This window comes from Brienomyrus brachyistius, chromosome 18, assembly GCF_023856365.1.
Source record: "Brienomyrus brachyistius isolate T26 chromosome 18, BBRACH_0.4, whole genome shotgun sequence".
NCBI lineage: Eukaryota > Metazoa > Chordata > Actinopteri > Osteoglossiformes > Mormyridae > Brienomyrus > Brienomyrus brachyistius.
In genome coordinates, this window is record NC_064550.1 from 16,789,839 (window position 1) to 16,859,557 (window position 69,719).

The window sequence follows — 69,719 nt, forward strand, 5'->3', positions numbered from 1 at the left end:
CCTGTGATGCAGAAAAGTAAGGAAGCATTTTGGACATCATTAGCATGATTTGGTTGTCCTTTTATGTTACATATTCCACCTGGATTTTATTAATTTTTATGCAGATCACATCAACAAGCAAAGATTCTTGGATTGCATGCGTATTATTTAATCAAAGCAGATCAACTATTGTGATCTGGGAATGATCGTCTGGGCTCCGTAGGCGCTGCCAGCATTTACGTGGAAGAGTGACTCTATCACATGTATCCTCAGAACCCTCAAGCTGGGATGTGTTGCTCACTGACATCACAACATGGGGGAATCAAAGACAGACTGTGTGTGTGCTGGCTAAGGGGCGTGGCCTAGCGCTGGGCGATACAGCATTATATTTTATCGTGATCATTTTTTTCGTATCAAACACTTTCAATACTTAGCAAGACGCAGTTTGTTATCGACTTATGACCTTATGCGACTGATTGACTTTACTACTGTTCTGAGACCGCAGGTATGTGGCCATGACTATGTCTGGCAGCAGGAGCATCCCCGCGAGCAAACGGTGATGAAAGGGTTAAAAAAAAAACACCAACCAACACAGTATACTCTACATATTAGACTTTTTGCATACAAGATAAAAAGCTGACTTATGACCAAATCGACAGTCAGAAATGATCGTGGTCGTAAGTCGATTCAGTCATTATTTGATTACTCCAATGGTCCATTTTTGCTTAAAATTCCCTTAAGAATTCCTGAGAGCATGGACAAAAAGTCAACAAATTGAATTGACTACAAAATGAAAGTCTAATTTTAATAAATAAATCATACAAAAATATGTTTTTTTGTCATAGGGCATAACACTAGAAAACACTGACAGCAAATTTGGTTGCTAGATTTTTCTCTCTTCCTACCTTGCTGTTACTTTCAGGGAATGGGTTTCACTGGGACTCAGTAAAAATGATATTACTATATTTTCATGGATTTTCACAATATTGGTATCACAATATTCTAAAACTAATATGTAGAAAGTGGTAAAAGATGACAGGTGCTTTTTTCATTATAAGGACCAAATTCTTTTCCTAATAGTTATGGAGCATATGACAGGTATAATGATTATTTACACCAACAACAAACTCGTACCTTGATGGAATTTCTGTACAAATAGGTAATTAAAACGGTGACGATATGAATGTTCATTATCACGATACTATATTTCATCTATATATCGTCCATCCCTAGGGTCACCAATGACCTATATGTGCAAGGGCCTTGCTGAGGGCAGAACCTATTACATGAATAAAGCGCATTATATCCAGGGTAATTTGCATAAAACTGTCTGCTAAGAAACCTGATCCACTCTTTTCTCAGTGTGTCACCCATTCTCTGCATAAAATCACCACCTTCAGATAATTAAAGCCTTTCATCAATGTTGTTTTTCATAATAAGCTTTTATTCCCAAGTCTTTATCTTTAAATTGAAATCTCTGAAGGCTTTAACAGCACAGCGACACACAGATGCAATGCAGAGACGCATTCAAACCCACGCAGAGGAGATTCAGTAGAGGCACTCTCCACCTGTCAGGGCGTAACTGGGCACAGCTGATTTTTCTGCCAGTGCTGTTGGACTCTTTGTTAATTTGATTATTATCTGCGTAATTCTGCAAGGCTGACGTGTAACGTGAGGTGATCCTTATGTGAGGAGATCGCCACTCACATCTAGATTCAATCAGCACATCACAGCAGGACCATCGCAGCATCTTAGCTCACAGATCACTTTAAGTAAGTGTCTGAGCATAGAAGATGCATAAAAGACAAATACTAAAAATAGTGAAGCTACGTTTTCCTATGTGGTAATATATGTCTTTCCACAGTTACACAGTTGACATCCAACTCTACTCGACTTCTTCTCCAGAGGTCACCAAAGGCTCGGTTTCCTGTGTGGCTTGCTGACATCACAGCCTGGATGAGTCATAACTACCCCCAACTGAAAACTGCGTTTTATGCCTTCACACTAACAGGTTAGCATGACATCACGGTCCATGACGGTTTGCTAGCAACCTTGGGGTAAAGACAGATGAACGGCCATCCTTTGCAACATCTTTCTTTTAAACAAAGACAACACCTCAGATTTTAATGCTCTAAAGACGATGACCAAGGTAAAAAAAAAAAAATCCTAAAAAGAAATCTTTAAATCTTAAAAGCGGTAACTAAATTAGCATTTTATGATGAAATAGCTAAATTCATGTCAAAGTAATTCATGTCAGCTTTCCGCTCATCCCCAAAAGACCATTAGACAGCTGCAACCTGAATGTTACGGACAGAACTTTTTAATTATGAAAAAAGCACATTACTCCTGTTTCAAATTCACTGCACTGGCTCCCAGTCAGGGACGGATTATGGGTTGTGTGGGTCCCTGGGCAAAACATTCGTGAGGGCCCCCCCCACCAGCACCAGCACCAGCACCACAACCACCACAATTCAAGGGTCCTTGGCAGCCAAACACCCTCCCTATAGGGTCAGGGGCCCTTGTAGGCAGAGGATCAAAGAATGTAGGCCCTCTAAAATAGACAAACGAAAATACATTGTTGATAAGCGTTGCAAATTGTTTTTGCCTAGGGGCCCCACGGGCCCCCTGCACCCCAAGGGCCCCTGGGCAGCGGCCCCGCTGGCCCGGTCCGTAATCCGTCCCTGCTCCCAGTCACTTTTAAGATTAAGATTAAGATGCACTTGGTCCCAGGAGGAAACTATGGAATATGATACTGTACATGGTAGCTGTGTTTTCTCATTGAGCTGCATGCTTGTGATACATTATCTGATACATTATCTGACTGGCATGGAAGGTTATAATTTATAGACGGCCTATGTTTTGTCTGAGAAAGCCATGCAGCATCATTTAGTTTAACGACTCTCCTCTTTTTCTCAAAGCCACGATAGCTTCATCAGGAGGGTGACGAGCGTTAGTTCGCGTCCTGCCTGCCACAGTCCGCCTCATTAGGCTTCATTAAATGAAACAGCGGCTCGCTGGCGCCCGTGGTAGGTAGAGAACCAGGGGTATGAAGCAATAAATATCTGAACTTTCGGGCACTGGAAAACATACTTTACGACTTTAGTTGATCAAAAAACGTTAATTCGCTTTAAAAATCATGTATTAAGTAGCGTGCATATAAGTTATCAAATTCACATTTTTGTTTGGAAAAGCTAATCTACACACTTTAGCATTGCATATGTACATCGCAGACATGAACCCCAGCTATTAAACGGCCGCTTTGATAAACGAGTCATGTCCTTCAGAGGCGGTAGTCTTCGCTATTCACAGCATTATTGGAGCGATTAATTGGATGGTTTGCGATATCGCGTTAATGCTCACGCCCACTGGTATATCTCAGTGATGGGTTTGGGCACCTCCGGGCTCAGCGTAAGAGGTTTATATGAGGACTGTTTATATCAGATGATTACTGCGCGTTAACAAATGAACGCTGTTTATTCGTGATATAAAGGCAAAATTAAAAATGATTTCAGTCCAAACCGATGCGAGTTTCTCTAATAACCAAGGAAATGGCTGTGGCGGGCGCTCCAATGCCCGGAGCTTAAGAGTCACGTTTCCTCTGTACGTACCAGTAACCGAAAATGAAACAATAACTACTTTCTTTAAAAAAAAAAAAAGAATTAAGTTTCTGTAATATATTAAAGAGCCTTGAAAGACTGCCTGTGGAAATCTGCCCGTCGGGGAAAACGTTGCACTTTCTTTAGAAAACACTTAAGCACAAAATCACCCATACAGCTAATTTTCCCGCTGCATTCATGAATTATGAATAAGTGGAGGAAACGATTTTGCAGTTCAGGAGATTTTGCGTTCTCTTACGTATACATTATTAATCTCGGGGAACAAGAATCGACACATTTGATCTCTTCCCAGTCCCCGAATGTCACAGGCAGCACATTTGAGATGTAAACAGCACCAGTCCATCACAGGGCAGAAACACAGCATCACGACGAAGAAGGAAATCAAACTGAACCTCGGAGCTGCAGCCTGGCTATTACATGGTGCAGTTCTTTGAAAATCGCCTGCCTGTAAAGTTTATCTGAAATCATTTTGTATTACTTAATAAACTTGTGTATTTGTGTGTGTGTGTGTGTGCGTGCGTGCGTGCGTGTGTGTGTGTGTGTTTTATCTATCTACCTGCCAGAAGATAAAGGGATCAGGGACTCAAGTGTGAATCTCACCCACTGGCATAATTCTGCAGCAGGGGTCAGTTGATCCACAGCTCACACAAAAGGCATATTATCACTCTGTGATAAGAGTAGAAAGCACAGTACAGCCAGTTGCAAAACGAACAGCCATACTTTCGGTCTTCTAGGAGGAAAAAGAAATCAACACATTTAAAGATCCAGAAAGCAACTTACGCCACACAGAGAACCGCAGTGCAATGTTTTACCCAACAAAATTCCTTTAGACAAAAGAGCAATTTGCAATTCTTAAGGCACTGAAATTTATGCACTGGCCTGGCCCACTGCCAGCGTGCTTTTCCTAAAGCTGCATAAAAGAGGCATAGCAGATTTATTTTTTCTAAAGAAATGTGTGTGTTTGGGGGAGGGGGGGGGCTTTGAATTTGGAACTTTTGGAAAGGGGTTTACACCAAGCCTGTTATTTTCTCTTTTTTGGGAAACAATGCTGGGGAGGGCACTTAAAACATTACTGAATATTAAGGAATAAAATAATTCCACTTCAGTCTGATACAGAGTTTGTCCACCCTTAGAATAAATCTGGCATGGAAGGTGTCACCTTGACGTTCACATGTCTGCCCTCAGTCACGTAGAACATGTCCCCCAGCGTCTCGCACGAGGAGCCCCACTTGTGCCTGAGCCGCTCGCCAGTGCGACGGAGCTTTGCCGATTCATGCAGTCCTGGATTAACGACAATAACCGGCGCAGGGGATGTGGTCTTATCAGCGTCCCTCAGAGTGCCCCGATCCGCCATTCCTGTGGAGACAGATGTAATTAGTCAGGCCCCGGGGACCAGTGTTGCCAACGTATTAAGGGACTAACGCAGGGGCCCCCAGGACAGCTCACCCCCTTCTACTCTGCCTACGCACACAAATGGGAAGCTGATGCTGATTGGTCAATGGGATCGATGTGGTTCAAACATAATTTTGTTTCACTATGGATTGGATGAGGAAGGGATTGCAGTAAGTGTCAGGTCTGCCTGCTGTGTTTCCCTGTCTTCTGTGGATCACTGCACTACCCTGTTTGCCTTCATGTGCTGCACCAGTGTTTTCCCCTTTATAGGCACTGGCTCACCAGTTGAGCATTTTGTCATTGTTGGTGTCGCCATCGCTGGCAAAATCGTCATCCGTGCCTGTATCGTTATCCCCTTGTATCTGTTACTTGTTCATTATATTCGCACCTGCACCCCTCTTTCCCGTCAGCCATGCCTGGCAGTTTGTGACCGTAAGGCAGGGGTGTCAAACCCCAGTCCTGGGGGGCCGGACCTCTGTGTAGTTTAGTTCTTTCTCTTTTCCACCACAAATGATTCAGTTCAAGAGCTGTGTGGTAATTAGCACAAGGAGATGCAAGGAGTTGAATCTGGTGTGTTAAATGAGGAGAAACCCAAAAATGCGTAGGGCTCCGGCCCCCCCAGGACTGGAGTTTGACACCCCTGGCGTAAGGGCAGGGCTTGTACACTGCATACTGTTGCAGGCTGTGGCACTGGGGAAGGGGGTGGGGGGCTCAACACCCAGTATCTCTTTGGAAGCCCAACCTCTAGGCATGAATAAGCACCAAATAAATAAGTGAGGGTGAGCGGGAGGTAAAGGACACATGGGGAAATAAATATGACCATACAAGGCTACAAGAGCTTATATTTATATTATAAAACAGCTTCATTGACTTTATTTACAGTGTTGCTGCACGTGACGCACAGTAAACAGGCAGGCGGATTTCTCCTCCCTGAAACACACTCAGGTGAGGTTTGCATGCCTTGTCTCCCAGGCACCTGTAGATGCACGCTGGAGAAGGACATCCAAGATCTTTTAAAAACGGGTGTGGAGGGGGAAGGGAGGGGCTGGGTGAGGTGGGGGGGGGGTGTAGGGGTGGGAGGGTGTAAATCCCTGCATGCTTCCTGCAAGCACATTGCTCGCTTCTAACGCAAGACGGAGTCATCTGGCAGTGTCATCCGGAGAGGCATGGTTACAGGAGGAGAGAGAGGGAATTACTGCAGAGGAAAACGGAACCCTAAACAGCCGGGCAGCCAGCTCCCGCTCAGAGGTGCGAGTCGGTGCGCCAGCGATTGCCGTTAATCGGTTACTGGGTCCTCGCTGGTCTTCCGCTCTCCTGCTCTGTAATTCAAACTAAGTTAACGTCCTCGCTCGGAACGATGCTGTCCCTCGCTGAGGCACATGCAGCGCTGACTGTACTCCTGGGAAAGAGGACGCGTTTCTGAGAGATGTCGGAGTAAACGACCCTCCCCCGTTGAAGGTGAGTGACTCTTAGATCCATTATTTCTCTGTGTGTAACAGAAGAGCACGCAGCTAAGCAACTAAGAGAATTTAATATAACTGCATTAGAATCCAGTTAAACACTCTTTAAACGCGTACTTTCTGGTTAATGCTGGCAGTTTCGCTCTGCATCTCCATTATGTGTCATTTCCTGAGCATAAAATGAGAAGTAGACGTTAATGATTTTAAATCTCTTTTCTTCCTGCTAACGATGCAGTGGTGCATTTGTATTTAGTCTGTAGGCTCACCAGAAGCTTTCCTCCAATGAGATTTGCAAGGCAGTCTAGATAATAAGCCAACCTACAAAGAGAATGAGCAGGAACCAGCCAGGGCCACAGAGCTGCCCTCTGATATTCCATCTAGTGCTGCATACTTTTTGTTTTTTTTGTTTATGGGGAAAGGGCTCATTAAGGGGATCTATGGGCTGCTTGGTTCACAGCGTGAGGCGGCTCTGAGTTACACCGTGATGCTTTCACTTACGACAGCATCAGCTGAGGCACAGTTGGGGGAGGCGTCAGGCGAGCCAAACTGACCGAAGAGCCTCCCTCTCTCTCCATCAGGTCACCACTGTGTACCCTTCTCGTCTCTCTCTCTCCAAACGCCATCCCCTAAACGTGAAAGGAATGCAATGGAGGACACAAACAGCCCCAACAAGGCTATAAATCCTCCTATGTGAACCTTTGTCTAAAGAAAACCACATGCGTGAAAGTCGTCTGAACTACAGCTGACCAAAACAGACGAAAGGATGCATTTTTCTAACATAAATTCACACTTGGAAGGATCAGACAATCTGAAGTGTATGTATGTTTGTCTGCAGTGAAGCTGGCTGTATCGGTTTGTTCAGTATGATGGACCTTATTAGCAATCTGCCATGTGAACTTACTTAAACATACAGTTCCAAACTCAAATACACTATGCAAAAGTTTTAGGCAATGATGTTTAAATGTTTTTCCTGTTGGTGCAAAACTAAGACATTATGTCTGTGAAAGTGTATCAGCTCAGTCATTTCAACACCTCCCCTAAAATTTTAATTAAACTTTGCGGCTACCATCCAACACTCCCATGAATATTTTGACTCAACAACTAGCACACTTCATATGGCTAATTAATACCTAAATGATACATGAATAAAGTTAATTATTTATGTGAGCTGGTGGTGAAATTGAACAATTACATGGAATAGCTGAGGGGGCCCTGAAGAGAGGTTTGGGGGGGGGGGGTCCGGAGCTTATCCCGGAAACAATGGGGACGAGGCAGGGAACAACCCAGGATGGGGGGCCAGCCCATCACAGTGCGAGAAAAAGATAATTTCCTGTTATTCTTGTGTTACTCTTAATTAGTGTACACCCTAGTGTTAAAATATTTTTTTTGTTACGAACACATATACACTTACTACCAAAATAGATAACTTTAAACATCACCTTTGACTGCCTAAGACAGCACAGTACTGTAAGAACGCAGCCCTGCTTTAAGCCAAAGCAATTGCATTTAACTGCCGATTAACGTTGTCCTTTATGAGCAAGTGTTGTTTATCCAATGATTTGTAATGCAAACTTTCCTGGGTCTCTATCAGGTTCATCACCTTGACCAATGTCAGATCTTTCCCGCCAGCCATATGTCAAACCATCCACCTCGTTCAATCACTTTGGTTCAGTTGAGTCACTTGAGGTCATGTTGAGTCACTCAACTCCTCGGCCACTTGTCCGGTGGCGGATGGGGTATCAGGTCACCTTTCCACTGCTCCTCTCATTTTTCCTCATACACCAGGAGCAGTAATTACATCAGCCATGTGGGGAAGACACATAAGCAACCTTGACTTTTTGTGTTTAAACCCCCCCGAGTTGGTATGACACCCACCCACACTCTGTGACACAAGCAGACCGGTGGTCATGTGCTGCACTGGGCTTGGAAGGCCAGAATGTCATGACATTTCACTACAGAGATGCCTCACTATTAATTATTCATGAGCGACGGGCACGAGAGAAGTGTAAACAAAGGTTGACCTTTCTTTGCCAAGCTGAGCATCCAGGCTCCCTGAACTCTCCTAATGGACAGCCTTCTTTTTTTTAATAAAAAATGGCAAATAATGACTGAATAAGCGTGGGAATTAGCATGTTGCCTAGATACCAAAAACATAATTAGGTATGATTATAGCTCTCTTCACACCGAATTGGATGCATGCATTAAGTGTTTGTAACACAGCCGCTACTTGTTTGTGCGCTTCTGTGAAACAAACACCGCCATTGACAATTTATTTATACAGAAATTAATCTGGCCTTTTGGAACATTTAATTTCACAGTACGATTCTGGGCACGAAAGTGACACAGCAATCATGCTACTGATGTATATTTATGACGCATTTATAAACAATGCACAGGTGAATTGTGGGTGACTGGGATTGCATTCAACTTCTATAATGAAATGATTAAAATAACCTCCACCCTCCCTAACTACAATTGATGTATTCCATCCACGTCAATCTATGAGCTCTACCCAGATGTCCCCTTGTGTCTCTTGCTGAACGTGTGCTCAGAGGCCGCAGATCAGAGGGGAATCCTCCAAGGCTTCAGATGTCCCGCCAAGAATAACCTTGCCCTGAATCTCCTAGGCCCATCAGCCTTGAGGCCACGTCCACCTGGTGTGGCAGCCTGAGCGGGAGATCGCGCTCACAGCATCGTGGAAGTGCTTCATGGGTGGCGGACTGCGAGCCAGGTTCACCCTCTCCGTGCGATAGACTCAGATCCATTCACAAAGCACCGCAAAGAAAACTCAGCAAGTCTTCATTCAAACTCCAAGCCCCCAACCTACAAACTTCCATCACCACTTATCTTTGTACCTTAGCGAATTCATACTGGGCCTCTTTAGTGGTGGTGGGGTTGGGTGGGAGATCTAGGAGTGAAATTTAATAAAGAAGCTTTACTTGCAATTTGCACAAGTCTGAGTTCAGATACACTGGAACGCGTCTTCTTGCACATCCCACCCTGCTCTCCCGGGAGACACATATACAACTGAGAGTGAAGTTTAGGGTCTGAGTGCAGTGCGATGCCACTTATCTGGCAACCCTGGAGCATTTCAGAAGGTTAAGGGTCTTGCTCAAGGGCCTGACAGAGACATGACTATCCTGTGGCGTACAAGGGCTTGAGGCCCAACCCCCTGAGCCACACAAGGTCCCCTCCATGCTTTTAACGGAGTGCTGTGAGTGGGGATGATTTCACATCTAATACTAAAAGAAGCAGCAGAGTGAGATGTATTGCAGGTTGCCTGACGCTGAGCTAAATGCAGCCTACCGTTGATGTCACACCTGTGATCTCCATCTATACCCATCGTGGTGTAATGCAAGCAAGCAGCCTCATGGCTCAAAGGCTCACAGCTTTGGGTCTTAGCTTGCCAAAGACTAGAAACTACTAGAGAGTTTCTCCACTGCCACCATACCTCTTATTTTTATTGGATGGGGGGGCATCCAACAACTGTTTTGGGTGACAGTTATTATTTGTCAACAATTAATTAAAACTATATTTTGTAACTAAATAAATACATATTTCTTTCTTCCGCAGCAAATTTTGGAAACTGAAGTCTGTCACCCTCAGTACCTTGATTCCTCAGTTTTTTGGGCATCGTCATAAAAAGAAAGAACCGACCCAGAATTACACAGAGTGATTCTGGCCACAGGAGAATGTCAAAGATGGATCTCCAAGTGTGGAACTTCAATGGATCAACACCGGAGAATGGTACGTTCCTCAACATAGCTCCCACGTCAGTGTCCACGGCAGTGGACCCTTGGTCTGCCCGGCCCCAGAACCTCTATATCTATGTCTCCGTCTTCCTTGGTTTGCTGATCTTCCTGCTCACTCTATTGGTCGTCGCCCTCCACAGACTCAAAAACATCATCAGTGCCAGTCCCTCTTACCCAGATTGCACGAGTGAAGGTGGGAGCTCTTTTACCAACATGGAGATCTGCAGCATCTCCTCCCAGAGGTCCACGGTGTCCTCTTTGTCCTGTTAAAGACGGCCGTCTCTTCAGAGCAGCAATGCTGCGGAACACAAAAAAAAAACAACCAGACACCAAGCTACGCCCAACTACACACAGATGCTTATAGAAGCACAAGCATTCCGAAGTTTATGTAACAAATGTTTTTCTTAAAGCTCAAAAATACTCTGTGATGTGGTCGACATGGAAAAATCCCTCGCGTGGCTTACGGAGAATAATCTGAAATGGGTCAGATAATTCCTGAGAGGGGTTATGAAATGCTAATGATGAAATGCTCTCCTCTTATTGGTCAAGTCTTGGACCAACTGGAAGATTCGGCTCTGGAGTTACCGTGGCCCTGGGCTAGATGGTCACGCAAATAACCCACTGGCACACGTGCACGGCGGCTTCTAATTGGCAGTTCTCTGTCTGAACCTGAGGACGCCAACACACTTCGCGAGCCACGCGGCACTAAATCCACCAGAAAGAAAGAATGCGATTATCTCAGAGGCATGTTTGCGGCACTGGAAGATAAATCACAAAAAAAAAAAAAAAAAAAAAACTATGGGGAAAATATTCTGAGGACGACAACTTGAACATCACACATCTGTGGTCTTAGGCAGTGCAGAAGATAAAAGAGAAAAAAACATCAAAGGGATTATTAGAGAGAGCAACACATGGATAAATTCCTCTAGAACGTAACGTCAGCTTAGAGTGCTTATTTTAATGTTTTATGTATGTATATGTGTTGTGCTAAAGGATTTGCCAGGGCTTTTAAAAAAATCTGTACACAGTTTGCAAATGCAATAAAGATACTAATGTGGGATTGTAAAATAAAGTACTGAACCACAATGATTAGTGGATAAAATACAATGGGGAGGTGTAATTGAGGTGTTATTGTAGTGTACAGTTTGTAAGCAGCTCATTAGCTACTTGGGAATAGACCCAGTTCTCAAATCACTATGGATACGTTAATAGCATTTGATTTCTTCGCGAGTATGATTCAGACAGACACACAGCCCCATGACAGACAGTCCCAGGTCTGCCACAGTCATTGACTACACTAATGAAGAGAGTAGGCAAGTTGAGGGTAGGGTGACCACTGGCATGACTCTAAGGAGAAGGACTGATGTGTCAAAAAGGAGGACTGAGGGTCAAAAAGGAGAACATCCATGAGGAGTTGTTGATGGGGGCGGGGGGTGTTTCATACAGAATAGCTGAGAATTATCATGATTGGTATACCATCATCTCACCATCATGAGACCAGCAGGAAAAATTATTTGCAAGCGCGGATATTCTCGGGTTCTGTAGTATGTATGTGCAGGACTTTCACATTTTTTGTGTGACTGAAGGAGAGTTGAAGGTGGGGAGGGGGAAGGGAAAAGGGGGACAAGGGGGCTACAAGGAGACAGCCAACAGCAGTCTGGACAGAGGACTGGAAAGCCGGGCTGTCTGGATGAAATCCGGGGGACTGGTCACCCCACTTGAGGGGGCACGGCAACCTTTTTCTTGTTAGCAACTTTTTAAAAGACTTTCCCATTTCCAGTCAGAATTTCAAAACGTTTTCTCTTTACAGCGGTGAGCTGCACTGTGAGGTGAGATTGAGGCGTAGCGTTTTGGGAAAAGTCTGACGATAATTTAAAGAGAGTGATTCTCCTCTATGGCCGAAGCTGCTAAATTGATTCACGTCAAATCTTTCTTTCTAGTGGAAGCTCAGCTGAACTGACAGTAAATCCCAAATTACTGAAATGTCAAAAAAGTCACCATCCCTTACAGTGTCAGTATGTATGAGAACAGATCTGTGCATTTGTGGAATTAACATCACACCATTATTTCAGATACGAAACCGTTTCAAATATATTATATATAAAGGTGTCAGCAAGTGGCAATAAGCTCAAATGGTATTCAGATCTGAAACTGACGGGTTTTTCAGTATAATTCGTATTATTTATTTTCCCACTTAGATTTACGGCAGCTAGCAGAGAAATTATCTGGAAAAGAAAAATAGGTGGTTTTAAGACATTAGGCTCTGACCTCATACCAACCAAGTTCTACAAACATTCTCAGACATAAAGATCCTTGAAACTGTATAGCATTTTCCACCAGCTTGGTATTGATGCACTGCTTTCAGGAAAATACTTAGTATTTTGTTCTTAAGCCTGGTTTAACTGGTAGAACATCTGCATAAAATGTGTTTTTGCTGGTGTTTGACTGCTGGACCCCTCAAGCCAGAATGTGCCTCTGTTTACTTATACTAATTGCTAATCAAGAACCATTTCTATGCTCAATCTGCCTCATTGACAATTCATAGATAAAAAAAGACTCCGGATAATCATCGTATTCATAAACTGTCAGACAATAAAGAAGTTATTTATAGGGTAATATATTTCCTAGTCCGCCGAATGGACCTTGAAAATCACATTAGTATTGCATTTTGCACTATGAATGCAAATTAATGAAATGTGTGAGTCAGTTCACATAGATATCTACATTTAAGATCCTCTTCTGAATTTCCAATTTATTTTACAAATGTTTAACTAGATGAAACCTGCATCTTTTGCCTGTATATGTTTCTATGAATGAATTAGAAAATCTCCATCTCGGAGTATTTTGATGGAAAGGTCCGAGTCTCTAGTTTCGATACTTATATATTTCGATACTAAGTTTGCTTTATCAGCTTTAATGAGGGTCTGATTGGAGCTCTTGTGATATTTGTCCTATTTTAACTTTACTTGGAGTGTCTGTTTGTGTCTAATACACTATTTGAGATTTCCTTTTATGCAGTACAACACAAACGTAAGACCACTTCACTTGCTCGCTGGTCTTTGGATCCGGTTCTGAGGTTGCGGGAAGCCCAGCAGAGGGATTCCTGTCCTGGTGTTCCATACCTCTGCTAATTACCAGGAAGAAATGGCATCTGTGTTTGGCGATGGAAGTTCAGCAGCACCACAGCCTGCAGGGAAGATTCACCTTCCACAGGCCCTGACTGCATCACGGATGTGGACACTGCGTCTTAACCCACCTCACTGACAGACTTTGATTCCGTTTATCTCGGATGACAAGCTTAATAGAATGAATCCCATAACAGCCAGTCAATGAGATGACATGCTAGCTTAATATTTAGCTTAATACATGCCTGAATATTTATATTTTCGTATGGAAACCAGCACAAAAAAAAATCCATAATATATATCTTATATAACACAAAACTGACACGTGTGGGGGTTGGGGGTGCCGTCGTCGGCTTTTACCCTCAAAAACCTGCCCCTCAAAAGAGACACAGAACATTATCCTAAGTCTACAAAAAGCATTTGAAATGTAAACCTTACAACTGCTCCATTCTCCCTGCCTGTTTGTTAAACGTTCTTACTGCTAGAACAGGAAACAAATCCTTAATTATCTTTAATAAGTATATCGATGATGAGTAATTGGAGGCCACGTCAGTTACCAGCTGTGCCCCTCCTGCACAATGTTATTCAGCATTTAACAACATTAAAGGGAAATTTTTCAACTGATCAAATCCCCGAGGCCAGTGATGAATGCGCTTGTTTTTTTTCTTGTTACGTAAATAAATTCCAATGAGTACAAACAGTTAATCGAATTACATAAGATCTCATCTACTGTTCCCCAGGGGAGGTAACAAACGACTGAGGTAGGTTCTGTCATCAACATAATGCTTGTAGATGCATGCGGTAACATACACAGGAAACACAGGGCATCACATAAAATGAACTTTAATGGTCACTTTGCAGTTAGATCTTTTAAAACCTTCACAAGGCAGGGAACTGATAAGCAACAACTTTTCTAACACCCTTAAAAGACACTTGTCTCCCTACTGCCGGTAGTGTTAGGGGCCCTGGTTAGGGGCTACTAGCACTGAAGAAAACTGGGGTTGCACTTGGCCTGGACCTGCGCAGAAATCTTACGGCAAATCCATAATATTATTCCATTATAAACCTAAATTTAGCTACATCAATAAGCAGGGGTAATTCGCAAACCTTACAGACTATTTACAAGGTAATAAAACTGTTTCATAGGTTTAAATGAGTGTGTAGACTTGTCTCGAATTGAATGTTAACACCCCTGGCTGTTGCTAACTAGCAAAGCAACAAATATTTGACATCAAAGTATAGCCAAGCTCTCCCTCTACCTGTCATACATCTCATTAAAGGATTATCTTCTTATCTTATGGAGCCGTCTTAATGCTATTGAGACTAAATCAATGTGAGGTTACATGTTTTATATTAAAAGTTAATAACGATGCATTGATAGCTCTTACTGGTGCCAGATTTTCCATGAAACCTAAATAGCCGCGCATAGGTCAATAAGACGCAGCCCGCTAGGAGATACGAGCTTTCTGACCAGCAAACCCCCGGTAGAGAGAAGCTGTTGATGCGTCCTGACTGCAAAGTACCGGGGTTTGTGAAGCGTAACTCCCCAAGGCGGGTCCCGAGGAATAAGGGGAAGGAAAAATATTTTGTGTGTAGAATTAAGGATTCACATCCTACTGTACGGCTGTTGACGTCAAATGATTTATTTTCATGAGACTGTCCGCAAATTTCAAAATGTAATCGATGGTTTGCAATTTACATAGTCCTTCAAAATTTCTGCAAGACCCCCGTTTGTCCAGTGTCTGCATTACAAAAAATAAAGAAAAATATTGTGTTCGACTGAAATTCTGTGAACCACGTAACCATTTCCCCTTATATTCTCTGAGAAACTGAACCATATTATTTTCGCGTAGAAACGATTTTTGTTTTGCAGAAGTGCCCCGGGAGATTTGCCGATAAATCCAGAGGCGATTCTAGGGACTTTGGAAGCCCTAGAAAACACTCCATGGGGCCCCCCCATCTCCCGCGCCCCCGGTATGGTAAAATGTATTACCTTTACTGTCAAAGCGTACATTAATAATATCAGCAAAGAGAATTTTATAAATACAAGACCTTTATTTTCACTTTCGTGAAAAACAATACATAAATAAAATCTGATTTGTTGTTGCAATGTACTATGTATTCTGCCGCCCTCGTACCCCCCAAGCTCGGGGCCCCAGGCTACTGCCTGTCCTGCCTGTGCCGTCACTGCGCCACTGGACGTATCCCTACACCCAGCCTATTAGAGCGCATACGGGCGACCTGCGAGCAGCGACCCTCCGCAATACCGCAGCAGGCCACTAGATGGAAGCATCCGGAAATCCGTGGCGTCACGGCGAGGTGCGCGAGCCTCTTGCCTCAGCGTCAATGCTCAGGCTTTGTTTCCGCTGGAAGGGATGACGGTCGCCTTCTCTGCTTGGTTTCTTTATCTTTATCAATAACTGTGGATACATGCACCGCGAAATGCCCTGACTTGCAGTTAAATATCGGTAGAGGATTGTTACATTGCTGGGGAAGGCAGGCTATGAAGTGGCGAGTGGTCAGTTTAGCAGCTAGTTAGCCGCTTTCGTTTGTTGACACATTAGGCAGAACTTTTGCTGTTTTGTGGCTCGATTCGGGTTCGAGGGTTAAGAAAATAACCGGCAAAACTGGAAGAAATGAACGAAGAAGACGGCTGCACGACACCGGTTAACAAGGAAACGAATATTTCACTGCTGTTCACCAAAGACGGACAGACTTACTTCGTGGACAACAGCGGGGGTCTGGAGAGCAGGAATGCGGCCACGCCGCAGGAGCAGGACGGCGGCATGCTGTCCTACGATATGGACGATCCGGGCGAGGAGAGCGACGTCCTGGACACCTCTGATCCCAGGGACAGCGCTGCCAGCCCCGAGGATCTCAACGACGAGGAGTCCTTCGGTGACAGCGAGAACGTGACCAAGACGTGCACGTACGAGGGCTGCGCGGAGACCACGACGCAGGTGGCCAAGCAGAGGAAGCCGTGGATGTGCAAGAAACACCGCAATAAGATGTACAAGGACAAGTACAAGAAGAAGAAGAGCGACCAGGCCATGTCCAGCGGGAAGTTAGACGTAAGTGATCTGGAGACTTTTTTTTTTTTACCAATTTTGTAATACTTCCTACATCAGGGGTGGACAGTCCAATCTGAAAAGGGCCGGTGTGTATGCAGGTTTTTAGGATAACCTTTTGGGTCAGCTATTCAAACCCAGGTGTGAGGACTCTTCAGCTAATGAGTCCTCTAATTAGTAATCTAATTAGGTAGTTGCAGCAAGAACCGTTGCCCACCCCTGTCCTACAGAAATGACGATAAAAAACTGCAATGTCATCGTAAAATACCGAAAATTAAAGTCCGTGGGCTCTGTTTTGAACAGGAAGGCTCAGAGGAGAGACCTGTCTCTGTTACCAAGCAGCGGCTGGGGGATCGGCTGGGGGATCGACCAGCAAGGCCGTCCCTCATTGAACAAGTTCTCAACCAGAAGAGACTGGTACATTTCTGCATCACATACATGAAGTGTAAAGCCGTATGTTATAGTCTGACGGAGTTCACATTTTTTCCCTGCGCAACTAAATACTGCTCGTGTTCATAAGTCTGTGCGTTTTTGTTTGGTTTGCAGTCTCTGCTGAGAAGTCCAGAGGTCGTGAGCTTCCTGCAGCAGCAGCAGCGGCGACTTCTGACCAGCCAGAGAAGTGGAGCCGTGCAGCAGGAGTATCAAGGCTGCTGACAGGAGACGAGGCTGAGCCCAGGAGCTAACAGGCCAGCGAGCCCAGGCCAGGAGAGGAGAGGCCCAATCTAGGTTGTCATACTAACAGGAAACCTTATTTGGGATACCATGACCTGTCAAGCGGATTATTTCTTTCTGGAAGTGGATTCACCTAGTAATTAAGGCAAATTTCTGTTTAACATTCAACCCGATTGCCTCTAACGGGATTGTCCCACACCCATTACCTGGAGTCCTCCTGATGTTGAGCATTGCCTACATGTCATTTGACATTTACGATGAATGAATCCAGTATAGGGGGCTCAGTGGGCTAAGCCTGTGTGCCTGTAATCAGAAGGTCGCTGGTTCAAACCCAGCCTCAGCACGTCTGCGGGTCCTCGAGCGAGACCCCCAACTCCCTGGGTGCCGCTGCAGGTGGCCGCTCTTTACGGGCAGCTTACTCTACAAAGAGCAAGTTGAGGAAGATGTAAAGACGTTTTCTTGTTTGTTGCTTCTTGATTAATAAAGTGATGATTATTATTATTAATATTAAAACAGATTGTTAAAACATGCACTGTCATACTGGACGTAATAATCCCAGGCGAATCCACTTCCCTAGAAGGAGGACATTCTACACGGAGTGTGAGGGATCTACACGGAGTGTGAGGGAACCTGCACTTTCCAGGTTTTTCCTTTTTCTAGAAAACTCCTTTGTGGTTTCATTTCGCTTTTGTGAGATACAGAAGTTACACTTTCTCACAGTCACATGAGGGCCTCGTGAATCAGGCCACACCACTGGTTCTTGACCCCTGGACCTTGTCGGGTTCCAGCTCTCAATGAACTTCCTACCTCTCTACGAACTGAAAAGACTGAACTGGTTCAGTCAGCTTCTTAGTACTCATGTGGCCTGAAGAAGTACATACGGGGAACCACAAAACTAGTGATCGATGGGAAATGTGACTTCAAAACTTGGGATGGGATTCCTTTGCCAGCTCAGACCAGATTGATCTAACGCTCTCCCCGGCTGATATCTGTTGAGACAAACAGATAAGTGATGGACAGCACATGCCGGCTGAAGATTCCTGGGGAATCAGAGCCTCATCACTTCCTTCACTATGTTAGTCTACACTCAGCAGTACCAGCTAAAGGCTAGCAGGTGTAAGGTGGCCGTATCCACTACAGTCCTGCCTGTTTTCGATTATATTTCTGTGCTTTGCATCTTACGAAGCAGGTGGGGAAATCGGTAATGGATGACATGCTGAGTTTGAGAAAAGCACACCCTGCTGTTTGGCAAGACTGGAGTCCCGATTCACTGGCGTATATTCCATCACTGTGAAACCACCTATGGTATTTTTATATATATATAAACATTTTTATTTATAGCATCATAGTTACACTTGCTGTCCAGAGGATTGTGTAAATGGCAAGATTCCCCCCTCCCAAAAAAAGGTCAGCTGGTGGCAGCTAACATGCAGTTGATATTTGCACGCTCCCAACATGGTAGACTTGTAGTTTAAAATTCATTGTGTTCTGGCCCTTGTTGTGATCATGTTTCTTTGCATTATTTGTACTGACTATAATTGTATATTGAAAATCAATTGAAGTCCTTGTGCCATACTGCTTGTTCTGGAAAATTTGTCAGTGCATAGTTCCTCATATTACCAGTAGCAGAAATCAATCCTTGAAACCCACTTGGTGGAATTAGTTACCAACTGGTTTCACCCTATTCCACTGGTTACTTTTTCTGGTTCCAGTTAGTGGTGACTGGTTGGTGTCTGATAGTGTGTGCTAATCCTACCCACAGTGGCCCTGACAATTTATCTTCTCTCATCATGTAAGTTCAAAGAGATCATGTAGTCACTAATGGAGAACCATGATATCATGTCATTGACATGTCATCCTTCATGTGGTCTTTTTGATATAACTCATGGATTTTCGACAACCTGTTTCAATAAATAGTGAAACGTGTGCTGCGTTTACCTGCGTGTCTGTTCAGCCTGAAGCGCCCTTCTCAGCTGACCTGCCATGGGTCATTTGGCAGCTCCAAGCTGTTATATCGTCATTCTTCTGTGTTACTGAATAAATCCAGAGGCCGCGAGCATTTAGCCGAAGCTGAATCACTGTGCCCTGCTCGGCAGTCCTGTGTTTTGTTTGCATGGAGAAAGTTCGGATCGAACTGAAATGGCTTAGACGACTATTTGCTTTAAAATGCTTTAGTGTAAGACAGACCACAAGTAGCTACAGCAAACAGAACAAACAACGCTAGCAGATCTCTATTTTATACTGTTCTTGCGTGATGTGAGGGACAGGACATGCTGTAGAAGTATGAATGGGTAGTCCTATGTTTGGGGGGTGAGAAATTCCTCAGTTCTGTGATTTATTTTTTTAGGGATTTTTCTAGTCAGTAACATACCTCAAATCTCAAGTGAAACTGTCGATTGTCCGTGAACGGACCTGTCCATGGAAAATGGCACGATCCGAGGGCCCGAGCATTCTGAAACTCCTTATGTTCCTCCACGGTCCATTAGAAAGCTGCTGGCTTCTCCAGCTCCTCAGTGCCATCTTACAGGACCAGCAGCCATAATGTCTGGAGTTGGTGCCCATGTAATAAAGCAGATCAAGCAAAGCGCACTGCCTCCGAGATAAAACTCTTCTAAGGACAGCAGTTTGTGGATGCGGCGACGCGATGCAGGGACATCTTTGCTAACGCATTTCTACGTTAGCAGGACGGGGAAAATGTCTTGGGACCCTGTCTGCAATTTGCTGTGAAGCTGGGCGTTTTACACACATTCACACACACTGGAAAAATAATAGATTTTACAACATATCTGGGAGCAAAGGACTAAAGAGCTACATAAAGGTTTATATAAAAAAAAACAACCAAACCAAGCAAGCCACTTTATGTGAAGTATCCCAGAAAAACTAACTAATGTGCTTAGGCTAAATGTTGCATGCGTTAGCTGCGGATGAAATTAAACGACCAAGAATTTGTCCTTATTATCGCCTAGGTGTAAATTCCACCGTTCTGACGGTGACCTTCCTGATGTCACCTGTTCAAGGACATCCCTGATGTCTGTGCAGTAAACCTTCCTGAAAAGCACTAAGTTTCTGACATGGTTGAGCAGACCCAAAAAGGGTCGTGCAACCATTTCTCCAACGAGTTACTGTGACCTTTTCCCTTGTAAGATGTGAAATCGCAGCGCGTGAGGATCCGTGCTGCGGCTTTCGCTTCGTTTTCTCCTGCGGTCACCTCTGACCCCCACACTGCTCACACCTTCACTGTTAAGACACAGAGGAGATGGGATTGTGTGGGGAACCCATTTGGGTAAGAACTTTGTCCAGCCATTGGAGAGGGCCGTGCAGGTGGATCTCCACCCAGCAGGGGGTGCTGGTGACGTCCTGCCGGTGGTACTCGGCTCCCCAGCCCTGTGAAGTGTTCGTTGAATGGGGTGGAGAGGAAAAAATAAACAAGGACACCGCAGTGTTACTTGTCTGCATTTCAAGGCCCCAGCACCAATCACGGGCAGGACCAGGCAGGAAGTTGAATGTCTCCCTAAATCAGTGCCCTCTGCAGCGGGATTGATAGGGTCCGCAAAGCCGGTTCGCGCCCCAGTGGACAGGACGCAGTGGTCCTCTCTGAGGGCTTGGTGACGTGCACTGTAACCGGAGACTCATTAAATCTCCACCATGTGCCTTGGCTCGCACTTCAGTTTGTGTGTGCGCCCCAGTATCAAAATACCACCAGATTCTGTTACCACAGCAACACACAGTAGAAATTCTATTTGGGCCCTCAGTCGGATGTGATGTCGCGGCCCAGAACGCGACCCGTCCACTTCATTGGTCCACAGGGCTAGGTGGGAATGTGTCTGTTATCTGATAGTGCCAGGATCTCCCGAACTCTGATCAGTAAGCTTGAGAGGTTAAACCTTGCAGGGGTACGTGCCAAGCAGCAGACTACACCTTCACCACTCCATTACGGTTATGCAAACATTTAAAGCACTGATTATTTTTTTTAGAAGGCTATATATATATATGGTGACTTGAGGAGCATGAAAAGGTGAACTTGCTACACCTTCAGTGAGGAAAATCAGGTTAAATATGTCAGGCAGGTTGACCATCCCGCACCCCTGCAACCCTAACCCTGCGATTGTGAGGTTCTGCGGCGTGCCAGTGGCTTCTCACCTTGACGAAGCTCATGCGGATGGTGCACATCTTGGTGAGTTCGTAGACCACCTCGAAGCCGTGGTTGACCGACTGCGAGAGCAGCTGCGCAAACAGCTGGTTGTTGAAGATCTTGAGGCTGCAGCCGCTGGGGATCTTGCAGACGGTGGTGGCATGGAAGCCGTGCTGGTAGTTGCAGTTGCGGCTCTGCACGAAGATGCTGCTGTCGCTGAGGCACTCGGCGTAGACCTCACCTCCCACGTAGTACAGGTGCACACCTGGGTGTGGGGGTCGGGCAGGGGGAGGGGCTTAGGGTGATGTTTGCAATGCTGCCAAAAATGTGCATTACAAAAATAGGAATGGTAATAATGGTAGAACTTTACAGGGCACAAATAATGTCATATTATGCTATTATTTAAGTATTAACCACAAACTAAATCTTAGTTACATTCTGATCTCGTGTTAATTCATCATTAATGAATCATGCAATGAATGAAGCAGTTACTATATTTGTCACTGTATCTGTTAATTCTGTAAACCCTTGTGAACTACTGAAGGAACAAGTCATGAATAACGTAAGTCAAATACTGATGTCATGTTTGTTCATTAATGAACTGTGATGCATCTTCTATCAAGTTTGTTCATGCTTTGTTCACAATTTGTACATTACCAGTAAGCGAGTTATTACCAAGAAAATGACTAATAATAAAATGGATGGAAACAAAACCTATTTATTTATGTATTTATTTTCTACATTTATCACCACATGTGTGGCTATAAAAACCTGCCACAATTAGGACAGCTAAGCAGACCAGTGGAACTGCACAGATTGAGAAAGAACTCAGAAATGCATCGCTTGGATGAGGCCGCATATTCTCACTCCAAATGCAGTCAGGAAGTGACAGCGAGTGGCACAAAGACCGTAGCTGCAAGCCCTGCTCTGCTGAATCCTCATACGACATTCACCACTTAAAGGTCAATTACAAAGTCGCTCAAAGATAGATTCGCCACAGATGAGAGTTCATCGGAAACGGTCCCCGAGGTAGCAGGATTGAGGCTAATTATTAAATGGCAGTAAAGCAGTCCCCGGCTGTTAAGGGGGAATATAAACATATCCAGCTGGATGCTTTCAAGACTGCATGGATAGATTTACTTCCGCAACCACAAGACCCAGTAAACAGTGGTCACTTCCTCCAAAGGAGAGAGAGAGAATCCTGGAATGTGTTCAATCATCTTTTACAAATAAAGCAGATGATTTAAAAATCATCCGCACAACTTGGCACTTGGAGTGGATGACATGACCTAAAATCAATATCATAATATTTACAAATATTTGTGTCAATAAAAACAATATTTTTTTTAACCCAGCAAAATCTAGAACATCGTCACAGATCCCTGAAAACGAATAGTCAGTAATACAGTATGCATACGATTATGCTTCAAAATGGGATAAAATTATTTAGACATGCTTAATCGTTAAAGCTGGATCTGCTAATGAACATTTCATACACTGGTATCCAAAATGGTGGAAATACGTCCAATTTTTAGAGACTGCAGAACTTCAACTGCTGCTCCAGTTACTTATTTAATTGTTCAGTGTTTTAAATTTGTAACATTCCTTGATTGTTTATAAACATTACTGCCAATATTTATGTAGTACATAGTAATAGAACATTAGTTCAAACATCAACTGAACATTTTAAGAAAACTAGAACTTTATTTGTTTTGCTTAAAAGTGCAATCCTAATAGTAATGCAATTAATTGTTCTTATCATAAACACGGTCATGCATTAAGGAATAGAACATGTGGCTTGTGTTACTCCTACTTGCAGACATCAGTTTTTGACAGAGTTTACATTTCACTTAGTTGAGGTCAGTATGTTTCTCGCTGAAGCCAAATTATGACCGATCAATCGATACTGCATCCTTTTTAGGCGCTAAATCGCCATCCTTGCCTTACTGGAATTTGGCAAAGGGACCCGTAATGTCTGTCTGCCACATGCCCAGCACACTGCTTCGGTTTTGAGGGTGAAAAGTGAAGTTTGGACGACACAGAAGTACATGGTTGAATATGAGTATTGTAGTTTTAAAGAGAATAACAGTGAAAGTAATGGCAGCTTCCACTTAGCTCAGAAGCTGGGAATGACGTCACGCTAGAGTTCACTGCGTTCCAACTGCCAATAGCCAGTAGCAATACCAGTTCTAGCCTGGTTCGTTGTTCGCACTACCAGTTGATAACAATGCATTGTGTGGTATTTTGTGCATAAAATCACTGTCCACAAATAGGTTGGACTATACTGTGTGTATGACTGATATAATGAGACACATATAAGACACTTAACTCCCACAACTCTTATTGTTAGGGTTAGGGGCCGGAGCTGTAGAGGTCTCTTCCGACTTTCCGAGTTGAAAGTCTGACTTCAGGGAGCGTTATAGTTGAAATTTCCAACTAGGAACTTGGAAATTCTGACTTTCCAACTTTCCAGTTCAAATGGAACGCACCATAATTACTAAGCATACCGACATCTGTGAAAATTAGGCCAGTAGGTGCTGTTTAATATCGGTATCGGTAAAATCTCGCTACGTTACCCAGATTAACTTGGGACTTATGAACTGTGCTCAGGCAGTCAAGCGGTCCTGCGTGCCTGGTGCCTCAAGTTTTAATTCAGTAGACGTGCGCAAATGAGCAGACAGACAGCAAACTTTCCCATGCCTGGCAGACCTGTGTGAATCATGACATCACGATGCCCCCCCATCCCCTTCCTCCCCACAAGGAATTCATCTCCATGGCAGCTCTGTTCAACCATTAAAAAGCCAAAATACAGACAGTGCGAATATTTTCCCCTCAGTCACATGACACCCACTATCATCCTCTTTATCTAGTCGCCTCTATTCTCACCTTCCCCATCTGCTCCAGACACGACCCTGGCCCCCGGTCGAGGGGGTCAGTACGAGGCAGAGCACCCACCTTTGCCAATATGCCTGCGTGTGTGTTCAATGGTGGAGTTGCGGTTGACGTTGGAAAGCAGACCGAGGCAGAAGCGACTCTTATTGTTGGAGGGGTCGGTGAAGCCGTCCACCAGGATGCTCCGCGACGAGGCCTGGAAAGTCTCCCCCACGCGGTTGTTGAGTTCGTAGTACGCTACCGAGCACCAGTACTCGGGCTCCTCGTAGCATACTGGCCGCAGGTCTGTGGGCCCAGAGGTCAAAGGTCACACATCTGCCCTTAATGTAACATGGACACTTACCTTTTTCACAGGGTTTACACAAAAATATCATTTTTGAAATATCCATCCTCCATCTGTCAAACTGACCAGGTCAGGGTCACAGGAATGTTAAATTGTCAGGTAACTTCTTGGCCACGTTCACACTGCCAGCCACATCGTTCAATTCCGATTTTTTGCTCAGATCGGATTCGTCTGTCTTGACGGTTCACATTTATAACTTCAAGTGACCGGTATCTGACTGTAATGTGAACGTATCGGTCCTCCGAAACGTCATGCATGCGCACATTGATACGTTTTTACACGGGTCAACTACGTCACTCACAACAAAAAACGTCATATCTATGGGACGACTCATGGCATTAAAAATGGAGGCGTTAGTAGCTCACGCATGTATCGCACTTTGCTCTGGAGGACGACAAAGAGTGAATCAGCTATACATGAGCAGGTCGAAAAGGATAAAAAAAAGGTTTTTACATGTACACTGTGACATCCATTACAACAAGCAGAGTTGGACATTTCGGGTCTAGTAGCTTCAAATCCAGACCAGTATTTTGTTTCTGCCAGCCAGTTCAGCATAAAGAGTCACAGTCACAAAGTACTCAGCTGTTCAGTAGAAATAAAATCCTGGTCTGGATCTGTAGCTTCTGGACCTGAAATGCCCGACACTGAGAATAGGCTGCCAGTTGTTGAGGGTTGGGAGCCTAATTTCATTTGCACACACTAAGGACACACAAGGGGACCAGGTCACCTTCAGAATCGTCCCTGTGATTTTCTGCGGGGTCTGAATAGGAGACTTGTGACATCTCACCTCTGTGGGGTGCAGAGAAGACCAGTTTGTTGGAAGAGTCACTCGGCTTCACGTCCTCGGGCGTATCTGCCATGCTGTAGGGTGGTGGTGGTGTTTCAGCTGTGGGGGGAGGGGGGTGGTGGTGATGACAATGGATATCTGACAGTAGTGCTTCTCATATGACTGAAGCGTGACCTCATGTCCCGGCAATGCCTAAACGGCACCTCCCCCCAAACGCGGGCTCCGCAGATTAAAAGTCAGACTTTCCGCTAGTTTCTGCCGCTGGCCAGCGTACCTGTCACCTGGTAAGGGCTCCCCGGCTCAGCCGCACTCCCTGGCGAGTTTGGGTAGCTGATCGTGCTGGGAGACTGTGTGAGGGAGCCGGCCGGGGAAGATGAGTAGGCGGCGCAAGGGTGCGGCGGGAAGGAGTCCGGATAGGTGGCGTTCTGTGGCATGAGCGGCTCGCTGTGGAGGGAGGCGCTGCGGAACTTGGCCAGCAGGCTGTGCTGGGGGTTGAACTCGCTGTGTCGCGGGACCAACACAGGGGGCAGTACTGAACACCGGGGGTGACACAAGAGGAAAAAAAGACAGTGGGAAAAACACCCAGGAATGAGTTGCGTGCACTTCCTGCTTTGAGGAATAGTGTAAAGACAGTATGTGGCATGGCGACAAGTGACACAATTTCCTAATGAGGAGGCCAGTAATTTGAGTCTCTGAGGCTACTATTGCTGTAAGACAGACAACTCGACTCTCCAGTCCCGTTAGGGTCAGGCAGTCCCTGGAGTAATTAGGGGTTAGGGTCAGCCTTGCTCACGGGCCCAACTGTGAAATCTTTCAGCCAACCCTGGGATTTAAACCAGCAACCTTCTGATCACAACCACAATAACCTACCCACTGAGTCACAGGTCACCCCTGCCCACTATTTATTGGAAAAAAATCTATGAGGCGACCGCCAAAACGGAGGCTACCTGGCGTCTCCACGCGCCGGTAGTGGTAGGGGTTGATGCAGATTTCCTTCTGCTTGGAGCCGAAGGGGAACTCGCAGCAGTCGAGGGCCTTGAGCTCGTGGTGGGACTGCAGGTCGGGCCAGCGCCACACGCGGCAGTAAATGACATGCGGCAAGCCTTTGCGGTGCGAGACCTGCAGCCGGCCGTCCAGCGAACGGGGGATGGTCACGCACTTGCTGGGCTGCCCCGGGCAGCTGAGGGCGCGCTCCAGCTCCTCCATGGCCCCCTTCTTCTTCTTCAGCTTCTTCACCAGGGAGTCCACGGCCTTCTCGGCCCATTTCTCCTCCTCGTCGCCTTGCTTCCAGCCCAGCAGGCGCTTTACCGCCGGGCTGGTGAAGGAGAACAGGGAGGTGATGGAGGTGGTGGAGTGCATGGTGATGGTCCCGGGGGGTGGCGGCGGGGGGCTTGGCGTTTGTGTGTCTACTGAGAGGAGAGCGGCGCTTCCCTGGAAATCCGGAGAATCTGTGACTGAAAAGTGACTGAAGATGTACTGGAATTCCTGAAAAATCTGGCACAGGGTGAGAGAGTGGGGGGGGGGGGGGGAGGGGTTGGAACAGAGATCAATGATGGGGAGGGTTTCCAATAATGAGTCAATTTCCCAACAAACCAAGAAAGTTTGTGCTGAGCCTGATATTTGATCATCAGACGAGCAAAGACACGCACACACTACAACCAGGGGTCTTACACACTTTACTCAGCAGTGTACAATAGTTTGATATTGGGGACACACAACTTAATCATTTAAAACAAAGCTCTAATTATTGAGCAACTGAAAGAATCCAAATTAAATATTGGGGGGTCCCACCATGCCCCGCTCCGAAAGCCCCTATTCACTCACGCACCTGATAACGATCATTTTTACCTATAACCTACAGACAAAACTGCTCCAAACGCTGTAGTTCTGCTGCACACTTTGTCATGAACCAGCTGCCACCGCGCCTGTGCTGTCGCTGATTCGGAAAATCACCACTTGCCAAAACCTTTTTGCAACACCTCATGTCCCACCCCCTTAATTAACCCCCCCCCCCCCCCCCCCCAACTAGCCGCGATCTATTGCCTTTAACGGACAGTGGTGAGAGACCAAGTTGTCTCTTGTTCTCTTACACACTGCAAACCTTCCGTTCCACTGTGGAGTTGGGATTTTATTCGCACCCACACCGACAGGCAACTCTCGGTGGAATTTTGTCGACCCAGGCATCAAACGCACATGTGCAGTAGCCCCCTCCCCCTCTACTGTACTTTATTAATAAGGCAGTGAGGTAACATAAACTTTTGATTTCACATTCAGTCCAAAGAGGTCTGCTTTCCACCAGCGGACATCAGGCATCCTCTAATATCGACTTTTTTAAGATCCTCATATCAGCCACCGCTTACTACTGACCTAAAGTGGACTGACACTGCAAGCGATAGGTACCTCAATGTGAATTTCTATGAAAAAAAAAACTCCTATACACTACTCTGCCAAGACAAAACCTCTTTATAATTTAAGCACGCAAGTTAAATCCTCTAAGAAAAGCAGAGTCGTCTTTTACAAGTCCAAACAAACACATCCAAGTGCTTCAAATAATGTAAAGAAAAAAATTGCATAAACGCAGTGCGCTTCGTCTTGCAAATAAAGTGGTAATTCCGAAGGATTTACTTTTCTTGGCACAAAATGAAAACAGGCGTTCACTTCAGTGCGGCATCAGTACTTCTGTTCCGTTCTCATTTTCCTCTTTATGAAACTGGCGTCGGCCAGTCTACCCACTCAGATAGGCTTAATCACCTATTACTTCGCTATCGGGACACCCCCGCAAAGCAAACAGGCGCGTTTCCGCTCCATACAGCCCGGAACGCGGCGACTTGAGAAAACGGGCCGAGCTACTCGGTCTGCTGACACGAAACACCTTGAGATGCGAACGGGATCAGGTACCAACCGCACATGGCGCGTCCGTGCGGCAGAGCCGCGCTTACCGGAGAAGCGGGCCTTACCACGCTGTTCCACAATGACATTTACAGCTGCAAGTTATTATATTACATTTCCTGCAGAAAATTAATATACTGTTTGATTATATTGTTTTACGGGAATTAACTTTAGGTTATACTCTCTATACATATCTGTACATTTTTTATTGATAGGCTAGATATTAAGCATAGATATAAATATAATACAAATATAAAAGTCGAAAAGAAAAGTAAGATCACAATCGAAATGGCTCGCTGTAATTTTTCCTAATAAAACTTTCTGAAATATACGATGTCAAGAAAAAAAAATCTACCGTTAAAAAAATTAATGTTTTAAAGCCACAAGAACAATTATATACCTGTGCATTAACAGAAAAAATGTACATGTGACAACACAGAGAGAAACGTCCACCTCCATTCCGGAGAGTTCTCGCCCCTTACCTTGCGTGCTTCACCAGACGCAGCCGCCTCCGCTTAGCTGTCCGCGTCTGGAGGTGTGGAGCCTCTGCTCGCAAAGCAGCCAGAGCAGCGGCACAACCCCGGCGTCAGCCAGGCTGGAGCCTCAGCGCCTTCGTGCGGAATTCATCCGCTGCCTCTGGATCGCGCCCAGGACCTCGGCGCTCTAGTCCAGCGGAGGCTGAGACGCGACGCTCCCTTAATTAATATGATCTGCGTGCCGGGAAGGAGCGCTTGCCCATCAACACGCTGTTATACCTATTCTAGTGTTTGTTGTGTTTTTATTTATCTCTTTTTATTCAAATGTGCTTATATTGCGAAATGAAAGAGCTGACTAGCGCACCTGTTCTGCCCACCGTTTACAGTAGTTTAATAAAACTATAAATAGCAAACACTGAGTAAGTTTGGGTTCGATACATTCATCTTGCGCTGGCGATGACAATGAGTTTATATTCACCAGCAAAAAAAAAATACTTTACAGCGTCAATAATAAAAATAATTTAATTGTCCGTCCATGAGAACTAAAGCGGTTCCATACAAAGAGTTTCCTACGCGACAATTAGCCGTTTTACGGCGTATATATGCAAGGCAGGTAACTTGAGGGCAGTTTTGGGGTGGGTCACGATTTAACCCCGCCGGACTAAAGGGCCAATAGTCATTCACTCGTGTAATTTGACAAGCGCCTTGTCTGTTATGTAATATCACTCTGATTAGAATACTATGCCAAACTCTCAATACAAAACAAGTAAAATTACCAATAAATCAAACTGATTTGGTAATAATCAGGAATTTAGGCATTTCCGAAGATTTGTTTGTATTTCACAGTGTGAACTATAGCTTACAATAAGAAAAAAATGTTTACAAATAACAATCTTGAGAGATAATAGCCAGATATCCTTTACTCTGATATGTTTTGCAAGCCACTCTCAGCTACCTGTTACAATTTCCCCGCATTCTGTTCACTTCTAGATAAACTGTTGCAGGTGGGGGCTGGGGGGCTGGATACAGGGGTCCCGACTCGGTCCAGAAGCCCAAATAACGCTGCCGCGCTCATGCCGGCTGCAGCAGAAGCGCTTTCCTCGGCTCCCGGGAACCAGACCGCCGGGAATATCGATCTCCGCGGGGCCCGTCCGCTCACTGCGGATGGATACATTTCGATCCTGAGTGTGCAGTGACTGGTCCAGTTAATGACGCAAGTCTGGCTGGCGACACACAGTCTGGGACTTTGACATTTTCACATTCGAGAACAACTGGGAAGGAACGAAACAATGCATTTCGAATACGGGGTACGCGAATGCCGACCCCTGGAAATTAAGAAAAAAAAATCACAGTGTGCATAGCATACAGTGATATCACAAAGTGACATGTTAAGTAAAGCACAAGGTTGTAAAACGTCTGTACGCGCGACGTCGAACAGAACAAGGTGCATTTTATTTAGTCTCCACCGCAAGAGATTATTTGTCTGGATCAAACGCGCAGCAAGTTTAGGTGCCGCGCGTCGCCAACAGGAAACAAAATATTTAAAAATCATAAATATCAACACACAATACCCAGGGAACGGGGTCTAGGAATGAGAAAAAGATATGAAGAGAAGGAGAGAAAGAAAGAGAATGACTTCCTGGCACAGAGACAGACAGGAGAGGACAAACAGGATATACTCCCCAGGGTACTGAACAGCCCACAAAAACATCCACATTATTAGGTTTAGAGTCTTCGCTAGACCTCAAAATTGCACAAGAAAACAACAAATTATAACGGCACCTCGTATATTAAAATAGAAATGCTTCTTCTGACTTGTTCCGAATTGAAAGCACAGAGAATACTGCACCCAACCGTTTTAAAAGTTCCTCATAAATAGGTGCATCAGTATTCCAGGATGCATGTGCAAAACGCAACGCCATTGAAACAATGATATTGTATTGACTGCAGACGCAGGTCTAATTCCGGGCTTCTCGGCCAGTGCGGGTTCAGATAGGAGATGGACTGCAGCAGGGAAACGCCAATGGGCCGCCGCACAGACGCGAACCTGATCGGCGTCCGGGAAAATTGGCGAAACATACAGATGAAACGAGGATTAGCTCCCCCGCCACCCCCAGGGCGCCGACATGAGAAACGTTTAATAGCCGGGCCTTGTGCTCGGAAAGAATGAGAAACTCCTTTTGATATGCAAATATGAAAGTGGTAATTAAAAAAAAAACATTAACGACATATTAATTTGGTGTTTTGTCTTGCTGAACATTATTTCATTAGATTTATACTCGATGACTGTTTACTTCACTCATCTGCGTTCCAGTCCAAGGAGTCTCTTTACTGTAATATAATGAGACAGCGCACGTGCTCCCCGTGAATGGGGTCAGTCCCCCCGGTTACTTGGGGGGCTTGTCACTGCAGCCCTCTTGGTAACAGTTTTCAATCATAAACCTAGTTGGCCCTTAAATGCTTAAATTAGTAAGACATGCATCGACCAATATCACGTCTGCTGTTTCACATAAGATATTTAGCTTTGTGTAGATGCATATCAAACATAACTTACAAAATATGTAAAAATCTAATTTTGACATGCAATCCTGCAGCTGACCGGTGAGATACCTCAAGGCGTTGCATGATAAATCTCACTGTTCAATGCACACGGCCAACAGCAACAGCATCGCATGCCTCACACACTGGCTCACATAACATTTACTATCGCAGGATGATGCACGTCGCATTTTCAGGCGCAGCTCTGGGGGAAAAGTCATGTGACCGCAGCATTTCTGGGCAGACGTAGGCCCTTAGCATCAGTTGCTCTTGGGATACAGTTGGATCCTGTATGTCTCTTTGGACAAAAGTGTCTGCTAAGTGCATAAAAGTAATATAGCATTAAAAACAGTGCAAACACACACAACATTAAATTTGTTTTTCTGTATTTTTCCAACTAAATTGTTTTAAGGTTACCCTCAGTTAATTCAGTGAGGAAAACCTCTTTAAATCCAAATAAAATTGAAACATGGCATCTACAATGCAAGTGACCAAAATCAGAATATAAAATAAAATAAAAAAAAAAAAATTCATTGATAGCACTACGTGTCCATCACGTTCTATCACACCCCACGGACACCAGTCATTGTGTCGGACACAGCATTAAAACCGCATGTAACAATGGATGGGCGTGCATCTGCATCCACAGTGCCACCATGCACACGGCTGCATTTTGCGTCTAGTCGGCTTTCTTCTGGGACTGCAACTTCCAGACACCGGTTAGGTAGCGCAGGCGGATGAACACCAGGTCCCTCCCCATCTGCAGCCAGCTCCAGAACGGCACCAGCTTGGACCCTGGGAACAAGCGGCCAGACATGGGGTGTGAACTGGCCATCGTCACGGCGACCACATCAAAGAAACCGTAACGTGGCAACAGCCACATACTGTGGACAGGTACCAAAATAGTACGTCCTCTCTGGCCCTACATGTCTGTCTGCCTCAACCAGACGTTTGTTCTCTCCGCGCGTTTGGTGTATCAGGCCCATGGGCAAAGGTACCTTGGCAGATTCAGGGGGCCCAGCACTTTATAAGGACCCCAAAACCCATAGTTGGGGGCCCACCTGGCAAAACCTACTGAGGCACGCATGGGAGTTCTACTTATACAAACATGTCCTGAGGGCAGAAGGAAAAATAATAGGTTGTCTCTCTGAACCAATCAGATTGTAGAGGAGGTGGGACCAACCAATTAGATATGTTGGCCCCGCCTCCTCTACAATCTGATTGGTTCAGAGAGAGAACCAATAATTTTTCCTTCTGCCCTCAGAACATTAAAACTCCCAGGAGCTACTGAAGCAAATTATATACAAGTGGGGCCAGTATTTCTTTAAAATGCCAACCCAAGCCAGTGACCCAATTTTGTCAGGAGGCCTACATTTCTAGTAACACCACAGATTAGGCCCCCAGAAAGAATGCATACACAGATGTGAACTACTGGAAATGTGCAAATTGGCTGTACGCCCAGACCCTGTATATCTAACTCCAGTGCGGATAGATAAAAGGAGCATCACCTTTCAGACAGATTCCGTTCCTCCTGGAGGGAGGGCAGTTATCCGTTACCCACCTTCAATCTCCGTCCAGTTCACCGCCACCTCTGCAATGGGGATCTTTAAGCACTGGGCGATGTACAGGAGCTCCACATCGAAAGCCCTGCAAAACATCAGTGCCACTGATACTACACACAGTCTCTCCATGTTTCACATGTGTGGTTCCCCCGATCATGGAATGAGCTGCTGAACCACCTTCAAGAAACGGCTGAAGACCCATCTGTTCCAGGAATTCCTCTACTAGCCGGATATTTCTTTTGTTGCGTAGCTCCTGCTCTCATACTGCTTACAATCATACCTCTGCATTTATTAGAAGCTCAGCCTACCTGCACTAGTCGACTCCTCGACAGCCGTATTTTTATAAAGTGCTATTTGCCTCACTTGTATGTCACAAAAACATCTGCTAAGTAAAAATAACTGTCAAAACACATAAAATGTAAACAAGCAGAAACACGCATGTCGGTGCATGCTCACGTCTGCTTACTTACTAGGGTACGGCCACTTTGCTATTAAGTGCATTGTGAGTTTGCGTCAAACACGCCAGTGAAAAACCGCGTGCATGGCGATGTACTTAGCGATTTAATTTGACCGACTGGGACTTCATGCCGCACTGCCAGTGCGTTAACCACAGTGGCACTAAATCAAAACATGGAGGATCCCCTGTAATCACCACGGCAAATGGAAAGCCACGTTCAAAGCATGCCTCACTGCCACGACATTGGAGCGGAGCCTCGGACCGCTGCGGAAAAAATTCTTTGACATTTAAATCGTGCCCCCCCCCCTTGCAAAACGGAGGGAGGTGGCTGGGTGGGGGTTGGGGCACGGGATCTATGAGGCTGCGAGTTTGCATTTCTCTGTCAGGTGAGTGGGAGGGCCTTGGTCACAATGTGGAGCGCAGTCCCTGAAAGTAAATCCTGCACCACCCCCACGGCTAAATTAAACTGCTCTTGGTATCCGGCTGCCACTTCTTCAGTGTTGTGGCCATCAGCGGAAGGTTCTGGTAGCACAGGTGGACAGAAAACCTTAACCGAAATGCCACTTATTGATAAGAACCTGCCGCAGAACCGCTAGCAAATGGAACACGATCACTTCACAGAGGATGATGAAAACGACCTTCCCCAAAACCCACAGAAATAAAATTCTTCACCGTGATGTACCTCTGAGTCCATGCCCTTCACTAGGAGGATACCTGCCATACCAACTTAGCTCAGCTCTCCTGCAAAGGGAGCACCCCGAGCTTTGGACACCTACCAGCGCTCCACGTGCAGAATGGAGAAGGTCTTCAAAGCAGCTTCTCGGGTGAACAGCTTGAAACCGCACTGGGTGTCCCTGATGCCCCTCACGCAGAAGAACCAAACAAGGAAGTGGAACCCGTACATCAAGAAAGTCCGGAACGCAGAGCGCTGTGGTGGGCAGGGTCAGGTTCAGGGTTAGGGTTAGGGTTACTGTAAACTAGGATTACCGCAAATATTGCAAGACACCAGGTCCCACTGACAAGATTCACCATTCTTCTGAATAATAATGAATGAATGCAACTTTATTGATCCCCGTGGAGAACTTCTCTTTTCTCCTGTCCCACCCTGCTCTCAACAAGGACACACACAGATGAGATAAGGCTTGGGGATTTCAGCGAAGGACAGCCACCTATGGCGTCCTGAGACTCGGGGTTTAGAGCCTTGCTCAAGGGCCCACGGTAATGATGGACAAAATGACGCTTCATGAACCATTTGCTGTATTTTTTGGCCCCACTAGATGGTGCTCTTGGCTTGCATTAGGGCATGCTTTGTGCCCTTTTTCTGTATAGAGAGCTCCACCTAGTGGGGTCACAAAAATACAGCAAATGGTTTTTGAAGCATCATTTTGTCACTAGCCCACAGACATGTGACTATTCTGCTGATGCTGGGCTGGAACCAGTGGCCTTCTGATCAAAGACAGAGGCTTAGCAAATAAAACAACTGATAAAACACCTCTCTAGTATTTTACACACCCATTTTCTAGCTCAGGGATGAACTATGTAGAACAGAAATGCTTGTGCAAACACAAGCATTAAATACCTGAGCTACAGACTCCTTCTCCAAATGTGCCCTGGATCCACAGGAAATGGCCATGTTCTCCTGCAAGGCAGACATTGCTAATCAATCGCTGCACAGATCCCAGTGTCATTGCTCCCTGGGTAAGCCTTGTGTCCAGTGCACTGAAAGTGGTGTGGCGCACACAGGCATGTAAGACCCACCGGTTTTGGCTTGATATCCTGGAGTGCAGCCTCCACCTTCTCCAGGTCTGGGAACTTTGTAGCGCCGTCTGCATCCGCCATCAAGATGAGCTTCCCCCGAGAGCTCAGTGTGCCCTGCGGAGACCAGGATGGAAGACCACATGGCAGATAATCCCTCTGAAAAATCTCCCTGGCCTGCTATGTCACGTAAATTCTAACCGAAACTCAGTAGCAAAAATTAAGAGCTTTAGCCGATTTTAGACATGCAAACACGATCACGCTCCAAACAGCGGAAGAGAATATAAATGATGACATTTCTGAGTAAAATGTATACAGTTCAAAACAATTAAGTGCCCATAAGAAGAGCACAGTGGTTCTTTTGATGGGTTGTGTTAATTTACCACATTTTCTTAGCAGAAACAGGCCAATGGCAGCAGTGATAAGCACAACCACAGGACTCACCATCATCACAGCGCCACCCTTGCCACGGTTCTTCACCAGGGTTAGAACCCTGACCTTACTGGCACCGTACCTCTTAGTGTATCCCAAGGCCACCTGGGTGGGGGAACCAAACCTCCATGAAGCGGAGCGTTCCACAGATAGGAAACTCCCAGACTAAAAGCGGGGGGTCCTATCCCTACGGGGAAAGGGCTTTGACCCGACAAGCTAGTGGATATGAACCTAATCTGGGAATCAAGAGTCTACTGGCTCAGGAGCTATAAAGTGACCAGGTATTAACCATGAAAAACTGGGATGTTTAATAAGGCACAAGATTTTAAGTTAAATGAAAAGCAACCAAAACAATCAAATATTAGGGATACAAACTCATTCTTAAAATAAAAAAATAATTATTGTTGAAATTAAATGATTAAAAATTACATATATACACACGGATTAAAATCGTTGATGTTTACCTCTGTAGTCTTATCTTTACTACCATCATCAACCACAATGACTTCATAGGTGAATGACGACTGCTGCTTCTGCAAGAAGGCAACGAAAAACCGCCATTGTGCTGAACAGCTCAAATATTTAACATTACTGCCACCTACTGGCATCTTATTACCATCAGCATAAAATTTGAGGTTGGAAGTGTTGACCATATCATAGGAAACTACATTCCCAGATTCATTTAAAACTCCAGAGAGTTCCCGGTCTTTTGAAATGACACCGACTAATGTCACCACCTTACAAAAACACACGTTAGACCCACTGCTTTAAAAATGTGCGTCTAAAGAGAACATTAATATAAGTTTAGTCTGCAGACCTGTCTGTTCTCCAGGTATTCCATAGCTTCTTCCATCATCACAGGTACTGATTGAGCAAAACAAAAGCATCAAGTTAATCGGCTTCACTCACCAAGTTCACTAAAGTTCCATGATACAGTAAACAATTTAGTCATTAGTTGACATAAATATACATATGAAATTGATCATTTTACAGAGTAGAATACAAAACAATGCCAATTTGCAAGTTTAGTACTTGCATTAGTACTTTTTTTAAAAAGTGTCTGAGATTCTTTTTTGCCTTGCTTTGTCGGAAATGTTCTTACATTGTACAGATTATATTATACTGAATTATGCCCGAGTAGCATATCTGAACATTACATTATGCAGAACAAGAATAAAGTGAAATGCAAAATAAGATTTCCGTTTGCTATTTATTCGACACTTTGTACGAAAGGAAAGTAACGGGAAGGACTCACGTCTCAGCTGTTCGTTGTAAGAGGGCACAACCACCGTCAGTTCCCGAGAGTGTGGGGTCTGCAGGAAGGGAAATTCTTCCCTTTTGCCTTCTTCGGTAAGGAAATATTTCTCCTTTTCGTGGCGTCTGAATCCGACCATTTTGGAGGCACTGAGATGTGCTGTAAGCAAGATCTGCAGAAAAGACCGGAGTCAAAAACACAAAACTGCGACGTCAAACAAGTAGTCGACAGTACACCGGTATTTCAATTACACTGTGTCAAACGAAAATGACAAGTGACATTTCTGCATTCATAAAACAGTGGCCCCAGTGCGGGTGATCCAGGAAAATCTGTTCATCCTTTAATAACAAGCACACCATTTGGCCAGCAAAGTTAACAGAATAAAACCACTCACCAACAAAAAACTGATCACTACCAAGGCACCCAGTAACTGAAGTAAATCAAATAACCCAAAATCCATTCTCCATTCCCAGTGCAGCGAACCAGTTTAGCAGGGAATCGCACTGTGCTGGACTGGTGGAATGAATATGCAAGCTGGGTAACCGATAACACCAGCTGCTGTACTTGACTTTCACAGTTAACAAAATATATATGTGTATATACAGTATCAGGATGCAGACATGGTGGTAAAACAGACCGCCCCGTCCAGATCACAGAAAGAAAGCCATGCGGAAGCCGAGCATTGGGACTCAGATGCACCACATCATCACAGCGGTCCAAGAGCCCGCCCCTCGTCCGGATCCGACGCGGGAACTGAACAGCGGCCCCTGCTGGCCGGGAGTCAAAGTCAGGATGGAAGGCAGATGGAAGAGAAAATAACGCATTTTAAAAATAACTTAAGCATTTTCATTGCGCGATTTAACATTTGTTTTGTAACTTATAAAATACAGTGAATTACATTTATGTATAACATAAAAATGTATCGAATCTGCGTCTCCTGAGGGGTGTTTTGATATTTGGTTTCGTGAGTTTCGCCAAATTTAGAACACATTTTAAAACTACTAAAACGGTTAATTTAACGAACATCGATAAAAAATTAACTATATACATAATACAATTTTAAGGTACCGCACCATATAACCATTTACACTTATAGTCCTATTTAATGTTATATTGCTCTTGATAATTATGTGAACATTGTTTATGCCTTTTATGTAAATGCTAATAATCGCTCATTAGATGTAATAATCTGTATATTTTATTTTTCATTGAGAATGTGATTTATTCAAATACGACGAATCTGCCGTGAGTTTCACGTGTTTTCACCAGTTCCACCACAACATCATGGCGGCTGGATTCAAGTGAGTGAAATTAACGCTACTGGGGTTTACGGCTGGAAATAAGCTCACGGCTGATAAGCCGGACTTTTTAACAATGTGATGTCGTTGTTTTAGTTTTGTCATTTGTTATAAATGCACATTTCGTGTAATGTACTGTTTCTAACTCGTTTTCTCTGTAGGTAAAGCTTGACAGAATTACCAAGAAACTTGTATAAATAGTAAATAAAGCATTTTACCGTATTTTCCCCCACCTCAGAACTGCAGAGCCTTTGGAGTATCACAGAAGTTTTCTGGTAGGTGGTAGATAGATTGTAAATGCAATTACTGTCTTTTATCTATTTGCCAGTATGTCAGGCAAAGCCATGTAAAGATAACGTAATATTAGACGTATAACAGACTATGGGGATGCCCAGCAAACAAATGAAGATACTTCCTTCCCTTTAGAAAGAAAACTGTCGACCAGATGGGAGGGAACTGGGTGAATTCAGAACCACTACACTGAATATTGGTGAGTTTTGCTAAATTGAGGATTTTAATCCTTAAACAGCATAATTGCACGAGCTGGTTAATAGGCAAACATTTCGCCCTTTTCTCAAACGACAGTGTAATCTGTACACGGGAAATATTGCTAGAGAGTTATTTTTAAAAGTCTCTGAATTAAATTTTTGCACCTTGCTGTCCAAGGTTCAATATCCACCGCGAACGGATCGGCTTTGGTGAAGATCGGGAACACAACTGTCATTTGTGGGATCAAAGGGGTACGCTCCGCAGAATTCCTGCTGGGAATGATCCCATTTACAGTGCCGCACAGCATCTCCATGCCATCTTTTCTGCATTTATAGGAGCTGACGTCTCCACCGAGTGATGCTTCAAATAAGGGTTATATTGGTGAGTCATCGCCCTTAACTCAGGTTGTTAAAAACTGAGAAGTATTTTTTGGACTCATTGACTTACTGTAACTCTGGGGTGTCGCAGTGCCCAATGTGGACCTGCCCCCACTGTGCTCCTCGAGGTTCCGCCCCGGTCCACCGAGCGAACAGGCGCAGGTAGCTAGCCAATTCATCGCAGATGTCGTCGACAGGTACCCAACCGCCTCTCCTCTGAACGGCTCTGTCCCTGACCTTGTACATCATGATTGCACTGTAGTTTACATTGAAAAGCTGGGCCTGTTAAAATGAACCGTTGTTCACGCTTGTTGGAATACATTGATATCCATGGTGCCAGATTACTCTTTGTTTCTTGTAGCTCCAACGTGATACAAAAAGAGGATCTTTGCATTGAAAAAGGGAAGGTGAGTCTCTTCTCTGTCATGACTTTCTGGCAGATATGGGAATACAGCAGGTTGATGACTTCTCTCTACTTTGTAGCTCAGCTGGGTGTTATATTGTGACATTATATGTCTGGACTATGATGGGAATCTACTTGACACCTGTGTCATAGCTCTGCTGGCAGCTCTGAAGAACGGTGAGCTCTGAAAACATTGTGGATGTTTGTCTGGGGTATAGCTGTTGAACTCCAGTTGGATCATATCAATGGTACAAAATCCCTCAGTGGGCAGTAATTAAACAATTTCTTCCAGGATAGAACTATTCTGATCTTAATGCCTGAGAGGCTATGGCAACTTTTTGTATTTTTTTTTTAACCATTTTTTCCCCCTCACAGCGAGGCTTCCAGAAGTTACGATTAATAAGGAGACAGGCCTGGCTGAAGTGAACACAGACAAGCTCCACCACGTCAATGTGTCTAAACACCCAGTTGGTTCATCATTTTCTGTTTTTGACAAGTAAGTCTGGTTGGTGTGATGGGAAGGTGTCACGCTTTGGGTTTCGTGGCAATTTCAGCAACCTGTTAAAGACATTTAGGTCTAGTGTAAAATCTTATTTACCGAGTGCACCTTTACTGTACCTTTCAGTATTTGACTGCAGTGTAAAATGGAAGTGGTTACATTTGTCCAAAGTTTGGTGGTTCAGCAGGCTAACCCCTGAGCTTTTCCTTAAAGGATCTTCCTTTAAATTGTGCTTATGGTTGAACTTGTAACGTAACACGTTTCCATTGTGCAAAAGCACCATCGTTATCGTTGACCCGACCGCGGAAGAAGAGATCCTGTCGACAGCGATGATGACTGTGGTTACTGATGAAGATGACAGGCTGTGTATGCTGCATAAACCAGGTGACTCCCTCTGTACCCTCAGATGTCGTCAAAGGTTTCAAATCACTGACTTTTTCTCCCCAAAAAGTCTGCTGTCCACCTGGCTGGTCGTAATCTTGACCACAAACCTTCTGGCTCAGGTGGAAGCACTTTATCTGGAGAGAAGCTGCAGGACTGCATCAGCCGTGCCGTCACGCGACACCGTGAGGTCAGCAAGCTGATCGAGAAAGTCATGCACAGCATCGAGCCGGATAAGTGAAGACAGACATGCGGCATTTGCTCTTTTCTCTAAAAGTTGTATTTTCCACTGTCAATATATATTCTTTTTTTATCGCAATAAAACTACTGACAAATAACTCTTACAAAAATCTGTATCTGGGTCCGGAAACATCAAATGCACGCGATTCCATACGAATATACACATTCTCCATGGATAAAAGGTGAAGGTTTTAAAACGGGTCAACTGGAAGTTACATGTCAAAAATGGTGATGTTTAGGGCTCCTTGGGCCTGATTCCGGAGATTGCTTCTGTTCCTGGTTCCTGAATAGCTCTGACTGATCTGCCCAATACCCCGCCCTGCTCTTAACAGGTATAGATTTCATTATTGCATGGCCTGAGCAGAGCAGAAAATCTGTTTAACATTAGATTTCCATCTCAGCCATTCAGGATTAATCAAAAACACAGTAACATACCTTTAGCGTGTTTAGCTTTTTCATTAAGTACCTAATGAGACAGCGTGTTGGCGGCTCAGGAAAAGGGATAGAGGGTCTCCGGAAGCAGGTCAGGGAAGATCTTCTGGAGCTTATGATAAGCCCAGATTTCTTGGGGCTAAAAGGGGAGCCTTGTCTCAAGGATAATCGAAGCCCTGCGATGGCAGAATCTGCAAGGCCGCTGAAGTGTTTAACCCGAAAAAAGCTGGTATGTTCCAGTAGAAGCAGACATGAGTGCGGGGAACAGTCTGATGGAAATGAGAGTTCGCCAGTGTTCCAGTGATGATGCCGGTTGCCATGGTCACGATTTGGGCAGTGACTGCGGCGTGCTGCGCTTCCTCTTACTTCTTGGGTGGCTGGCGGAATGTGGCCGCGCCCCCGCCGCCAAAGCCGTTTGCTGCTGCTGCTGCTGCTGCGTTTGGTGCTGCAAGAATCGCAACTGTGTGGTACAAGGGGTAGGGGGAGGGGGGGGGAGAGAGGTGGTTAGTCCATCTAATGTGGTACCTTTGGGTTTCCCGACGTGACCTGGCTGAGTGTGAGGGCGTAAATGCCTGGGGGGGGGTGGTTAGTAAAAGCTGGAATGATATACAGAACGGACGGGTGGGGGGGGGGGGGGGGGGGAGACTGCCACAAAAAGAAGGTAAAAAAAAAACAGCAGTTATATGGTGCTTGGAGATGCACACAGACCCAAGACAACGAAGAAGATGACAAACGGGCAGCACCAGATGCAGAGGAACCTGCACACAGCCTTGTTGTCTTATCGCTTCGGTCGCCCATGACCACTGCACACGTCCGGAAATCTAACTTATCTCCCGGACGAGCTACTACTCCCCGGCCATGCCAACAGACCCCCAGCTCAGGAGCCTGACGCTCTCCGGACCTGCCACTCGGGCAGCAGGAAAGCTGGGGAGAATTCAGCAAGTCGGCCAATGAACTGAATGCACCGTAAGAGTGGGCGGAGTTCCGGAGTGTTACGCAGGCGGCGGAGCAAAGAGGAGAGAAGGTTTGGTTCACTGGCTGCACAAGGGGAGGAGAAAAATTCTTCAAAATTCAAATTTTTTTATGCATCAATTTTCCATCTATTATAATACTTCTCAGCACTGATGTGGGGACTGAGTACAACCACAGCTCAGCGCTGACAGAATTAACTGAAAAAGAAAAAAAGAGAAACCTTCACTGTGACCAGAAGGGGGCGACAGTCCCTTAAGGTGCCACTATTAAGGTGCTGTCTCCATCCACATGCAGTGAAGAAGAAGGAACGCCCAAACAAGAGTCGTTAGTATGTCACTATGGAGGCACGACAAAGCCGACTGAATGGTGGTTAAAAAAAACAACGAAAAAGGATAAAGGAGAAAGCCAAGGGGGGGGGTCAATGGTGACGGTCAGATAGTGCTGCAGACCACAGGCAGAACCGCCGGTCAGACAGAAGCGGTCCGGGTCAGGCGTCCCATCGAGCAGACGGGACTGTACACGTTTCGGAGAGCGTCGGCCTCCCGACATGAATAATAATAATGAACAAACAAACATCAACCACAAACTAAATGCTATTGAGAATAAAAAAAAAAATGTAAACACCAAACTGAAAAGTTTAACTATATCAAGCTCTGTGTTTTTTTTTTTTTTTTGTGGTGCATGACTAGATATATATATAAAAAAAAAAAGTAAATTAAGCCATTTTCTGTTTTGGACACAGGACTGCTGGGAATGGCTGCATTACTTGTAGCTGCGGCTGGTACTGCTGCTGTAAGGCAGAGGACAGCTGGAGCTTCGGAGATGGCAGACTCGGCCCAGGCCTGTCCGGGCCACAGCCCAGCTGGGACAGCACTACGGGGGGAGGGGGAGAGGACATGGGAAGGGGGCGGAGCCAGGGGTACGGTGGATTGGGGAGGGGGGGGATTCAGAGGATTCGGAAAAGAAAGGGGGAGGAAACAACAAAAAAGGATAGAGTGTAGCACAAAGGGGGGGGTAGAGGTCAGAGGTCACCTCTTAGTCATTAAGAACGAAAAAAATTAAATAATGTTACTGTAAAAAGAACATTTTGATCCACAAGTGTGTAGGGACGATCTACGGAACGAGGAGAAACAGGAGGACAGCAAACCCATTAGTGTCACGGCCGTTAGTATCTATGTGTATTAGTGTGGTCGTAAGGGTTTGGGGGCGGAGCAAAGTGGGACTCCAGAGGAGAGGATGATTCGAGTCGAACCAGGAGCCAACGGAGGGGTAACAAGGCCAGTGACTGCAGTGAACTATATTGGGGCTGGGTTGCAGGTGATGTGACCCCCCACCCCAAGACGGCATTATGGGGGCCGTGACCAAACCTGACTGATGAGACAGACAGACAGGGTGTTACACACAGCGATGTGACACGGGCATCCAAGAATGCGTGGGGGCTTGCTTTACACGTCTGCGTGTGTCTGTCTGTGTTGGGCGGTGTGAGCGCGTACCTGCTGCCTGGGGGGACATGAAACCCCCCAGGTTTATCACTGCTGCTTGGGCTTGACTTCCCAGACTCTGGTCTGGACCTGCTGCTCCCTGATCAACCTGAAGGTGGCGAAAGAGGCATGGCAATTCAATCATCGTTGTTCTGCTTCGGATTTCCACATGTACACGTGTGTCTGAACACCGACAGGGATGCCCCCCCTTTTTGTCCGATTGCTCACCGGCTCCCCCTGCTGTTGGGGGCTGGGGGTGGCTGACTGACTGCTCTGCTGCTGGGGGGAGAACTGCGAGACCTGCTGCTGGAGGGGGTTGAATATCAGTGGGGTTGCAGGTATCTGGGGAAGGTTTGGGGCAGAGAAAACTCAGTAAGACTCCAAGATGAAAAGCAGCACACAGCTCACAAGTCAGGCTGCGGGGCTCGATATACCTGGAGCAGATTCAAGGGGCGAAGGCCTGGAGAATTACCCAGGCCAAAGGGACTCCCTGGTTTGTAAAGGAGACAGAAACAGCATCCCTGTGCATCAGCCGGCAAGATGAAGTCGTCAAATACATTCATATTCACTTATAATTTCATTGACGTAAACCCCACAATATTTACCGACGACATAGTTCAAGATTTCAAAGCCTCAAATAGACATAACAGAATATCTAATTAATGGTTAAAAGTTTTAATGGAGGTATGGCGGGAACTGGGGGCATACCTCCTTGTGCTGTGGGCTGCATGGTGGGCATGAGGCCAGCAGGGGGCAGAATCCCACCAAGGTTGATCCCTGGGGTGAGTGCACCAGGGTTGCAGCTCAGCATGGGGTTAGAGCCGCTCATCAGGGTCTGCGGGCCGCTATACATGCAGATACGGAGAGACGTGGGAGCATGCGCGCACAGACAACACACACACACACACACACACACACACACACACACACACACACACACACACACACACACACACACAATCAGAATCATTGGCATGAGCGTGCAGGAACTGCTCGGTGGAAAAGAAGCGGCTGGCAAAGCGAACAGAGTCGGCTCTTACCAGACGGATCCCACCACGTTGATGAAGTTGAGCCCAGTGGGGTTGGCCATGACCTGCGAGGAGGAGGTGCCGGTGGTGATGGAAGTGGCCATGGAGGACAGTGGTATCGTCATGACCGGCAGGGCCTGGCTGAGGGCCATCTGCTGCTGCGCGAAGGGGGCCAGCAGGGCAGGCTGGGGGGCCACGGCAATGTCTGGAGGGGTGGGCGTGACTGAGGGCGTGGCCGCCTGTACGTCCGCTGGGTGGGGCGTGGAGCACGGGGTGTTGGTGGGCGTCGGCGTTGACGGCTTGGGGGTCCCTGATCCTGGAGGTGGGAGTACAATGCCTGATATCACAGCTACCAGCTTGACTCTATCGGGGGGGGGGGGGGGGACTAGTGGGAATGTTCTGAGGGCAGAATGAAAGATGATCGGTTCAGAGTGATAACCAATGAGATTGTAGAGGAGGTGGGTCCAAGCAACTAGAGGAGGTGGAAGATATCTGATTGGTTGGTCCCATCTCCTCTACAATCTGATTTGCTATCTCTCTGAACCAATCATTTATCTTTCTATCCTCCATTTTTGTGACAGTAATACTCCCATGAGCTCAGCGGATCTGCTCAGTGGTGCTGGGGGGGGGGCGTGCCTTAGTAGCATGCTTACTCTGAGAGGATCCCAGGGGTGACAGCGCCGCGGGCGACACCAAACCCACTTGGCCCAGTTCCAGGGAGTGCTTCCGGGTCAGAGGTTGTGCCTTGGAGGGAGGGGGCGTTGTGCACTTCAGCTGGCTGCTGGACGTCTGGGAGGAGTATGGAGGACCTGCTGTAACAGGAGCACAATGCAGACGTGACACAGGGAAGACCCATGAGCCTCACCCCGATCCCCACTTCAGGGGTGGAACCACGACTGAGCGGCACATCCAGCGCTTACCGGAGGAGCTGCTAGCGGCGACAGACGGCAGCTTGATGGGCGGGGGCCGGTGTTTCAGCGTCTTCCCCAACATGGCAGGCTGAACGAGCAGTGAATAGCCATCGGCCTGCATGAAACCGGACCAGACAGCCGTCACCTGCCGCAAAACCGCCTCCCTCAACCCTAATGCATCAACGAGATCCGGGAACCCTCACCTCCGGCTCCCCCCCAGGGGATGCTTGGCTCCGCCCCCCTCCCGTGCTCTCCGGGTTGTGCGACATCTTCACTTGACACTTGACGTCTCGCTCGTACACCTCTTTGTACTGATTCAGAAACCTGAAGAGCAGTCAATGACACAAGGCCAACTTAACAAGACGCTCCAAGGGACCCTGAAGTAAAATTTGCTCGGAAAAGACTGAACAAAAAAATCCAACCGCAGAACCCCAAGAAAAATCGAAATAAAGTCGGCATTAAAGACTTGCTTGTCCAGTACAAGGTTAAACAACCAGGAGAATATCCCAGGAATCATAGGGCACAAGGCAAATATCAAACATCGCAGCCATTAACAGAATGTAAATCAAACTCCGTAACTCACCTATCAGCATCAATCTTTGATCCCATTAAGAAACTAGACAGACCACATGCAGACAAAGAAACACAATCAGATGGTCCTCGAAACCCTTTTGTAAACACAAACTCTTCTGCCGATACAGGAGCCAAAGAGGAGTTTGAGGCTCACGGTGGATGAATGAGATGCAAGTTGCTCCCCCCGTCTTCTAATTTGGGGTCCTTGGCAGTGTAGATCTCCCCATAAACCTGGGGGTCGCCCACAGACTGGAAGATGGTCACTTTTGTCTTCTGCACCTGGCCGCCCACTTCACACTCGAAAAGATAGTCGTCCTTCATGTCCTTTGGAGGGAGGGAACGATGCAAGTTCAAACCAGGGGTCAAATGTTGTCAGGATTTAACGAATGTGCTTTATCCCGCATATTATTCTATAAGTTACATAAAAACTGTAAACCGTCACCTTGAGAAAATAAATGTCCCATCAGCAGGGAAGCTGAAATAGCCTACAAGTCTTCCAAAGGGTCACAAGCTACTTGTGACAGGAAACACTCCACAAATCTATAGAAATGACTGGTTCATCTCCAGCAAAATTCCCCCCCCCCCCCCCGTACCTCAGCCGGCCAGACAGAGGGCTGAGCGTCTTCCAGCTTGACGGATTTCTCCACCACAGCATACTTCTCCACCTGGATTGAGAACGGTTTGGGTGGAACACAGATGCTCATTTCACATCCATCTGCATATAGCTGCATGTAGTGTTTGGCCACAGAACAAATGAGACCCCCACCCTTGCAGGGTCAGCCTTACACATCAAGTTGGGGGGGCCAAAATCCAATCCCTGCTCAAAGCACACCTACTACACCTGGTAATTAGCTGATTAAGACGTGGTTGAGCAGTGAAGTCTGCAAACTGTGCTGGATGTGGACCCTCGCAGAACGGTAGTGGGGAACACTGTTGTAGGTCAGAACACTGCTGGCCAGAATGGCCGAGGGAAGCTAAGAGGGGTAGGACCGAGTGGGGGGGGGGTTTCTAACTCACGTCGACTTCAGATGGGGCGGTTAGCTGGCAGCTGTTTCTTCTCCACATATCTACACACTGTAGGGGGAGAAGATAAGTGTCACATTCCTGTTTACCTCATACTTGGCAGAAGCACGAGTGCTGAGGCTGGGATATGGGGGGGGGGGGGGGGGGGGGGGTTCTGAACATACATTTCCAGCTTTGGAGATCTTGAGGTCTATCGAGGGGGCCGGCTTTCGCTCCTTTCTCTTCTGCAGGTAATCATAGAGACGCAGTTGGGGGGGAGGAGGGTAGTGGGCCATTTCCTGCTGCCGGTTTAGTGCTGCTCTTGAGTGCCTCTTAAAACACCTGGGGGGGGGGGGGGGGGGGACCAGAAAATAGGAGTTAGTAAGCTCAGACGCACTCCTATCCCCTCTTAATAAACAATACCTCATTGTTGTAAATCATTCACTATATTTATTGTATTGTTTAATATACAGCTCTAGAAAAAATCCAGACAATCTCCAGTTTCACTAATTTCTCAATTTATGGGGATGTATCTGTATAAAATATACATGTTTCGCAAACTCCAGCCTGAATGTTCCCCCCTTCTCGTTAATAAAGGGCTTCTACCTTGTTTTATAGGACTTCAGTCCTGCTTCTAGGTGCCTGATACACACTGTCCTAGCGGTGCACCTCACACCTGCACTTAATGTTTCCCATTCCTTCTGAAGCTCACTTGATGTCATCCTCTGATTCATGAGAAACTCTTAGATAAGCCAGCGGTCATCTCTGCCATTATGCCAACCTGGCTGGTTTTTGGCTATTCCCAGTGCTCACAAACACTGTGTTTTACAAACACTGAGCCCAGTGTAACCTTCTGCCAGAAGAACCACGATTTATAAATTCTAATTTTTAATTTTAATTAAAGTGGTCTCAATTTTTTCCCCCCCAGAGCTGCATATTTTCTTTATTACTGTATGCACTCCTACATTTTTTTATACATTTATCAACCACACTTGCACATTGTCCAAGTCAACCGAATTGTACGCGACATCATCTTGTCTTAACTGTGTCTGCCAGGGGCTGTAATACATACAGTCGATAACAACAGAAGACAGATTCTCTTAATGCGTACCGCTTCCTGGGCCGGGGATTCAAACCCACTGGATATGCGCTTTGCTTATTATCCCAAATTTCGGCCTTTGAACAAACACCCAACTTAACTTGCTTCAGTGAAATATTCAAGTGTGTAAGTAGGCAAACACCTTAGTACAAGAATAATAATGATTCCACAAAGGATTTCAACATTGTCAGTGTCACCACTGGCAGAGCTGAGAGTGACATTCCTCAGTTTTTGGTGTAGGTGCTTGTCGTCATCTGAATAGCGACTTCCTTAATATTTCTTTGCAGATGGCAACTAATGATAAGAACATAAGAACATAAGAACTATACAAACGAGAGGAGGCCATTCGGCCCATCAAGCTCGCTTGGGGAGAACTAAACTAATAGCTCAGAGTCGTTAAAATCTTATCTAGCTCTGATTTAAAGGAACCCAAAGATTCAGCTTGCACTACATTATCAGGAAGGCTATTCCATACTCTGACTACACGCTGTGTAAAGAAGTGCTTCCTTAAATCCAGCTTGAAATGTTCTCCCGCTAATTTCCACCTATGGCCACGAGTTCGTGTATTTAAACTAATGCTGAAGTAGCATGATGACAGAATGAGGAAGAGAATCTGCCCTCTCACCGCTTCATGGATCGCGTGTTTATCTTCTGCTTATTGTAGAGCAGGCGGTTTGCTGTACAGGTGACAGAAATGGAGGGGTCCAAGCATAAGGGCTCTGCCGTGGCCAGGATCAGCTGGCTCTCCAACTGCAGTTTGTCATCCTGTGAAGAAACACAGGTTGAAACAGGCTTGCTGAGGGGTTCAGAACTAGAGACAGTTCGGCTTGAGCAACTGGTGCCATCTGTCCAGTGAACTACATTTCCCATCAGCACTCCTGGCACACAGGAATTGAGGCTCATGGGAAATGAAGTCCAGGGCTACAGACAGCGGAGCCAGACCAACAGTTACTAGCTACAACTTAATAGATGTTACCACTGTTTCCTGCTCCCCAGAACTAGGTACAGAGCATTTTTTGCAAAATGGGTAGGTGGGGGTGGTGTAAAGATAATAGGATATATCGTAGTATTTTGAAATCTTGGTGATAATCGACAACTTTATCATGTGGTACACCTGCCCCACATGCCAGATTTTATCGGTACCATCTCAACGTACCAGAATTGCATTGTTTTTGAAAATGTGGTCAACATATCGTATAAAAACTGCATATGGAAGGTATGAAGGTAGATACTGGGCAAAACTAGGTTTGGTTACTGTCCAGTGTTTCCCCTACCATTATATTAGGGGGGTGCGCACCCCCCCCAACGGCACCTCCCACCCCCCCTTGAATGTCAAGTTAATTTTATTTTCTATATAGTGCCATATCACAACAGAAGTCATTTAAGGTTACCTTTCCTATAGAACAGGACTATACATTGTGCTTTTATTAAACAAACTAAATAACTTTATGTTATTTATCTTATTTACACAACAGCTTGTCCTTTTTGTCTCTACACAGTCACGTGTTTACAATTATTCTCTGCTCTCTGTATCGCGCATGGCGGAGCCCTGCCCTATGCGCGCGCACAGACACATGGGCACATGAGCACACTCTCACCAGCGGACAGAGAGCGCATGTTGGAAAATATGTCGCGTCAACCAGCTGAAAAGCAGAAAAAAATCAAAAGGCTCTAGAAATGTTCTTCCACAATCCCAGAAAGATACACGGCAGTGAGAAAAGCTGCATATTCTGTGGATAATTGTCATAAAAAGAAATGTTCTGATGTTTAGTTCAGTTGTTAAATTGACTGCTGTCATTAAAAGAAACACATGAACACCATGAATCCTGCCGGGGTCCGTCTGCCCCCACCCCCCCCCCAGGCCCAAAGCTGTAAACATTGGGGAATCACTGCCGTCTATCGCTGAATCAGGGGCAGTGATTCAGGAAAAAGTGTCTCACCTGCGTCCATTTGTGATGGTCGCTTGTTAGGGTGTGGACGTCACAGATCAAGGTCTGAAGAAACAAAACGGCAAAATATAAAAATATTAATTCTCGAAATTGAAGATGATAATTAATAACAATTTTAACAGCAACAACAACAGACAACAGAGTGTCACCTGCATGGTCGGCCGCAGTAGGATGTACCGGTTCTGGTACAGAGGCATCTTAGTGTTCCCAGACTGCCTGTAGTCTCTGATTTCTGCGATGACGCAGCCACTGTGGAATATGTTCACCTGAGTGTGGATGCAGACGCGTTTTCAGCAGCCGAACAAGATCATACGACACAGCACGACAGATCACAGCCGACGGTTATTCAGTTAACTAGCAGAACGAGCAGAGTCTATCCTTCCTGACATGCAAGAAACTGCTTAATATAATGACAAAGGATACAAACAAATAAAAAAAATAAAAACAAAAGCTGCAAACAAAAGATGTTCTGCTTATTCCTGCCATCCCACCCTGACCAAAACCCTTGGAAGGTGGACAGAGATGGTCATGGAACAGCAGTTTCTGCAGTGCTGCTAAGACCCATGTTCACTGCTCACCTGGGCCTTCTCCAAAAGGTCTAAGAGGACTGGCGGAAGCTGCTCTCCATCCAGATACTCCAGCAACTCCCCCTCTTCGTAAGGCAGCCGGATCGTCTCAGAGTCTGCACAGCGACAGCGGGGCAATAAGAGGTTTTAAACCGGACAGGTGGTAGCTCTTCTGAAGATGAAATGTGCTTCGAGCTTAACAGCTTTCACATGGGTTTAAAAGCTCACAAATTTCAAAACCCCCCGCCCTCCCCAATAGCCAAAATTCTACTCCCCATACTCAAGGTGCACGGTTTGGAATAACAAGCCATAATGCATTCTGGGAAATAACAAGCCATAGTGCATTCTGGGAAAACTACCGGATCCATTCTTTCCCCTGAGCATCAGGGAGTAGCCTTCATTCCCAGGGTAGAGGTTGACCACAAGACACGACACAGACTCCTGGGAGACCAACTTCTCCAGTAGATTGACATTCCTCCTCAGCTTCTGCATAAACGGGAAGCCCAGTGTTATGAAGTTGTGGACGGATTAATGTTGGCAAATATGCTAACATATAGATTTTAGACCATTAACCAAAAACGTTGCAGAGACAAACCTAGACTCATGACACAACGACTAGAGCAGAGTACTAAAAAAAATATCAATACTAAAAAATACTACAAAAAAATGGATTTGATTAACCACCAATCGATACTAATTAAGTCTGCTCTTCCAGCCTCCGTACATGTTCTGGCTCCCTCGACTGGCTGTTACCTTTAACTCCGGCTCCCTTTCACACTCTTCAATGTACAGTTCATAGAGCTTCTGATTCAGAGACTTCCGTCCACTGGACGAGCATCTCCTTTTGACTGGCCTTTGGCGGGCACTTTCCACAATGTACTTCAGGGAACAACAAAATATATACAAATCATGCCTGCATTTGTAAACATTAATAAATATTAACATGCCACCTAAAAACTACATACCTCTGCTCGATCCAACGCATATTCCAAAATGTGTTGCTGAAAAAGAAAAGTTGGAAATTACTTCCAAGGTACAGAAACATACAGGGCAATATGTCTGTATGTGTTCATACTTACAACAGAAGCAGAGGAGTATGTATATTGCAAATCAATGCTGTAATTATAATATATACTGGAGGGACAAGTCCCACCCTCCAAACAGTCAGATGTACTCACAACGTCCCCCCCCCCCTTTTTTTGTCTCAAATAAAAATGACAAAAACCATGTTCGGGGCGAGAGGTGGCTAGGTGATTTGGGTGGGGGGGTAAAGGGGAGCTCACCATCGTGGCCGCCACCAGTTGCTTTGACAGGAGCTGCTGCTGTGGCGATCACACCACTGTCATCCCGCCGGCAGACCATTCAATCCCTAAAAGTTCCCGGGAAATAGTATCAGACAAAAAAAAAAAGAGGAGAAACACTTTCCAGGCAGACGTGCGAGTGGCTGGTCGGCGGCAGCAGAGTATTATTTAACATCTCCCCCCTCCAAGTCCGGAGATCGGATTGCAATTAAAGCTGCAGTCAGAGGAGCTGAAAGAAGCCCAAATGCTCCATGCCGGGGGCTGGTGCCGCACACGCCCGCGCAGTGTTACAGCATTTTCCCCTCGATGGCTGTCACTAGTTGGCGAAGCGCACCGCTAAGAGTTCATCAGCAACACAGTAAAATGGATGCATCGCCTCGCATTAACATCTTCATAAACACAGCGAAGTCCGACACTCAAAGTAGCCTATTCTAGGTTAGCACGTTAGCTAGTAAGCTCTCAGTATGTGCTGTGCGAAGCAAACTCGAATCCAGCTCTATCTGCTGCCCCCCTCCCCCTAAAAAAACTCCCATCGGTTTTAAAATCCAAAAAAAAAAAATAGAAATCACTTGCCTTTTTATGCACTATTAAGGCCTCCGTGCATCGTAAAACGGCGCGATTTCAGTAAATCGGGGCAAAAAAAATGCTAAATTATTTCAGTGTCTTCTCTGAAAACAAAATAATAATAATAAAAAAACTCACAGCAGCCATTTTCTTCCAGTGTAACAACAGAAAAGTGAGCTTCCGGTACGTGGGGTGTGGGAGGGACCCAGAGGCGCGGGCGAGGCGAGGGGCATCGGTGTCGCGCATCGGAGGCGCGCCGCGGAGCCGCGCTTCGCCATCTGCGTTCAGGCAGCGGGCCGCCTTTAAATTATACATGTGACAATAATCTGAACAAATGCGATCAGTAACATTAATATTACACCGTTTATATTATCATTGTTATTATTATGCCATCATTATTATTATAATCACATATTTTTGTTTTTAAAAACTGTCTTGTAAATATCATGGTTCATTAATTTTAGATAATGCTGGTCACTCCGTCAACTTGATTTATACAGATATGTGCAAAGGTTTTCTTGTTCACTAACTGATGACGTTATAATTTTACGATTATCGGGACATGGTGATATTAATAGGGACTGTAGGTTTTGCATGCAGCTCTCCATCTGCTTATAAGTGTCAGGGTGGCGAAGGGCCAGGAGCCTAGGATCGTAATGAATGGGCCCATTTTGCGAGAGAATCATGGGTCACCTACACACGAGCTGCAATCTAGTGACACCGAGTGGCCGCAAAATACCCGGAAGAAACCAGTATGACAGAGAGCAGAGCACGCGCACACGGAGCCCAGACCCATCGACACACTGGGAAACGTATATAAAATTATTTTACGTGCATGCTTCTTTACACTCTCCAGTGTAGCTCAGTGCAAATTGCAGGACAAATACAAAGGCGCGGGAAAAGAAAATAAATAAATACAGTCATGTTTTTAATATGATTAAATTGTTGACAGCACGAAATTTAATTTCACAACTGTCTCTCTACGCCAAGTCTGACTGATGGAAGGGAAGTGAGTGCAATTAAATCTGAATTTGATTATATGTCGCTGCGCCAATGAGAATGGCGTGTTTAAAGACTTATCTTCTTTTCCTTTCAATCCAGTCCGAAATAGAGAACGATGTTTTCCATTGAAACCTATATAAACAGACCGAAAGTAGCTGACCTGGAATAATAAGGAATTCACAGCGTTATATGAACACGGAACAGCAGAGGGCGCTGTGCGAACGACATACATAATGTCCGTCAACGTAAACTTTACCTATGTAATTGGTTCGCTATTTTTTGCAGTAATTTCACGTATATTTTACGTTTTATTTTATAGGTAATAATGCATACTAGTGATTTGCAATAAATATATTTTACAATATGCTTTATTAACATGTAAAATCAAATCACTTGCAATATTATGGTTATTATTGTTATATGTATTCATAAATTCATTTTACAAGATGCTTTTAAATATATTGACACTGTTAATATTTGCATGCGTGCAAATCATTCATTTACCCATCTTCCACCAGTTTTCCCAAAATTCCCCAAAAATAGTAGCCCAGAAAAGGTGGCACAGTCACACTGGCAAGTGAAGATAACAAGGGACTAAACTAAACTGGCAGGTTGATAACAAGGAACTAAACTAAACTGACAGGTTTATAACAAGGGGACTAAACTAACTGGCAGATTGATAACAAGGAACTAAACTAAACTGGCAGGTTGATAACAAGGGACTAAACTAAACTGGCAGGAAGATAACAAGGGGACTAGACTAAACTGGCAGGTTGATAACGAGTAACTAACCTGAACTAGCAGGTGTATAACAAGGGGACTAAACTAAACTGGCAGGTTTATAACAAGGGGACTAAACTATACTGACAGGTTCATAACAAGAGGACTAAACTAAACTGGCAGGTTGATAACAAGGAACTAAACTAAACTGACAGGTTTATAACAAGGGGACTAAACTGGCAGGTTGATAACAAGGAACTAAACTAAACTGGCAGAAAGACAACAAGGGGACTAAACTAAACTGACAGGATTATAACAAGGGTACTAAACTAATCTGGCAGGTTGATAATAAGGGACTAAACTAAACTGGCAGGTTGATAACAAGGGGATTAAACTAAACTGACAGGTTTATAACAAGGGGACTAAACTAAACTGGCAGGTTGATAACAAGGAGACTAAACTAAACTGGCAGGAAGACAACAAGGGGACTAAACTAAACTGGCAGGAAGATAACAAGGGACTAAACTAAACTGGCAGGAAGACAACAAGGGGACTAAACTAAACTGGCAGGAAAATAACAAGGGACTAAACTAAACTGACAGGTTAATAACAAGGGCCTAAACTACAGCACCCTTAATCCACCACCACATCATTTGTGTTTGTTGGAAACCTGGATTTCAGACACACAGCCTCAGAGGTTCAAGTCTCTTTCAGGGAAAGCTTCACAGGTAAAGAAATGACAAAATTTACAGTGTGCACTGAGATTTCTCACTGCTGGTGTGTATTATTCATAGTCATCACCTTGTCGAGAGCTAGAGAATCTCCTTTGTGGAAATAGTTCTAGAATGCCATTTGGATAAAGTATGCCATATTTCTCTGAAACAACCTAGATGTGGCCAAGATTTTTCAACAGAGGCATGTGTGTGTTTCCTTAGTATTTTGAACACAGGAGAGAGATCAATGAGGACAATTTTGCCATTAATTAAAAGAGAATGTTTTTGTCTGGGTCAATGTATTTCAGCAGCATTCCTTGAATCACGAGTGTCCATAATGCTTGTCATTTAGTGTCTGTAGACTTGAGCCTTAACGACACAGAAGGGGGTGAGTGGGAATGTCTTCGTCACCACTGAAGCTTCCCTCCTTTGAGCCGATGTCCCCTTTATGGTTTTGGCAGTGCTATGCTCTGTTCATGTACCAGAGTGTCTATCCAAACAGCTGGAAGTGTTAATGTAGTAAGCCCTCCCTGCTGAATTCGACCTACAATATGCCAATTAATGAGCCTAGTTCTGTAATCCCCGGACTAGATGCTGCAGTCAAGTAGCACTGAGGCTAAGGGGGTGATATGTAATCTGGACTCAGATAACTTCTGTCCATGAAACGCATAGCTGCCAGACCTTTCTGCCAGCCAAACTATCGACTAGAACTTGTTTTGAAGCTATTTTGAAACAGCATATTATCCAGGAGCGAGCAGACCAAGACCCGTCTTTTGCCTTCAAACTACGCTAAGCGTTCATGACTCTGGGTGCCTAGGCGAGCGATGTAGACCTACCTTGCCCACACAGGCTGCAGGCGCCCTCCTTACATTGGGAGACCAATTCATTTTGCACTCAGAAGGCTGATGGTAGGTTTAAAGTGAAGCCCATGCAGCCTAGATGGACAGCTGCGCCTGGATAAAACTGGGTGAGAGAGCGCAATGTGGACCACCTGGTCCTACGTACACCATGATGTCACACCACCTTCCAATACAGACCGGATATGGTGACAGTGGCAAACTACACTTGGCACAAGTGTTCCATTTGAAAGGCAATGCAGTGGTACCTCGTACTATTTTTCTCTAAAACAAGTTCCTGTTTGCCGGGAACTCTTATTTGTGCGGAAGTCCTTAGGAGGGAGCTGTTGTATCACTGAAAATAGTGACTCTACACTTAGTGATTCTGGTCCGGGGGCAGATTTTATTTATTTATTTTATTTTCTGCCATAGTTTGGGAAAATTTTATTCGAGAAGGTGGATACTGGGAAGGAGCTGAATCAGGAGAGACAGGGAATCAGGGATACTGGGAAGGAGCTGAATCAGGAGAGACAGGGAATCTGGGATACTGGGAAGGAGCTGAATCAGGAGAGACAGGGAATCAGGGATACTGGGAAGGAGCTGAATCAGGAGAGACAGGGAATCAGGGATACTGGGAAGGAGCTGAATCAGGAGAGACAGGGAATCAGGGATACTGGGAAGGAGCTGAATCAGGAGAGACAGGGAATCTGGGATACTGGGAAGGAGCTGAATCAGGAGAGACAGGGAATCAGGGATACTGGGAAGGAGCTGAATCAGGAGAGACAGGGAATCAGGGATACTGGGAAGGAGCTGAATCAGGAGAGACAGGGAATCAGGGATACTGGGAAGGAGCTGAATCAGGAGAGACAGGGAATCAGGGATACTGGGCTGCCACAGTCTGGGCTGGAAGGAGAGCGTCAGTCTTTGCAGACGTTGGACCTTCAGACCTGCTCTGATCTGGGTTTAGTAACGGTTCAGTACTTCTGTACTGAATCACACTCCCTGCTGTTTCCGTGGTCAGTTTGCGGCCCAGTAAAAACAAAGCTGAAATGGAGATAAGTTTCCTTGTCCAGCTACATGGAGAGCTTCTTATCTACCATATGTTCAACCCACACAAGAGCACGAGGTGTCGTCTGAAGGAAGATTTCCTGACTCTGTCTCAGATGTTCTCACGGCCAGCTATGTAATTATAGATCATCAGAGTGGACCAAAAGCTTATCTCCATCTGAACTTTCACCAAAGGGACCACAACACAAGGAACGTGGGTGAGGCTGATGTATGTTACGGCAGATTTCCATTATGTTTATGAAGCGGCTTGGATTGTAGCTGGTGCTATTGCAAGGAGCCCTGTCCTTTCTGTGAACAATATGCCAGACAGAACAATATGCCAAACACATCTTGTGCAAAATCCCAAAATATATGCACTGCCAATTTCTTTGCTTTTAGGTCTTAGGAGGACTTGTGGTGCAGTTTGTGAATTATCCAGCAAGATCTCTTGTCAAGAGTGACTGTTTAAACACATCAGCTCTGCTCAAATGACAAAAAGAGCCCCCCCTCCCCAAAGACATAAATCCACCACTTTGTGGGCAAACGATCACACAACCACCTTCTCAACTGCTGTCCCAACTGCACCTTATTAACTCGGAGTCTGACAAATACCAACACCTGCCATTTTAAGGAAACAGATGCCCACAGTGAAATTACCTATAACAGCAACAGACAGCTCATTTCATGTGAGAATTCTGAGTTTAAAAGTTTAAACAACTGTGTTAATAATACTGTATTTAATTTATTGTTTGCATTACATTTACTTGTTTGCACTACAGCAATATATGTGCATTTGTCTGTGCACCATAATTTCCTCCTGGGATCAATAAAATGCATCTTAATCTTAATCTCAATCTTAATCTTTAATGAAGACCAAGAACCTATATATATAAAGACACAGCCACTTAGCTGATCTGTACATCTGATCATCTGATCTGTAGATGGATGAAAGTTTTGGCTTGATCTCTTGGGCTTCCTGGTTTCCCGTTCGGTCTGGATTTGAGGTTTGCCACAAGAGTACTTGTGTCAGTGTCCATCAGCTTTGGCTTGTTGTACGTTAATCCAGGTTGAGCGGGGGGGGGGGGGGCTGATTAAGGGCAGGGGTCTCAACATCAGTTTCTGGCTCACTGTGTGTTTCTTCTCTTGCCTTAACTGACCCAAGTATATCTGCCGTACACATGAGCACACATGTAAACTAGAAAATAAGCAATTTGTATTCATTATGAGCTAGAACAGTGGTCTGGCAAAGGATATTCAAACAGAGAAACAGAGTACAGACATCAGCATGCAACAAAGTGTACGAAAGTCTGGATCAAGTGAAAATATCAGTAATCTGTGTGTGTATATATATATATATATATATATATATATAAACTTATATCTAAACTCCACGCATCTTTTTCCTCTCATTGATTCTTTCCCTGCATTGTGTCCCTTTGGCATGTGAAACTCTCCCCGGTTCTAATTACTGTAATTCTGAGAAGCAGCACCTGGACATTCAGTTTCAATAAATTGGCTTTCAGAGAGGTGAAGCTGAGTGGCCTTTCTGTACTCTCACATTTTTGCTCCCTCCTCCGAATGAAACGTGCATTTCATGACTCTTTTTGACTCCTTTGCACTTACTTTGTTGGTTTTTCAGCCCCAGTCCTTGGGGATCCCTAGACAGACATTAGGGGAGACACAACCTCATAATCATGTGACAATTTTTTATATGATCGGAAAGGTTTTAACACAGTAGGGCAAACTTTCCAAAATTAAGATACCAGCATAGAATTGTCCAAAATGTATTTGTTTGTTTATCAAGCACAATGCAAGGTCATTCAAATCATGGTTGGGCTCACAAATGCTCTTCTGGATAAATGGACAAACATTCCCACAATCGCACTCCACAATCTTGTGGAAAGCCTTCTCAGAAGAGCAGCAGTTGATATAGCTGCAAGGGGGCAAACCCTACATCAATGCCTATGGATTTAGATCGGGACGCCAAAACATTCCTGTGGGTGTAATGGCCAGGTGTCCCAATACTTTTGTCCATATAGTGTATAAAGGGTTTATAAATGGTTTATAATTGGGTTATTAATTAGGTTGTAACACTTTATCCAGCAGGCTGTCAGGATGCTGTCCATTACCTCCCCACTCTGCCCACCGGCCCTGGACAGTAATATACTCACTGACTACCTCTGCTTTTTGTGTTTTTTGTGTGGTACCTTTTTAATATTAATAATATTTAATGGACACTCAATATCATTGTACATGTACAATGGCAATGAAAATGTTCTATTCAAACTTGTCCACACCGATACCAGCAAATGAAGGGAGAGACCTTTGTGTTCTTCATACACACATTTGCACTTTTGAATCTTTTGTGTGTCTTTTTCACGACGTCTTACATCTGAAGGTCACAGCTATTCTTTTCTGTTCTCAGGGAACGCTGTATATCAATAAAAGTATTTATTGGAATGCACCATAAACAGCATGGATGTGGGAAGCAAACATCCAGTTCGAGGTGTAGGTCAGGATGAAGTAACTGGTTTACGTTTTGCTGACACCAGCACAGACTATGGTCTGGGTTTTTTGATGCCTCTAGGGGAGGATGCTGTTCCCGTCTGTTTCGACCTTGAGGGATGTAGAGGCGACACCCATAAAAACACACACGCCGCTCGTTAACGCACGTTTGACCTCAGTCTGGGTTTATTCTGACTGCATTGCTTCTAAATTGTTATCGTTGGGTCTCCTTCAGTCTGACAGGCTGCTTACACAACAAGGACACAGAGTTATCTGAGAGCCGTGAAGCACAAGGCGTTGGTTTGGCTGCTTGGAGATCCTTCCACCACGCCAGAGGTGTCACTCCAGACGTTTCTCATGTGTGGTTCCCCGATGGTCGAATTAGCTGACAAACCATCAGATTCCCTCTCCACCTTCAAGAAACACCTTGAGACCGACCTGTTCCAGTTCTACTATCCTAATACCACTGCATGCTCCCAGAACATTGCATTTTATGTTAATTTAACAGCCTTTTTAGCTTCTTACTTTGTTTTTAGAAGTTGTGTAGCTCCAGCTTTGGTACTGCTTATAGTTGTACCTGCTTATACTTGTACCTGCTTATACTTATACCTCCTACTCAAAAATACCAGCGTCTTGGTGGAAGTGTGCTGGAGCAAAAATGTGGAATGTCTGGGGGTTCCTGAGGAGGGGGCTGAAAAGCACTGCTGTAAGAGACCCTCCACCTATCAGTGAATCAAGCAGATGTCAGGTTAACACAAATGAGAGCAAGCAAAGTTTAGAAAGTGTGTCAAGAGCCACACCCATCCATCCATCCATCCATCTTCCAAGCCACTTATCATTCTGGGTTTCAGGGAGTCTGGGGCCTATCTCAGAAGCTATGGGCACAAGGCAGGGAACAACCCTGGATGAGGGGCCAGCCCATCACAACCTTGTCTTTATCTATAATGCATCTGCTCTCTGCAGTTTAGCAGCTGCATTTTGACGTAGGACGGGATCTTCACTGGGTCTGCAGCAGTACAGCTGTTGTTCTTAGCCATCGTCTTTCCACTGTTATCAAACGCAACCACCTGCACCGGAGGAGGGCAGCAGGGTCATTAGCAGCTTTGGGGGGCAGGGAGCGTATTTCTGGATGCTCTGGGAAAAGCGAGTTAGCTTTTGGTGACTGCTGTGAAGCTGTAAATAACTGGCGTGAAATGCAGTGCGGGCTCCCCCAAGTGGCCCAAACCTCTTAGTCTCTTATGCTGTGTGTTATGGGGCTGCATGTTTCTCATTTGAGCCCAACTTGTAATAAACGTTAAATAAACATATAAGACAATGCCTCTTTTCTTTATGCTGCCTACAAAGACATTTGTCGTATGAATTCGTTCTTCAGACTTACACAATATTAAACCATCCATCCATCTAACAATTCATCCTGCTCAGGGTCACAGCGAGAATATTAAAAGCACCAATGAGAAATAAGCGTCTGATCTTATCTGAAGGATAGGGTGCTGGGGAGTGTTCTGGTGGACTTCGGAGTCTATCTGAGCAGCACAAGCATTAGGGCCCTGTTACTCATGTCACTGCTGGGCTCTCCAGCAAGGTCTTAAACCCCAGTAGCTGCAGGGGTCACTGCGTGCTGACTGACTCTGTGCCCTGACCCACAGCGCGTCTCTCACGGACGGCGTGATAGACCATGTGAAAATCAAAGAATTCCAATGCACCTTGTACAAGTGTTAAACAAATAAAGCAATTCTCCTAATAAAGCACCCAGCTGTGTTTGCTCCTGCCCAACAGTAGGTTGCCGAACGTTCAATGTGCTTTGGATCTCACACACAAACAATAGTGTGTGTGAACAGCGTGCAATCACAGGGGCAGTGAGGGGGTTACTATGGTGAACGACAAAGAGCTGAAAGCCTAATTGTTGACAATTGTTGAGATAACTGTTGACAAACGGTGTAACCTCCCTGCAATCCCCCTCATTTTCTACCCGACCTCTGTTGACACGTCTTTTGTTTTTAATCTTACCGGCATCCCCCGCACCACCAACAGTTATATGGCCCCAGCTAGGCTCCATTTGCCCTGCGTACCAGAGAGGTGAGACAGCAATCGTAGGGAGAAATGCTCGGCTGGTAGCGTCCCACAGATACTGCAATCCGTGCACCCAGAGATATACATATACACTCACACACCATTCACTCACACAGGCACTCCTACAGCCAATTTAGTAACTCCAATTAGCCTCAGCGTGTCTTTGGACTGTGGGGGGTAGGGTTAGGGTTAGGGTTAGGGTTAGGGTTAGGGTTAGGGGTTAGGGTTAGGGTTAGGGTTAGGGTTAGGGTTAGAGCACCTGGAGGAAACCTCATGATGACATGAGGAGAACATGCAAACTCCACACACATGTGACCCAAGCAGAGCATCAAACCCAGGTCCCAGAGGTGTGAGACAACAGTGCTAACCACTGCACCCCACACCGCATTGCTAAAATGTATTTTGGTAATTAGCTACTGTACAGAGGTGCTTTTTGGAGACATACAAGTTTAACCAGTTAACCACAATAGTCATTAGCTGGTTAATATAGCGTAACGTGAACTTCCTGAATAGGACAGCTGGACAAGCATCCCAGGAGGCCACCTCATGGAACTGGCATAGAGGAGACAGTGGGGTCAGCCGGTCTATGGGGTGATTGGGGTTAAGGGCCCAATGGGGGCATCACTCTGCCGACCCAGGGAACCGGCAACCTTCCCATCCCTCCCCACCATCAAAAATATTTTTTTAAATACTTTTTTATTCAGTGCATATTTCCGTGTATGATGTAGTTTTTTATAATTATTCTGTAATGTAGAGAATATTACAAATAAACCTATCTATGGGTGAGTGTGTCCAAATATTTGACTGGTATTTATGTGTGTGTGTGTATGTGTGTGTGTGTTTGTGTATAATTATTTTGCACCTGCTGTGTATTGGTACTGTTCACTTGTATTGTTATGAATGTCTGTGAATTTGTTTTTATTCCAGTGTTCAGCTGTTGTTCAGCTGCAAAAACGCAGTTTCATTTTATGGGTGCGAAAGGACAGCAAAGTGGCTTGACTTGACTTTACCCCCCCATGCCGAGTCTCAGCACAGAGCTCTCTGATTCGCTGATTCGCTGATTCGCTGATTCGCCCCACGCTGCAAGGGGCCAGGGACAGGAGGTACCAAGCAACCTGCAAGACCAGCATCACCTGACGCTGCCCCTCAGGTTCCACATCACACGCTCCACACCTACAGTCACCACACAATACCAGGCTGTGGCTCACCAGCAGAGTTTGGGTAGATGTTCATTGGAGGAGCTCAGGAAGACACCAGTGAAATGTGTCATAACTGGGGAGGCTGATAGGCTTTGGCAGCTAAAATGCGAATAGTTACAAACTGGCTCCGACTGCTGCTTCCAAAGAAAGCAAGATTCCACTGTGGACTGGATTTGCTCATAATAAGATTAAAGCCATTTAACAGAATTTAGTTTTTTTGTTTTTAATCCTCGTACCTGTGAAGTTTCTGGCGTTCGTCGATTTCTTTGGAAGATAAATGTTTTTCGAGATTACGAACAAATTCCCGCGCTTACACAATGGCTAGTTTGGTCTGTGGTTTATCTCCCAGTGCTTTATCTGTCAGGATTTGTTCCTCTGAGAGTAGAGTCTGTCTTTCTTGCATGGAACACACTGTTTGTGGCTGCGTATTGGTGTAAAAAAAAAAAATCGCTGGCCCACTTTACCTTGGTTTTGCTGGAACAGCAGTAAGGTTTAATCTTCCAAAAAAAAGTATAAACTCAGAGTCTAGCATGTGCTTCTGCATGGGACAAAACCTAAATCCTTCGCCCGCCAGCCACTTCGTGTCTCACCCAGCCCAGTAAAAGAACAGGAGGCTGCCTGAATGCTCTGTACCTTAATGCGCGTCTGAAATCGACATCCTCTTCCACCGTTATGAAACAAAACGGCAAAAGCTGCTATCATTCACCCCCCTCATCAGGGAAAACATGACACGGTAGGATTTACCTAAACTCAAAACCCAGGAAACGTGCTTAGTTGGACTTCTGGGGTGGGGGCACACTCACACACGCACTCTTACGGGCAATGTAGCAAGTCCAGTCAACATCAGCATGTTTTTGTACCATGGGGGGAAACCGGAGTACCTGGAGAAAACCCCACGACGACATGGGGAGAACATGCAAACACGCACACATGTGACCCAGGCGGAGACTCGAACCTGGATCCCAGATGTTCGAGGCAACAGTGCTAACCAGTGCACCACCATGCTGCCCCGGGGTGTCAAACCCTAACACCAAATCAAATCATTCTTGTGCGTGAGAAATAACATAATCCTCAGCAGAAAGGCCTCTTTTGTCTAATATGTAGTATTTTTTTTTGCATACAAATGAGGGGAATGGGAGGGTGTTTAATCTGCTGCCACTTCTATCTGCCACTTATCTGGTACCATATCTATGGGTTACATCACAGGAATCCCATCTGGCAGCCCGATGTTGGAGGTACCTTATGGTGCTAATGACCGTCCAGACCTCTCTGATGATCCCCGCAAGTCTGCTAGGTCACTAGAATCGAGTGTGAAAGGCTCTCCGTTCGGCCCCGGGACGCTCAGACCGAGCAGCTGCAATCTGTCCACAGAAAGCGGCTGTGAACTTCGCAATTCTAGGTGCCAGCCTGCTATCAGACTGGAATTTGTGGGAGGGCAGTCAGAGATGCAGTCATTGTGAGTTAATGTCAAAACTATGAAAACAAAATGAGAAGAAGAAATTTTAAGGAACAAAAAACACACACACACACACACACACACACACGCACACACGTGGACGCACAGGAGGACAGGCACTTCAGGAAAAATATCTCAGCAGATTTGTGTCAAAGCACATTATTGTGATGTGAAGTATTAAGCTTAAGTATTACAGTCTAACTTCTAAAATTAGCCTGTGCAATGGCTTCTTTTGTACAGCTTTGGCCCAAACATTTCTGAGCTTAGAAAAAAAAAAATCATTTGATTTGTTTTCCTCGGAGATATTCTGCGGCCAGCACACGTCTTTCAACAAGTTGCAGGGGAACCAAGGGAAGCATATTGAAATGGTTTTAATGGCCCTTAAACTCTCATATAGTTAAATCACTCAGATATCTGCAAATGATTAATTAGTTCAGCTTAAGCACCGCATCACCGTAACTCATTACTTTTGTGGTAAATAGTTCCATGTTACTGGGCATGGTGTCGAGTTTGTTTTTGTTTTTAAACGTGACCCCAATTCCCTCGAGACCGTGAACTCTGGATGGAGGTGGAAGATGAATGACGGCGAAACGAGGGACACAATGGAGCGAATCGCTGGTCCAGACGGCGACAGCCGCGGGACGGGAAACTCTTACGGCGTTTGCGCGTTTGTTCCGCTGTGAAGAAAACCACGTAGACGTCCAGGACTGTCATGTGGCTCTTTCGTTTATGTGCAGCACTATAAAACAGTTTACTGGGAAAACATTCAAAACCACAAACGGCAAAGGTGGCCTTTCGTGGTAAGTTAGGTGGGGGGGGGGGGGGGGGGGGAACCTTGTTCTAGCCACACATGATGTAACCAATTACAATGACGAGCATTTGCTTGCCAAGCATGAAAAGTCATAATGACCGATGCTGGTCTCATTTCTGTCTTAAAGGTGATTTATCGTCATTGTCATCATTACAACACCACAGAGACTCTGTTGGATTGACAGCACACATGCTCGTGTGTGCATTTCCACTCACTTTCCTATGTTATCTCCACTGCCTGGCTAAGAAATATCCCTTGGAAACGTATCTTCTAAGACAGGACAGGATGATGAGTGTGTGAGGTGTGTTAATATGGGATCCGTAACTCACTTATCTGATGTTTGGGCTTCTTGGCTTTGGCATTGGGTAGAACAGCGCGACAGGTTGGATGCGGTTGTCCTTCTGGGCTGGAACCAAAATGGCCGCCCTGCTCTGCTCTGCTTCCTGTTGAGCTGGAACTGTCTGGAGGGCAACGATAGGCTGTTTCCACTGCTGCCATCCTCAGTGCTGGAGGTTTGGCATGCAGAAACACATGTTTGGTACAGATACAAAATGCATTAGACAAAAGTTTTTTTTTGTCTAAATGTGAAAATTGTAAGGAAATGTCACATGGTTGGGGGGAGTTATACATAAAATGATGGCTGCTGGGGGCTTTTTTATCTGAGCATTATACTGCCCCACAAAGGCAAAACACAGTAACTGCATCTTTTATCAAAACCAAATTATGACCGATATCAGATCTCTTATGCGATATTTTATCTTGCTACAAAAAATCTTAGCTCTACTATGTTTGGTTTTGAAGAAAACTGAGAGTGAAAATTACACAAATTAACTACAAAATTAACAATTAATTACAAAATCCACACTGAAACCAAAGCAAAAGACACACAGATACACACACACAGATACACACACACACACACACACACACAGATACACACACATGCACAGACACACACACACACACAGATACACACATACACACACACACACATACACACACACATACACACACACATACACACACAGATACACACACACAGATACACACACTCAGATACACACACACACACAGATACACACACACATGCACAGACACACACACACAGATACACACACACACATACACACACAGATACACACACACACAGATACACACACACACACATACACACAGAGATACACACACACAGATAAACACACACAGATACACACACACAGATACACACACACACACACACAGATACACACACACATGCACAGACACACACACACACACAGATACACACACACACACACATACACACACACATACACACACACACAGATACACACACAGACACACACACAAACAGACACACAGATACACACACACACAAAGAAACGGACCACACCTACAGACATTAATGTGACTCTAATAATATTATGTATATTTTTCATTGCGTTCAAGTCTAAACCAGTGACAGAGAGTAAAAATGTAAAAATCACCCCTGAAATTTGGTCAGTGAAACCCAGGAGTATGATGGTAAAGTAATCACTCCCGCACTACACCAGTGCATTGGGCTCCAATGAGTGAATTTGCATTTTACTGCTCTCTTTTTGAACATGTATTAAAAAGAAGGATCCCTCAAAAATACTTTATGGTTGTCTGATGAGTTTTATAACACAGAATAACTTTGGTAACAGAGACAGTGTTCCAACGTTGTTCCTGATACTCCAGATAAATAACAAATATATTTTAAAGATCTATCTAGGATTAATCTTCTCTTAGGCATATCTCACCCAGCATCCTCTGGGTAACTCTGTTTGTAGTCCTAGTTTACTTAGAGTGTATGGGGGGGGGTGCTTTTCACCTGATTCTATTTAAACTACCCCCTTTTCTTTATTTGTTAATAACTTTAGTAGCACAAAACAAAAAACAAATGAAAAGAATAAATGACATATTTTAGTTTATGGATATAAAAACAATATGTGCTGCATTTTACCGAAATAAACAGCCCGTTAACGTCAGACCTCTTCTCCTGGGGAGGGATACGGCGGCAGCACGCAGATCCGGTGAGGATCCCAGGTGTGTCCCTTCCAGCGTCTCCGGGGCCCTGCTCTGGGCCCCGTGCCAAGAGGGACGAGCCCGCAAGCGCTTCCCCTGGGAAGAGGACAGCTGCCATACATGTCAGTTGCTTGAATATTCTCAGCTGACTCCTCTTGACCCAAAGGAATAATGGATCTGCTCTGAGGTCCCTCTGGGTCTCTAGACCCATCACCATTTTGGGTTATTCTGGAGCATTACTACAGATTAACAACAACACAACAACAGCTAGAAGACACCAAATCCAAGATCCACCAAAGCACAACTGAAATTTACTGGCTTAATCTTTCAGAAATCAGCTCAGGGCTCAGTAATGGGGATTGAAGACATAAGACTGAAGGTCACCACCCCCAGATGGAGATAATCATCACTTGATTGATTGACCACACTGTCCTTGCTACTCTGCTGTAGTAGGTCAGTGTTACATTTTGCATTTTGATATTTCAAAGCCGAGTTACCTCATAGAAAAGCAGCAAAAAATGATATATTTTCACAGCCTGTTGAGGTATAACCGAGAGATACACTCTCGTGTTTTTGTGTTACATTTTAATTCATTATTGATTTCGATCTGTTTTTCTTAAGGGGAGTCAGGAATGAACATCTTGCCAGGGCATGACGGAAACTCAAAGAACGCGAGGCTTTAGCATGGTGCCCCATTTCCTGGGCTCCCTTAAGCTGAAGATGAAGTGCTGAAGATGCCGTCAAGATGGAAAGAACGATCCTCAGCTGTCAGTGATCCCTCACAGGCTCGACATAGGAGCCCCTTAATTGCCCATCTTTCACTGAGGAGTGACAGCACTGTCATTCTGTAGATTTTCATTAAAACCTATGTGCTGGAATAGTAACAGTTGTGACTGGGCTTGACACCGAAGGGCCATTATTTCATCAGTAACTTAATGTCTCATGCAGCTGACTGCTAAGTCAATGCAACAGACTAAGCTGTGATATCTGAAGCAAAAAAACAACTATTTAAGTACAAATCACCAATTATCTGCTGCAGGGATGTGTGGAAGCTGTGCGAAAATGGGCGTTGTTAGAGATGAATGGGTAGGGGGGCCAAGTCTTTACTGGGGGTGCTGATGGCCAACTATTCATGACTTAAGTCAATAAATACACAATTGTTTGGGAGACTAAAAAATATTTTTTTGGGGGACTAAAGCCCCCCTAAAATAGGCCTAATGAAGCCCCTGTCCCTGGATAAAATTTGAAAAGGGGCACTTAGGATCCAGAGGGGAAGTGTTTTCAATCATTCATGCCAAAGGGGTCAGGTGATCAAATCCCTGATCTGCTGTTTCTAATGAAATGCACTGGATAAACAAACAGTACATACTAACCCCCCCTTATTCTGTACAATGCAGGCAGACATACGTTATCACACGTGGGAATCTTTGTGATTCTTCAGCACTGCAGACTCATGTGTTATGGGTTTGAATCCCGGAGGTGACCACAGCTCCTAACGAAGATGCTCCAGCTGGCGGTGACCTCTGGTGACATCAAGTGAAGCATGTGACACATCATGCAGGAAGGTACCTGCTGTGAGCAGAGAGGGACTAATGGATAAAATGGCCGTGACACTGGGGTTTATTTACCGCTTTGCAGTATGGAATGAAGGCCGGGCTCCCCGAACAGGATGCAGATCCTTCATACTACATAAGCTGTAAACAAATGATTTCAGCATCATATATTTAACAGGACAAGCATCAGAACCTTTAAAATCACTGTGCAGACATAAATTATGTCAGTTAACCGAACATCTTCAATAGTTAATAATCTGCCTTTTTTTAACGGATTCTACTCATCCCTGCATCCACACCCGCTTCAGCTTTCTCAGACATGTAGACTGTAGACATGTAGACTGTCCTGCATAAACACCCTGCTTCAGGGCTCGTTTCCATTGGATCGTGGTCTGGACTTTGATTTGGCCCCCCTAAAAAGATATTTCTCCTTCCTAATCCGATCTGGGCCCGACTTGCTGAGCGCAGCTTCAGCTGACCGAGGCCTCTGCCACTTTCCTTCACAACGTTTCGTTGCTGAATTCCTGGGTCCCTTGGCAGTAAGATCCAGTGACACTCCCTCCCACATGCTTCAGAAGTTCTGCCTTAACGTAACTGTTACCCACTTAGTTGTGTTCAGAACTTAGCAGAAGTTTTAAGCTCCCCTTTTAAAGTAACTAGTGTCGGCCAAAACGATGGGCATATTAAAACATTCTTTTTCGCACAACACAAGCTTCGATTTAAGCGAAGCTGCCCTGGAGACACAACATGCCGCTTTTCAAAGAGCATGTTTCTTATCCTCTGGAGATCCGAACAGTGCCGAATAAAAGCAAAAATAAACAGACACACTTTTATGCTCATATACTCTAGGGCTTAAATAACAGTACGTATTTTAATTTGTTTAATATGATTTACATATTCTGCTATTTTTCTATTAATATTTAGCTTTTTATTAATTATAATTCTGTTTGCTTTACTTGGTAAAATGCATTTATATTTAACTTGTTAGTTATTATCTGTGTGTTTTACTTGGTAAGTTGTAAGTGCATCTACAGGAGAGCAGACTAAATACCTTACTGTGGAACAATACAAAACTCCCGCATGGGAACAGAAGCGATATCTTTCAGGAGAATAAATGTGACATTCTCTCAGTTGAATGAATGGGTTCAATATCTGTAAGGTCACCACACACATCTGGAGCAGCAGAGGAAGTTACCTGAGGCAGCAGTCTGAGGCAGTGGTCTGAGGCAGCAGTCTGACATCCATCCATCCATCCATCCATTTTCCAAACCGCTTATCCTACTGGGTCGCAGGGGGTCCGGAGCCTATCCCGGAAGCAATGGGCACAAGGCAGGGAACAACCCAGGATGGGGGGCGAGCCCATCACAGGGCACACTCACACACCATTCACTCACACATGCACATCTACGGGCAATTTAGCAACTCCAATTAGCCTCAGCATGTTTTTGGACTGTGGGGGGAAACCGGAGTACCCGGAGGAAACCCCACGATGACATGGGGAGAACATGCAAACTCCACACACATGTGACCCAGGCGGAGACTCAAACCCGGGTCCCAGAGGTGTGAGGCAACAGTGCTAACCACTGCACCACCATGCCCCAGTAGTCTGACAC

General features: G+C 45.2%; 6 protein-coding genes and 1 long non-coding RNA gene across 14 annotated transcripts; 3 read left to right on the top strand and 4 right to left on the bottom strand.

The window, feature by feature from the left end:
* Nucleotides 1–2,261: 2,261 nt before the first annotated feature.
* Nucleotides 2,262–16,156, bottom strand: LOC125712725 (uncharacterized). The gene is made up of 3 exons (XR_007383385.1): nt 16,046–16,156; nt 10,375–10,498; nt 2,262–4,952 (listed from the first exon to the last, which is right to left on the bottom strand). It is a non-coding gene; the product is annotated as an uncharacterized LOC125712725 (long non-coding RNA).
* On the top strand, nt 6,129–10,950 carry LOC125712724 (serine-rich and transmembrane domain-containing protein 1). 2 transcript variants are annotated; one of them, XR_007383384.1, is made up of 2 exons: nt 6,129–6,446; nt 9,001–9,936. XR_007383384.1 is itself a non-coding variant. In XM_048983106.1 (2 exons), exon 2 carries the CDS (start codon nt 10,141–10,143, stop codon nt 10,468–10,470), a length of 330 nt encoding a protein of 109 aa, XP_048839063.1. In that variant the 5' UTR covers nt 6,129–6,446; nt 10,022–10,140; the 3' UTR covers nt 10,471–10,950. The 2 variants fall into 2 exon arrangements, 1 of the variants encoding a protein (XP_048839063.1); XM_048983106.1 differs by lacking the exon at nt 9,001–9,936 and adding an exon at nt 10,022–10,950.
* LOC125712723 (regulatory factor X-associated protein) lies at nt 15,649–18,991 on the top strand. The gene is made up of 3 exons (XM_048983105.1): nt 15,649–16,396; nt 16,697–16,810; nt 16,940–18,991. Exons 1-3 carry the CDS (start codon nt 15,962–15,964, stop codon nt 17,045–17,047), a joined length of 657 nt encoding a protein of 218 aa, XP_048839062.1. The 5' UTR covers nt 15,649–15,961; the 3' UTR covers nt 17,048–18,991.
* A 229-nt stretch (nt 18,992–19,220) lies between these two features.
* smad9 (SMAD family member 9) lies at nt 19,221–31,344 on the bottom strand. The gene is made up of 7 exons (XM_048983100.1): nt 28,591–31,344; nt 26,167–26,713; nt 25,494–25,751; nt 25,220–25,318; nt 24,153–24,374; nt 21,206–21,462; nt 19,221–20,449 (listed from the first exon to the last, which is right to left on the bottom strand). The coding sequence occupies exons 2-7, from the start codon at nt 26,576–26,578 to the stop codon at nt 20,306–20,308; spliced, it is 1,392 nt and encodes a 463-aa protein (XP_048839057.1). The 5' UTR covers nt 26,579–26,713; nt 28,591–31,344; the 3' UTR covers nt 19,221–20,305.
* A 147-nt stretch (nt 31,345–31,491) lies between these two features.
* On the bottom strand, nt 31,492–37,314 carry alg5 (ALG5 dolichyl-phosphate beta-glucosyltransferase). The gene is made up of 10 exons (XM_048983101.1): nt 36,978–37,314; nt 36,584–36,755; nt 36,146–36,192; nt 35,793–35,861; nt 35,341–35,433; nt 34,900–35,013; nt 34,721–34,780; nt 33,918–34,069; nt 32,684–32,769; nt 31,492–31,917 (listed from the first exon to the last, which is right to left on the bottom strand). The coding sequence occupies exons 1-10, from the start codon at nt 37,041–37,043 to the stop codon at nt 31,802–31,804; spliced, it is 975 nt and encodes a 324-aa protein (XP_048839058.1). The 5' UTR covers nt 37,044–37,314; the 3' UTR covers nt 31,492–31,801.
* Nucleotides 37,315–37,460: 146 nt separating this feature from the next.
* Nucleotides 37,461–40,380, top strand: exosc8 (exosome component 8). Of its 2 annotated transcripts, XM_048983103.1 has the most exons (12): nt 37,461–37,647; nt 37,797–37,884; nt 38,120–38,156; nt 38,308–38,371; nt 38,548–38,621; nt 38,706–38,751; nt 38,839–38,944; nt 39,109–39,154; nt 39,231–39,327; nt 39,526–39,646; nt 39,927–40,033; nt 40,153–40,380. In XM_048983103.1, the coding sequence occupies exons 2-12, from the start codon at nt 37,868–37,870 to the stop codon at nt 40,269–40,271; spliced, it is 834 nt and encodes a 277-aa protein (XP_048839060.1). In that variant the 5' UTR covers nt 37,461–37,647; nt 37,797–37,867; the 3' UTR covers nt 40,272–40,380. The 2 variants fall into 2 exon arrangements, with proteins under 2 accessions (XP_048839060.1, XP_048839061.1); XM_048983104.1 differs by lacking the exon at nt 37,461–37,647 and having other exon boundaries at nt 37,789–37,884.
* Nucleotides 40,288–52,382, bottom strand: supt20 (SPT20 homolog, SAGA complex component). Of its 6 annotated transcripts, none has more exons than XM_048983095.1 (24): nt 52,287–52,382; nt 51,567–51,652; nt 51,249–51,284; nt 51,037–51,162; nt 50,643–50,769; nt 50,296–50,399; nt 49,867–49,983; nt 49,709–49,762; nt 48,394–48,533; nt 46,855–47,011; nt 46,685–46,741; nt 46,261–46,332; nt 45,822–45,991; nt 45,678–45,710; nt 45,298–45,418; nt 45,104–45,209; nt 44,837–44,995; nt 44,196–44,499; nt 43,864–44,000; nt 43,590–43,645; nt 43,384–43,497; nt 43,168–43,264; nt 42,441–42,547; nt 40,288–41,162 (listed from the first exon to the last, which is right to left on the bottom strand). In XM_048983095.1, exons 2-24 carry the CDS (start codon nt 51,567–51,569, stop codon nt 41,025–41,027), a joined length of 2,535 nt encoding a protein of 844 aa, XP_048839052.1. In that variant the 5' UTR covers nt 51,570–51,652; nt 52,287–52,382; the 3' UTR covers nt 40,288–41,024. The 6 variants fall into 6 exon arrangements, with proteins under 6 accessions (XP_048839052.1, XP_048839053.1, XP_048839051.1 ...); XM_048983096.1 differs by having other exon boundaries at nt 44,837–44,992; nt 52,158–52,344; XM_048983094.1 differs by having other exon boundaries at nt 52,158–52,344.
* Between the last annotated feature and the right edge of the window lie 17,337 nt (nt 52,383–69,719).

Bases quoted from the DNA above. Each gene is read 5' to 3' on its own strand.
- LOC125712723 (XM_048983105.1), top strand. From the start codon at position 15,962: ATGAACGAAGAAGACGGCTGCACGACACCGGTTAACAAGGAAACGAAT. The intron at 16,397-16,696 runs GTAAGTGATCTG...TGTTTTGAACAG, and splicing joins TGTCCAGCGGGAAGTTAGAC to GAAGGCTCAGAGGAGAGACC. The intron at 16,811-16,939 runs GTACATTTCTGC...TTTGGTTTGCAG, and splicing joins TTCTCAACCAGAAGAGACTG to TCTCTGCTGAGAAGTCCAGA.
- supt20 (XM_048983095.1), bottom strand. The intron at 51,163-51,248 runs GTATGTAGTTTT...TGTTCCCTGAAG, and splicing joins ATGCGTTGGATCGAGCAGAG to TACATTGTGGAAAGTGCCCG. The intron at 44,500-44,836 runs GTAAGCATGCTA...TCCCACCTCCAG, and splicing joins ACCCCTGGGATCCTCTCAGA to GATCAGGGACCCCCAAGCCG.
- smad9 (XM_048983100.1), bottom strand. From the start codon at position 26,578: ATGCACTCCACCACCTCCATCACCTCCCTGTTCTCCTTCACCAGCCCG. The intron at 25,319-25,493 runs GTACGCTGGCCA...CTCCCCCCACAG, and splicing joins GAGCCCTTACCAGGTGACAG to CTGAAACACCACCACCACCC. The intron at 21,463-24,152 runs GTGGGTGCTCTG...CCCCACACCCAG, and splicing joins ACGCAGGCATATTGGCAAAG to GTGTGCACCTGTACTACGTG.
- exosc8 (XM_048983103.1), top strand. The intron at 38,157-38,307 runs GTAGGTGGTAGA...CCTTCCCTTTAG, and splicing joins AGTATCACAGAAGTTTTCTG to AAAGAAAACTGTCGACCAGA. The intron at 40,034-40,152 runs GTGACTCCCTCT...CTTCTGGCTCAG, and splicing joins GTGTATGCTGCATAAACCAG to GTGGAAGCACTTTATCTGGA.
- LOC125712724 (XM_048983106.1), top strand. From the start codon at position 10,141: ATGTCAAAGATGGATCTCCAAGTGTGGAACTTCAATGGATCAACACCG.
- alg5 (XM_048983101.1), bottom strand. From the start codon at position 37,043: ATGGATTTTGGGTTATTTGATTTACTTCAGTTACTGGGTGCCTTGGTA. The intron at 34,781-34,899 runs GTGGGTCTTACA...TCTGCCTTGCAG, and splicing joins AGGATATCAAGCCAAAACCG to GAGAACATGGCCATTTCCTG. The intron at 31,918-32,683 runs GTGGGTAACGGA...GCTTGTTCCCAG, and splicing joins GAACTGGACGGAGATTGAAG to GGTCCAAGCTGGTGCCGTTC.